Source organism: Anastrepha obliqua, chromosome 4, assembly GCF_027943255.1.
Source record: "Anastrepha obliqua isolate idAnaObli1 chromosome 4, idAnaObli1_1.0, whole genome shotgun sequence".
NCBI classification, from domain to species: Eukaryota; Metazoa; Arthropoda; class Insecta; order Diptera; family Tephritidae; genus Anastrepha; species Anastrepha obliqua.
In genome coordinates, this window is record NC_072895.1 from 107,979,580 (window position 1) to 108,051,668 (window position 72,089).

General features: G+C 35.0%; 1 protein-coding gene across 1 annotated transcript in view; it reads left to right on the forward strand.

Moving 5' to 3' along the window:
• The first annotated feature begins 70,607 nt into the window (after positions 1 to 70,607).
• The window catches only part of LOC129245866 (protein kinase C, eye isozyme-like), a 6,139-nt gene continuing 4,657 nt past the window's right edge, over positions 70,608 to 72,089 (forward strand). The window contains exons 1-5 of the mRNA XM_054884293.1: positions 70,608 to 70,988; positions 71,151 to 71,182; positions 71,297 to 71,491; positions 71,588 to 71,716; positions 71,852 to 72,008. Of these exons, the coding sequence (XP_054740268.1) occupies positions 70,768 to 70,988; positions 71,151 to 71,182; positions 71,297 to 71,491; positions 71,588 to 71,716; positions 71,852 to 72,008 (734 nt within the window). The 5' untranslated portion in view covers positions 70,608 to 70,767. The remainder of the gene's footprint in view (positions 70,989 to 71,150; positions 71,183 to 71,296; positions 71,492 to 71,587; positions 71,717 to 71,851; positions 72,009 to 72,089) is intronic.

The following is a 72,089-nucleotide window of genomic DNA, read 5'->3' on the forward strand; positions in this document are numbered from 1 at the left end:
TGAATTTTAATATAACAAAGGACAAGTGTCAAGTAGCTGGAAATCGTGTTCATTTTTCAAATTTTTTTTTGCGAGCGCTCTCATACATTTTCTCCATGCAACGAATGCTCGAAATTTTTGTTATAGGTATAGAAAAAGATACCCAACGTCAGCTGCAAAACAATTGTCAAAATTCAACGGGTTTTTTGAGAGATTTGAAACTTATACTCTGTTACACTAAAATTAAATGGGCTATATAATTGCATACTCGAAAATTTTCTCAAAATTGGCATTAAGAAGTGTGAAATTAAAATTTTTTGACTTCTTTTTTAATGTGAATAAAGTTTGAAAATTGGACTTAAACAGTTTTTGTAGGAGATCCAACTTTATATTCAATAAAAAAGTATGCAAATTAAAAAAATAAATAAACAAGTTATCATAACCTGCCAATAAGTTCCTGTACTTTAGTTATTTAACGGAGTGATTTTTTTTATTGAAGTCATTACCGCTGAGGGTCACACCAAATAGATAGGCGGCAAATTAACAAATTTATTTTTCGGCATCTCAACGTTAAGTTCGAAAATCTGAGAGACACTTACATATATTTGAAATATTAAATTTACTATGATTGCAGCAAAGAAGCTCTTAAGGCATAGAAAGAATACGAGGTATCTTTGGAATTAAGAAATTTCCCTCGGCACTGGAGCTATCAGACAATGTAATTGTAATTGATTTTTAAATACTAATTGAAACTTAGACAATTCTAAATATTTAAAAAAATTCTTCTTTTAATGAAATTCAATATAAGATGGGCTGCATGTCACCTATGGCGCCTGCTGCTAAAATCCTAAGTCGTCTATGTCATTCTCTTCAGTATGAGTAATCAAAACATTTGTTAATGTGGCTTATCATTGATTATAAGGCTTTTTGCTAAGTTTCGAAAATGAAAAATGTTCCTGCAATGCAGCCCGATCAAAATTCTCGCTAAGTAATCACTTGATACTGAACACATCGGCTTCCTTATGACGAATATGGTTTATCGGACTCACAAATGCTATAAAGCTCTTTCTGAACATGCCGCCAAGGCGAAAGTGAGAAAATACGATTTTTTGTAAGATATGTTCTTCATTGATTAGGCATTCTTTAGCCCATAAAGCGATGTTTGTTCTAGAGAAGAGCCGGTAATTTTTTAAATATCTTACAATAAATAAAATATCTGATAAATCACTATTACTATATTGTTATTTTAGCGGGTAGGTAGGTAGATCAAATGGTTGAAGTGCCAGTCTGGTACTCTCCAAGTAGCACTAAAGCATCGTTCGATACCATTATGAGACCTCGAACAGGAAGGTATCTACAGCCAGCCAGAGCTTTTGATGTAATGGGATTTAGGGATTTAGATTGGCGTACTGCCCCAGGCTGTCCAAGAAAGGAGCCCATAGTGTCCTTAATCGTCTAGCTGCCAATCCCAGACATTTACAGAGAAAGTGCTCAACAGTGTCCTTCTATGAATGGTGTCCACAGCTTCTTTAATGGAGGTTAAATGGTAACTCTAGCTTTTCGGTGTGTGTGACGATCGTCTAGTGACCGTCTAGAGAGCTACGAGTTTGGAAGTGGAATGGTTAGGAGTTCAAGGGACTTTCTGAGTCCACCGTATACTGTACTGGGGCCAAAGGGTTTTCGAAATAGCACATGAAGAAATGGCGCTCCATCTTTTCTGCGCTTTCCTGAGAAATAAATTGTTCCCCTTTAACAACTGTTAGGGGGATGCTGATGACCGTCTAGGAGGTCTCTGAGTCCAATTAAGTCACCTTCCTGGCATGTTCATCAGCAGTTTCACTTTTTGGAACCCAGATAAGAGAAATGTTACCTGCACACGTAAGAGATTTGATCTCCTCCTTACAGGAATGTACTAGTTTTGTTCTCTATCATGGCGTTGTCAGAGCCTTAATCGCGGCTTGACTATCGAAGAAAATGTTAATATCTCTCTCGCTTTCGCAATCCCTAAACATTTTGCATGCCTGCAGGATTGCAAAGATTTCTGCCTGAGAAACACTAGCAGTATTCGGCAGTTTAAAGGAGATATATAAATTATTTTAGTTATTAAAATAAAAAATCGATGGTTGAAATTCCAAACGCTAGATGGATAACCTTGTATATATTCACTAACTTTTCAATGGGGACGGGTAAATAAGATGAATGTCTTTATGGTTTAGGCCCCAGAGCTATTATGAGCAATCAAAATTATTGAGAAGTCACTCACGCAGCTGAGTGCAGTAGATAAGGTGAAAAACTTTATGTATTCCCTTAGTTAGTCTTTGGAAAAATCGTGTCCTTAAATGTTTCCTTTTCTTTGGCAGCTGTTGCGGAGCCGATGCTAGTTTTACCTTACTCTGAAAATCTGTACAAAGAAAATGTGTAGGCATACGAGTACGTTACCGTTACAGATTCAGAGCAATAGCTTAGTGCGCAGTGATTTCTATTTTCCATTTTCTATTTTGTTTTTTTTTATTTTTATTTTTTTTTTTCAGTGCCCCTTTTAATTATCGTTTTTCATTGCTTACAGATATTATCCACCTGGTATTGCATCCTGTTGTTTTGGTCTATAGTTTTTTTATTTTATTTTTTTTCTAACAATTCATTTCTCCGTTTGTATATTTCTTGGCTTTCACTCGTTCGTTGCCTTCAAGATATCACCTTTCGTAACATAACTCCTTCAAATCAGAGTTTCGACAAAGCTTTCATAAGTTGAAGCTTAACAAAAAGATTTCTTATGCCATAGCAAGCGGATTCCTCATCCCCTACAGCCCTACTATACCTCCCCTACTTCCGCTTGATGCTCTCTATAAGTTCGTTTTCATATCTTCATCTCTTTTCTATTCCAACACACCATATTTCCTGGGCATGCTTTGCGCTTCACACTTCATCCTTTTTGATGTATCCTGCCACTCTACCTTGCATGGGTTGCTCCCCTGTTATAGATACCCTTTTTTAGTTTTTCTTTCTTTCCGCACTGTGCGCTCTACCAGCTTCCCTTGAGTATTCTTATTCTATTTTTCCGCATTCATTGCAATTCACTTTTGTTTCTACTATTCACTAACTGCTTAGTTATTGTAGTTGCTTTCAGCTTTCAGTTTTCAGTTTTGAGTTTTCAGTACTCAGTTTCCAGTTTATCCACTGCCATCCTTCCGTTTCCATTTTCCTCAAACAATGCATTCTGGCTGCCGTATTCCCCATTGTATTTTACTCAACTGGCGGTTTTCTATGTTATCGTTTTTGTTTGTTGTTGTGTATTATTTGGTTGGCTGGTTGGTTTGTTGGTTGCCTGGTTTTTGTCTTTCGGGAGACAAGTACTTATCTTTATTGGACAGTTGAATTGTTTATCTGCAATGATTAAGCAGTTCACTTATTTCTTATGCCCGAGGAGGCAGAAGGATGTGCAAATGGTTATCGGTACTAAGTAGAGTGGATTTCTAAGTTGAATTTCACTGCCGCCGTTAGCCGCAAAATTGTAATTAAGCAGATGTTTTGAAAGCGTGTAAAACTGAGTGGGATTACGTACATATGTAGGTACATAAAATAAGTTTTTTAGTTTCAATCTTACCTTATAATAAGACATACATATATCATTGGGTGTTTAGAGGATCGCCATATTTCTATTATGGCTCATTTGTTATTTTTTGACTTACCTGCAAGAAAAAGAAAAATTAATAGAAAATTATTTAGTAGTTTTTTGAGATTTTAATCAGTAATAATACGATACGGCAAGGGTTTATGTTAATACAAAAAAATGGCAATATATATAAAAAGAGAGATTTAATGAGATTATAAATGGGTTTAACCAATGAAAAAATTAACCAAAATATATTTTTTTCTTTTTTATTGGCACTTTTTTCACAAGGGTTACAAAAGTTAAAAAATTATTCAGAACTGCTTTTTGGTGTTCAGCTTCCAAATTTCTCAATAAATAAAGAATTTAAAAAATGCTTATCTTTGATGGAAGTTTTGAAATTTTATATAGATTAAGGAAATTAAAAAATCAAACAGAATTTTTATTTGTGTCCCTTTGGACTTTTGAAGTGTCGCAACGGTTACAGATTTGTAGAAAAACTAATGGAAATTCGTATCTTTGATGAAGGCTTTGAAGTTTCATAAAGGTTAAAGAAGTTAGAAAGTCATACAGAATTTTTATTTTTGACCCTTTTAACCCTTCAAGCTTCATAAGGGTTGAAGAAGTTCTAAAATAATTCAGAAGTTTTATTTTTGCTGGTGGAAGTTTCACAAGTTCAGATTTATTTTTTTGTATTCAACTTCCAGGTTACTCAAGTGTTAAAGAATTTTAAAAATTATTAAAAATTCTTATCCTTAATGCGACTTTTGAAGTTTCATAAGAATGAAGCAAGTTAAATAATAAAACGGCATTTGTATGTTTGGCCTTTAGACCTTTGAAGTATTTATTCGTTCACTTTTATATGACCAGGGTTAAATAATCTTAGAAATATTAATAAAAATGCATATTTTTGATGGGGACTTTGAAGTTTCATGAATATTAAAGAAGCTAAGAAATCATACAGAATTTTTATTTTTGGCTCTTTTGACCTTTGAAGTGGCTGAAGGGTTTCAGAATTTAAAAAAATATTACAAACTTTTCTTTGGTCCTTTGAACCCTCCTATTGTCACAAGGTTTAAGGAAGTTTTAAAATCATTCCGAAATTTTAATTTTGGTGGATAGCTGTAACGTTTTACAAGAGTTAAAGACGTTACAAAATCATTAAGAGTTAATATTTTTGATAACGGATTTAAAAGATTCACAAGGGTTAAAGAAGTTGTAAGACCATTCAAGAATTTTGTTCGGTGGCGAGCTTTGAAATTTCACTAGGGTATGAAAGTTTGAAAAATAGTACAAAATGCCAATTTTTGATGGGGGTTTTTGGAAAGCTTTGCAGCTTGACAGCTGTTAGAGATTTTTTTATATTTATTTCCTTGATAGTTTATAAAGTTTAATTTGTAGTTGTAAACTTAACATTCGCTCCAATTGGGGCAAAATAATTTATTATTTTAACGAGATTATTTTAATTTTAATTTTTATTTTTACCCTCAAGGGTTAAAAAAGTCAAAGAATTGTTCAGTACTTTTTTCTTTTAGGAGTCTTAGAGGCTTTATGAGGTTTATGGAATTTTAAAAATAATTAAAAATCGTATTTTTGACGCGGTATTTTGAAGATTCATAAGGGTTAAATAAGTGATATTTTTATTTTTGGCTTAAAAGTCATTAAAAGTGGATCCTTTTATGAGGAAAAGTGCTCAAAAGTTGAAGTTAGAAGAGTTCAATTTAATCGCAGAGTTTTTCTTGAGTATTTTTGTTTTTATTTTCCTTCCTTAAAATCGCATCTCTTATTTGCATTAAGAACATTATAATAAAATTTTTTAAAATTTGAGATAACTAATTGCCTTGCAGAAATTGAAATTTCTTCCCAATAAAAATATCACTTTCGTTTAAATATTGAATAAAATGGTTTTAAGAAATCTTAGGTTTTGCCATAAAAGCACTTTGTTGCTGTATTGGAAGAACGCTCTAAGAATTTCTAAAATTTGAGAAAATTGACTTGATAAAACTAATATTGTTTCCCAATAAAAATATATTTCTCCCTTGCATGTCGTAACTCAAAAAGTATAAAGTTTGAAAAAAATGGGTTTACTAAATTTAAATTTTTTGTCCATAAAAATATATTTCTCGTTAGCTCTAAGAATGTCATAACTCAAAAAATCAAAAATTAAAAAAAATTGGCTTTTTTAAATTGAAATTTTTTTTCCAAAAAAAATATATTTCCCGTTTGTTGGAAGAATGTCATAACTCAAAAATCAAATTTTTTTCCAATAATAATAGGTATATTTCTCGTTTGCTGGAAGAATGTCATAACTTAAAAATCAAAGATTTGAAAAAACTGTTTTGAAGATTTTTTCCAATGCAAATATATTTTTGCCTTGCTATAAGAATGTCACAACTCAAAAAATATAATATTTGAAAAACTGGCTTTGCTAAATTTAAATTGGTTTTCAAAAAAAATATATTGTATCTCTCGTTTACTGGCTTTAAGAAATCTTAAGTTTTTTTCTACAAATATACATTACTGTCTCAATGGAGGAACGTCATAACTCAAAATTCTTAAAATTTAAGAACACTGAAACTGACTTGCAGAAATTTACATTTTTTTTCAATAAAAATGTGCTTTGCCTTTGCTGGGAGAACGAAATAAAAATACGTTTCTGTTGAAATATGATACTTTGAATATCAACCCTACAAATGTAACAATGCGTATGTCAGTTAATCACATCTCTGGTAAATATGTCATCACTATTTTGATTATTCGAAATTAAACGTTGAGTATCACACATCGTGTTTTTATTCGTCTTCGGAAAACTCAATTTAATTTATCAGTTTCGCGCTTGCTAGAAGAATGAAATAACTGAAAATCTCTAAAAATTGAAAGAAACAAGCTTTAAGATATTTAATTTTCGATAATTTTCCGATCCCACTCGTTTATAAATTGAAATTTCGGATAAACTTGCTTGAACAAATCTTAGGTTTTTCCGTAAAAGTACATTGCTCCTCTACTTGAAGAAAGTCAGAGCTCAAAATCTATAAAATTTTCGGAAACTTACTGAGAAATTAAATTTGTTGTTTTGAATTCAAAAATTCACGTTTTGTTTGATGGAAGAACGTCATAATTCAAAAGATCTAAAATTTGAGAAAATTGACTTTAAAAAATTTAAATTTTTTTTAAATACATCGCTCGTTTGTTGGAAAAGCTTAAAAAAACTTAAAAAAATTGATCACACTGGCTTTAAGAAATTTTAAACGTTTTTCATAAAAATATGACTCTCGTTTGCTGGAAAAATGTCGTAACTCATAAAATCAGAGAATCAATAATATAAAGATAATTTTTTTGGCTGATTGGGTTAACACGTGTTATACCGTTATGAATTTGTACATAATTTAAACTAAAAAAATACAGTTTTTATTGTATATTTAATTAAAGAACCAATTTGTCTTTTTTAATGACGTTCTTCCAATATACGCGCAACACACTAACCCCTTGTGTTCTTTTCTCTCAACCACCCAACTTGGAACTTATTGAATTTTTTGATGTATTAAAAATTAAAAAACACAGGAATGAAACATAAAAATTAGTTTCTTATAAAAAATTTATATAACTTAATCCCTTTTTTTATTTTAATTTCGTGAAATATGCTCATATAAATATTCTTGAAGTATAGTTTGGAGGTATTTTTCTTCTTAAAACAATCTATAGTAAGAATTTTACGCCTTTGATAAAAACTTCGACTTAAAAAATTCATTGTAAGTTCATACTAATTGAGCTCTTCAAACAAAAAAAAAAAAACAAACCGAGTAATCATGTTAAGTAGAAATTGGCGAGAAGCTTCATAATTTCGTTACGAAATTCTTTAACATGAACACCAAAAAAGGTGGCAGTATTTCTAAGCAAAAATTAAGAAATACGCTGACCTTTCATGCAATAACTGATTTTCTGTTTTCGTTTTTGTTTGTTTAGAATTTTAACACCACTCTAGTTTAGAATAAATAATAGGCTTTACATTTTTTTGGCTGCCATTAGACGGTTTTTTATTACCAAATCATACAGTCTTATATATTATACGAGCATAACCCAACCGCAGTCATTAGAGCCACCTACCAACACCCACAGCGCCAAGCTCCTTTGCTGAGCCGAACGAAGTATAATATTTACATGTGCATTTGTACAGCACGTCTGTATGTGTAGGTTATCTTATATAAAGCTAATATATTTACATTAATACCACTACCAATAAATTGACCATTTAGTAATTTGACCTTAAACTTATCGCTGCCGCAGCCACTCACTGCAAGCGAATAACTTTCGAGTGTACGTTGCGGTTTTTAACATTCAAGTCAGCAAAAAAAAGATAAAACTGTAATAAAGTAGAAAACAAAAAAAAAAAAAACCAAAACAAAAAAACGCTGATTGCAGTGTTGCAAGAATTTGAGCAAAAATATTTTCGTCAAGCAACAAAAACAAGAAATAAAAAAAATTGCTTGGAATTTAAAAACGTCAAAAATATCGTTGAAATTTCCCTTAGCAGTAAAAAGCTGAGCGAAATGGGCTACTTTGGTTAGTAGGCCACTAAAATGTGGTCAGTATAAAATATAGATGTGTATAAATATGTATATATGGATGTATTATATAACTTTAATATAATCGCTTATGAGTGAAATATTTGAGTGCCGCCGAAAATGTAGGTACAGTCGCGGACAAACAAATTCGCAGAGGTGGCAAGCCAATGCGAGTAGTATAGATATATTAGGATTTAATTCCCAACTTTTTACAGTTCACTTCAACAAGAGAGCTATTATGAGAGGTGGGATGCAATACTTGATTGGAAAAAAAGTATTGGTATAACAAAATCTAGGTCAAGTAGTCTGTAGATACTACAAATTTAACTTAGTTTAACCCCTTGTAACAGGGGTAAAGTTTAGTAGTTTGATTTCACTGTCTTGATGTTAAATGTACAGTAAAGTTGTAAAGTTTTTTGAGGAACATTTAAGCCAATCTGTTCAAGAAGTTCGTGATAATCAACAGAATCACAAATAACATCCAAAACAAATATCATGGGCTGAAGGATACATCTATTGGCAAGGGACGCCAGATTTATTAGTACGCACTGAATACTGTAGGGGGGAGAGAAATGAAAAGGTTGCAGAGTAAATCGCGTAAAATTTCGTTCTACCCTACCAAAATTTTCAGTTTTTCATTCCATCATCAATGAGTTTTTCATTTCATCATCAATTAAGTATTTTAAAGGACTTTAGAGTTTCAAAGTACTTAGTTTAAAAAAAAAAATTATTTTGAATGCTTCTTCCAACTGCATGATATAAATGTGGATGTTGGATGAGAGAGGATATAGCCAGCTATTGAAAACAAAATTTCGTTTACTTTTGGTCAGTAAAAATATTTTACAAAAATGTGCGTTGAAAAAAGTATACTTAAATGTCTTTGATATTTCCTGTTGAATTATTTTGGTAAAAATATATGCTGAAGTAGTGCATATGTATGTATGTATTATACCTCTGCTTCGTTCTTGCCGTTTTATAAAAACGTAGAAAAAATAGTTGAACTTGCCGCCTATGAAATAAAGTATACGCAGTGGATACCTCTGGTAATAGCAAATAGTTTCCCCATTGAAATTTTAAAGTTCTTTAAAAAGTTAAATTAATGAGCAAATTGAAAATTGAATATGCAGTATTACTACATAAAATCTATAATTTCGCGTGAATATGCAATTTCTTGGATAACAAAAAAAAAACTTGTTTTTGTAGCACGGTGTTATTTAACAATACGAGTATTTATGGCATAGGCGGCCGCCGTAGCCGAATGGGTTGGTGCGTGATCACCATTCGGGATTCACTGAGAGGTCGTTGGTTCGAATCTCGGTGAAAGCAAAATTAATAAAAACATTTATCTAATAGCGGTCGCCCCTCGGCAGGCAATGGCAAACCTCCGAGTGTATTTCTGCCATGAAAAAACCTCTCATAAAAATATCCTACATTCGGAGTCGGCTTGAAACTGTAGGTCCCTCCATTTGTGGAACAACACCAAGACGCACACCACAAATAGGAGGAGGAGCTCGGCCAAACACCTAACAGAAGTGTATGCGCCAATTATTTTTTTTTTTTTTTTATTTTATTTATGGCATAAATTTGTTTGCATACAAAATTCGTGTTTTTGTGTCATGATTTTCGGGGGTGGAGTTGTGTTGCCAACTAAGCGCGCGGTGGACATATAATAAATCACATTTAACGAGACTTGTATAATTCAATTTTGACAGCACCAGCGACTAACACACACACACACGTTTGCATAGTGAAAACCTTGACAGCTTTAATGGCGGGGGTGAAAACCATTGAAGTGCAAAGAGAATATGCAAGTGAATTGTGGCAAAAAGTGAGCAAATGAGCTGGGGTGCTGCTGCGTGGGTGAGACCTGAAGGTGAGTAAAGTGAAATATAGTGAGAAAGCTAACGATTAAACTTCGGTAGGCATCGGAGAATGTAGAACGTAAGAAAATGTGAAGATATACATTTTTAATTTACATTTAATAATTATTTTATTTTTAACAACATTTATGAAATTATTAGTATTACTAATATTACCTAGTGTAATAGCCACACTCAACTATGAGAAACTTCGAGATATGTATTTTTGGTTCTAGTCAGAGTTCAGTTGTAGTAAGTATATATTTTCAGTTTTTTATTATCCAATATAAATATTTTTGAAGTGAAACTTCTTATGCGTCGATGGACAAGCAAGAATGGAGAGTAAAATTTCAAGGCCATGCAACGTTTTGGGTATTTTCGTTTCGCGAGAGAGAAAAAAGTTATAACGTAGAGTAAAAGGAGAGAGAGAGCTATACCTTATATATAGCTTAGATGCGCCTTAGACTATTTTTCCTGAGTTTTTCCTTGTGGTTGCTAATTTCTAGTGAGAAATAACACTGCCTACATTTTGGCGCTTATTTGTTAGTGCAAACTTGTAGGAAGAAATATATTTTTGGTGCCTACTTTTTGGCGTTATATTTCCTATGTTGGTGCCTGCTGTTTGAGGCGTTTTTTGGTCCGAATTGTTTTGGCGTTTTTTTTGGTGCCTACTTTTTGGCGCTTATTTCCGTTTCCTGGCTAGAGCTTGTGCGTACTATAAAGTGCTATCCATTCCGGCGTCGGATTTATTGATATTGCCTTGCGGTAATTTGTGCCGTTGCTGCGGTCCTGGAATCGCTGCGATTGTGCGGGTGATAAACGCTCGGAGTAGTGCGCTTTATTGCCACGGTTTGTGTCCGGCGTTTACGTACACCGGTCGACCCTTCTCTGTTTTTTGTAAATTTTGCCCATTTGTATTCTCTACAAATGTTTAGATATATATTCTTTTTCTCTCTTTCTCTCTCTCATTCTCTTTCGGGTCTCTCCCTCTTTCTTTGTCTGCCTTAAAAGTTTCACTTCTGTTATGTGTACTACGCTACATGCACTTTTTTTTCAAAGTTACTTAGGAATTTTCGCTTAGGAGAACTAAAGTGTATAATATGAATATAAGGATATCAGATGAACGAGCTAGGTGAAAGTAAGTGAAATGGTTGACGTGGCAGTCTGGCACTCCTCGAGTAACACTAAAGCGCAGTTTTAATACCATTATCAGACCTCCAACAGGCAGATATCTACAGCCAGCCAGAGCTGTTGATATAATGGAGGATATTTAGGCTGGCGCACTGTCCCAGGCTGTCGAAGAAAGGAGCACCTAGTGACCTTAATCGTCTAGATGCCAAGCACGCACATTTACAGAGAAAGTGCTCAATAGTCCCGTTCTCTGAAAGGTCCCCACAGCTTCTGCACTGGGGGATAAATGGCAATCCTAGCTTTTCGTGTGTGTGACGATTGTGTAGTGATCGATAAACTCAGCTACGGGTTTGGATATTGAAGGAGTACAAAGGACTTTCTGAGTTCTCCATATATTATACTGGGGCTAAAGGGTTTTCGAAATAGCACACGAAGAAATGGAGCTCCATCTTTTCTGCGCTTTCCTGAGAAATCATATGTTCCCCTTTAACAACTGTCAGGGGGATGCTAATAGCCGGGTGGGAGGTCTCTGAGTCCAATTCAGTCCCCTTCCGGGAAAGGTTACCAGCAATTTCATTTCCCTCTATGTTCCTATGTCCTGGAATCAGAGAAAAGTTACCTGCACACCGAAGAGATTTGATCTTCTCCTTACAGGAGTTTACTAATTTCGTTCTGCACTATGGAGTCGTTAGAACTTCGATCGCGCCTTGACTATCGGAGTAAATGTTAATATCTCCCTCGTTGCCGCATTCTCTAAACACTTTGGATGTCTCCAGGATCGCGGCTACTTCTGCTTGAAAGTATTCTGCAGTATTCTGCAGTTTAAAGGAGATAGATAAATTGGTTGATTTAGAGGAAACCCCTTCTCCGCCTCCCGATTCCATCTTGGAACCGCCAGTGAAGACAGAGGTGCAAGCTTCGGTGCAGATTTCAGATGAACGAAATATTTCAAGAAAATTTATATAGGTCTTACATTTGCAATTCCCATTTGGGAAACTTTCTAAAAATAACCTCTACAATTTTTATCATTCAACACCATTTAAGAATTTTTAAGACTTATGCCAAGCTACTCTTTGATATCTACTAATTCTATCTATCAAGTACAACTGGTTAACATTTGTATTTCAAGTTTTATTATTTCGCGGTTAAAATAACTTTATTCTCTCGCATACCTGTATTTGCAACAACAAGATCCACATTCTCGCAATCAACAAGTAACACAGGTGATTCCTTCACGACTATGTATATCCAGTCTGTGCGATTAAGAAACTTTATAAAGTTGCATATGCTTATACCAGCCAGCTCTTCAGGTTTTTTAAAAAGGCAGTATGCCAAGGATTAACAGTCTCGTCTTCTATAGGGTAGGGCCTTCACAGAGAAGTGGAAGACAATTTTCTTTTTCCCCGATTGATTACAACTATGGGAGTATTTCTATGGACCTAAAGTCAGTTATCACTGCCGTGAGTCTGCAGGCATCCCTTTGCTTTATATTTATCAATGTTGTCGTTTGTTTGTGGTTGTAGGTGGGTCATAACGTTCTTCTAACTTTGCATGCCGTCTGACCTTTCCACCTACAATCGGCGTTTAAAGTATTTTGAGCAGATTAAATTTTTCATTGCACCCAGTGGTGTGAATACAGTTTCTGCAGGAATATTAGTCATGGCAGATCGCCCTCTTATCGGTTCGTCTACTTTTTCATTTCCTTCAATATTTCGATGTCCAAAGACCCAGTTTAAGGTAACGTTATAGTTTCCGCTGAAGGTTTCCTTCCACCACTTTAGAGGCTGTTGTGTTCGAATTCAGTGCTTCGATTGCAGCTTGGCTATACGAAAGAATATTGCTCTTTAAAGAGAAATCAGCGATTAGTAGCCTGCCAGCCTCCTCTGTACACCCCAATCCATTTTTGAACCATCTGCATGGACTGTATTGTCAAAATTGTTTAGTGAAAGCCCTTTAATTCAATCCTCCCGGGATGGAAAGAGAGTGGCAAAATTCCTATTGAATATCATCTTTGGGGCGATATAATCAGTCCTTTCCGAGGTGTACTGAGCTGGATATCTTCGGTTTACGAAATGGGTCGATATATGCTTGAATAGTGTCGGGAAGTCTTAAAAGTCTACTTAAAAAATGGTGAATCATCTTCAGAAACTGAGTGAGTACCGGATGGAACTGAGATCCGATGCCTGAATTATTGCATGACTAACAGATGCTGTCACTAAATCTGATAATCGCATAGGCCTCTCGACATGAGCGCTTATAGCATAGATTCTCGTACCTAATTCATGATTTATTATTATTGTTATTATTTATTTAAAGAAGCGAATTAACTACAAATTTTAAAACTTTGCCTAAAGATCAACTCCCATTCTTATTAAATCTACTTTAAGCTAGTTCTACACAATGCTGCGCAGCTGCAGAGAAGAAGCTGCACCACGAGATGCTGTGCTTTGGCTCCAGTCTGGCAGATGTGTTGCAGATTCATTAACTGCAATTAATTAATCTTCGCCGGTGTTGAAAGATTTGACATCTGAAGAAACTCAGCGGTAAAAGCACCTCATCTGACTATGATATATCCAATGTTCGAGCCATTAAGGGACGGTTCATCAGCATTTCGATGACCATGAATCTTCCGTAGGATCCACATTCAAGTCAAGCGTATGCTGTGCCGACGAGCTAAGTCTGCGACATACTCCTAGCATTGCTTTACAAGGCTAAATGTCACTATGATGAATCTACGTGCCACAAAAGTAAATAAAAAAATGCGAGTACCGGGTGGAACTGAGATACGACGCTAGAACTACTTTGCATGACTAACAGTTGACAAAGATTTCCAATTGAAAAACGCATGATGAGTCTGGCTCTTTGAGGCCTAGACTTGCACTACAAATTCTCGTACCTAATTCATGATTTATTATTATTGTTACTATTTATTTAAAAAAGCGAATGAACTACAAATTTTAAAATTTATTTTGCGCTAGCAGCTGAAGACCTTCAGTTGTGAAGACTTTCGAAGCTTTGCGTAACCTTTATCTCCATTCACTCTTCTCTGGTACCAAAAAAGGGCTCAACGCTTATGTTTTAGAAGCCCTAGAGAACGTTTGAAATGGATAAAATGTAACCCAGAAATGACATCTATATAAAACCTATTGCATCAAATTATACCTCAACTGGGTTTTGTTCGAATTTCTATACTGTTGAAGGTGACCAGCCGGTTCACTTTCCAACGGCCACACTTTCATAGCCCCAGTCACCCTTGCGTAAGTGCACCTTGAGAAGAATTGCAGCATTTTTGAAAATTTAACTTTAAACTTTTTAAAAGCTATTCACTGACGTCAAGTCACCTTTAACTGTTTTTTGAAGGCACATCATTTCAGTTTATTAACTTCCTCTTTCATATCGACATTCCAATCAGTACACTTTTGAGTACTAAAATGAACACTTACCACGTAATTTGTCATTAAAGTGGAAATCTGAACAGTCTTTTTTCGAAGAGAGTAATTAAAAGGAATGAAATTAAATAAAAAATCGGGTAACTGCCGTAAAATTAAACGAAAGAATATTGTCAGGCAAGCTCTGCAGCACCTTTTTCGATATAAAACTGCTACGAATTTAATTTAATTTTATTGCTTGTACAATACTATGTTGACGCCTGCAACCCATCATTTGATTGCCAAACACTTTGGACTGCCATTTTTAGTGAAAAGGCTTCTGATGGTTTGGTTTACGATTTAAACTTCAACCCTTTCGCTTTAGCATATTTTGTTTATTTTTCACTTAGCCCAGCACAGCTAACCTTTTTGAGCGCTAATGCAGTTGGATTCCTAACTTGAAACTTGTGTAAAAAAAAAAATTAATACAACAAATATTCGTATGCATGTAGGGTGTACCTCAAAATGTTAAATTAACGAAATAATTTGAATTTTTAGACGATTATGAAACATTTTTAATTTTTTCATATTTTTCACATTATTTAAAAAAAATATAACATAATTCATTTTTGTTTAATTTTCAACGACACGTATTTATTAATAAAAGTGATTGCATTTTAACTCCTGAGGTCCGAAGCCAAAGTGAGGTGAAAAAAATATTTTTTTGATTTAAATTTCCTTGATTACAAAAAGCAAATATGGTGTACTCTCTTGTAAGCGGGCACCTAAGGGACTGAAAACTTTGTTCACTTACGGGAGATGTACGCTTATGAGAAAAGTATAAGAAGAAGTATAAACATTTAATAACACCGCGTTACACACATTCTGTCCTATGAACCAAATATACTTTTTCGGAAAGGGGATAAAAATAAAAATACACGTGTATCGGCGATTTTCATGTACACACATAGCCACACGATCTCAGGATTAGCTTAACGGATTTGAATGAAATTGGGCACACAGATAGTGTATCACATTTCTAGACTTTTCACTTAGGTGTTGCCACTGAAATATTGTCACTGAAACATTGTTGGGTTGCCATCTGTTCGAAATTAAAAAAAAAATTCCATGAGATATGCCGATGTGGGTTTCAAAACAAAGGTATTTCACTCCGCATTACAATAGAGATATAAAACCCCGAATTTTTTTATTAATTTTATTATATTAAAATTAAAAAATTGTTGCATTAAAAATTTTAATGCTTTTAAAGAAACTTAGGCCTTTCATTTTAGCATTTGTATGCATTTGTGTCAGTATCGCGACAAATAGACCAACAGTATTCGCCAAGCACATGCGAAATGTCTTGTCCTTTAAAACGCTTTTCAATAACCGCAATGTCCTGATGGAACCTTTCGCCATGTTCATAGCCAAAAGCTCCTAAATCACCAGGGAAACAATCTAAATGATTGTGAAGGAAATGGATCTTTAGCGACATTAATATGCCCATTTCGCCATATGCCGAAATCATTTCTGCAACAATATTTCTATAATTGTCAGCTCGTTTGTTGCCAAGAAACTGCTCAAGAACGGCAACTGTGCCTTTCCATGCACGTTGTTCGAAAGCACTGGTGGGTCGGAAATCCACGCTTAACACCCATGAGTAATCCGACCACTTTTAGATCGCAGCATATTTTCCAATTATGCTCTTGGTAGTTTATCAGCTGTAATATTAATTCCATGCCTTCGTATGTTTCTTTGAGGTTGGTGACATATGCGATCGGGAAGCTGGATGTTTGTTACCGATATGAAGCAGCACTATTTCAAGGCTGTTGTCCGATGCATAGATGAAAAGTCGCCACTCCTCTGAAATATGAGGGTAAGCAATTTTTTCAAACATCGAATCAATATCACAACAATAAGCCAGGTTTTTTCCCGATCTTCGTCCAATTTAAAAAATTCGTCATATGGAATACTGCTACGTCGATCACGAGCGGCTATTATTTTAAAATCAGCCGCCACTATATTCCACTGCTTAAAGCGTGATGTAAAGAGTTCGGCTGTTCTCTTTGACAAATTTCCTTCTCGTACAAGGTCATTGAAGTCGGCTTGCGTTACTAAATGCGGCACTGCAGTCCCAAATTCACTGGGTGTTGGTACAAATTCCGATACTTCTGGTTCCCCTCATCTCGCATTCGATGCAAGAAATGTTGATATCATTGTTGGTGCTACTGTTGGTTCTCCAACCCTTAGTTCGGGAACATCATCAAAAATCTCCATTGAAGCCGCTATACGTTCTTCTGGTGAGTACAGAATCGCTGGAATAACCGATTCTACATTAGCGTAGCGAATTTTGTTGCTGCGAAAGTATTGGTACCCTTTAGTTTGAGTAAAAGTTACGCAAAAGTAGCACAGTTCACTGCAGTGATGATGTCAGATGATCGGAACTTTCGGAACTGTAACAAACACATAAACGGCACAGAGTGTGTTGTATGAAACAATAAATTAAAGGTTAATAAGTTGTTTAAAAATTTGGAGTCCCTTCAAGTTATGCCGAAAATTTAGAAATTTTTTTTTTAGAAAAAATAAACATTCAAGGAAATCTGAGAATTGATACAATTTTTTTTTTTTTAATTTTACATAATAAAAACATTTCCACGAGTCTGCATGCAGAAATTCAGCGCGATTCTTCTTCTTCTTAATTGGCGCTATAACCCCTTACGCGATTTTGGCCGAGTTTACCAAAGCGCGCCAGTCGTTTCTTTCTCGTGCGAACCGGCGCCAGTTGGACACACCAAGTGAAGCCAAGTCCTTCTCCACCTGATATTTCCAACGCAGAGGAGGCCTTCCTTTACTACCACTAGCTGGTACCGCATCGAATACTTTCAGTCTGCGATATTCGCTGTTGCCAACGTGCAAAGGTCCAAAAATCTTACGCAGAATCTTTCTCTCGAACACTCCAAGCGTCGCTTCATCGGATTCAGCGCGATTGGATAACGGAAAAAGGGTTAAAAATTGATCCAAAGTTTTTCACACAGGCGGACTAAGAGCTCTATATTTTATACATGAAAATCGCCGATACACGTGTATTTTTATTTTTTCTCCCCTTTCCGAAAAAGTATATTTGGTTCATAGGACAGAAAAAAAGTTCGTTTTTGTAACACAGCGTAATATGTTGTGAGAGGGTTAAGTGCTACGGGAGGGTTGTCCGCCGGAGAGAAAAATATTTCAAAAAACGCTTAAGGATTTGTGGAATGTTCAGAAAAAAGTTTTCACTTATGGGATGTGCCCGCTTAAGAAAGTTAAGAGTGTAAAATGACTTATTGCACCACGCGCTTTTTCGTATATAAATACCAAATATTCTTTTCCGGTTGTACTGAAGTTCTCCTACTTTGGTCTCATGCTGATCAGAATTTATTAAAAAAAAAATCGTATGAAACTATGTACATTTGCCATTAGTATTGTCCTTGAGAGTATATAATAAAACTTAGTGGCATTTCAACGCATATTTTTGTGGAAAATTTTAATACAGTATTTCATATACGTGGGGATCATTTTGAGCCTTATTTTAAAAACTCTGAAAAATATTTAGTTTTGGTGGCCGATGGAGGGTTAAAATGTTCCACAAAAAGGTAACACGGAAAATTTCAGTAGCGGTCTGCTAAGACGAAATCAGTGTGCGATAGCGCATAAAAGATTCATAGCGGACAATTTGTTTTTTCATCTCATAGTAATTTTCTTTAATGAGTTTTAATATTTAAGCTAGACCGTACAACCTCATCAGGAAAAAAGGTCGCCATTCACAATGTCGATGGACGAGTGAGAATGGAGAGTAAAATTTCAAGGCCATGCAACGTTTTGGGCATTTTCGTTCCGCGAGACAGAAAAAAGTTATAACGTAGAGGAAAAGGAGAGAGAGAGCAATACCTTATATATATCGCACCCTAAATACAAAAGGGTCACAACTCAAAGTTTTCCACACTCGAGCTTGACTTGTTTACAGTAGCACAGAAAACAAACTATGTGACATAGCACGCTGAAATTTGCCATGTAAGCTTATAACAGTCCTACCAAAAAACAAAAAATTTATTTTTGCCATATGTCGTCCGCGGACCGTTTTATTGATAACGTCTCATTCATATTTGAGCAGAAGTACATTTTGAGTTGTGACCCTTTTGTATTTAGGGTGCGATACCTTAGATACATTTTAAGCTATTTTTTCTGAGTTTTTCCTTGTAGTTGCTAATTTCTAGTCAGAGATAACACTGCCTACTTTTTGGCGCTTGTTTGTAGGTGCAAACTTGTAAGAAATATATATTTGGTGCCCTTTTTTTGGCGTTATATTTCCTTGGTGCCTACTGTTTGGGGAGTTTTTTAGTCCCAAATTTTTTGGTGTCTCCCTTTAGGCGCTAGTGCTTGATTTAAAAAAATTGGTTACCGTCGAATGCAGGAGTTGCCTTTTTACATATTTTCTCATACAATCAGATTTCAGAGTAGAATATATGGAAGTTTTTGCCTTGAGAACACCATTTTTGAATTGAATTTGAAATATTTTGGATAAAAGAAATAGTTTTAGTTAAACTCGCGTTATTTGTGGGCGGCTCCGGAAACTGAAGGTTTAAGAAAAAAGATTTTGACTTGAGCTTTTAACTGTTGTAAAAAATATCACACACATAATTTAAAAGTTGAAAGCGGAAAAATTAAGTCCATACCAAAGAAAGAAATGTATATATATATATATATGCTGTTTAAGGAGCACCTTAAACTATGTAAAAATACAAGTGTAAGCTCCACTTGCCCCCCTTGCTTAATCCTCTTTTAAGTGCTGCAAAAACCCAAAATTTTAATTTCGTTGAACGCAATTTTAACGACACTTCATGGCCAAGTCATTACCTGCTTTCTGGCCATCAAGTGTAGGCGAATTCATTTTCATTTATTTTTCGCTTTTTGCAAGTTGAGTAGAATGGACTGTTGCCAAGGGCTGCGACCAGCACAAAGGTTGCCAAACACAAATTGAAGTTTATAGAAATGAAAATACGAATAATAATAGCAACAACAATAAAATTGTTTTGGTTAGCGCACAATTGCTTTTCTCTCTATTTGCTTTTTCGCTACTAAGTAAATTTTGTTGGGTTTTTTCATGTCGCCTATTTACAACTTACCACTGCTTCATTGCCAATATATTTAAGGAAAAAATTTAAATAAATTGAATGCAGTAAAGTAACGAATTTAAGCAATGAAAACCTACGAATTAGAAGCACTTTAGGTAAATAAAAAGCTCAAAATGTAAAGCAAACCTGTGACAACAGAAGTGCAAAAAAAAAAGAATGGCTTCCTTTATTTTCGGTCAGCGGTTTTGGCTGCCACCAGCCCCAGCACCGTTGTCGCCATGTCGCCAGCGCCTTGACTTCGTTGACTTCGTTGACTTCTTCTTATTTCACTTTGCGGTTCTTGGCTCAGGTTTTGGTTCCATTATTTACACTAGCCACTGACACTGCGGAAGGTGGGGGTGATGGTGTTGCGATTTACGTCGACACATTCTTTGACGCCAGCACCTTCAGCCGCTTTGCTCGCGTCTGCACTTGTATAAAAATTTCGAACTTCTTGCATTTTTTGCGCCTATATTAAGTTTTATTTATTTTTTATTTATTTATGCGAGTATCCTTCTTATTGTTTTAAAAATTTTCATATTAAATTTGCCCACCTCCGCCAAACTAGCGCTGCTGGCAATCGCCGCATGCAGCCCATGCGGTCCCGAAAGCCACGCCAATTTGCTTAATTTCACTTTTACTTATTCGTAATCAACCAAGCAGTGACCAGTTTACGTTTTGTAGTTGCTCTTTTGTCTTGTTTTGGTGAAATTAATAGAAAATTACTCCAAATGTGCTGTTGACATGCAAATTTCAGATGTCTGAGTAATGCGTGCACGTGGGCGTATACTTTATGTGATTTTCGTTGACAGTTTTTTAGGTGTGTTTGGCTAGTGACTCAGTCAGTCATTGTACTTACGCATATGCCGCTGATATGGTGGGGTACGAGAGATTGCATGGGGAATAGTAAAGTCCATTAATGAATATAATTCAATTGTGTGAATACATAAAAGTACAGAATTCGATTAAGCATTTAATGTGGGCGCTTGAATTTAAGAAAATACCATCGATCAATCTGAAGTGGAGCCGCCCATTTCGTTGTGTATGTAATCAAATTCACAGCTCTGGAATTATAAGACGGTGTACAATGATACAATTTTCAGTTTTTTGGAAATGGAAAAAAGTGGGCTTCTTTCTTGAACGCAAATCCATTTTTTTCTTGAACACAACATGAGAAACGGGGAAAATTAGTGTGATGCTAAGCAAGTATATGAAATGTCTGGCATCTTATTGGAAATACCCCTCTACACGGCTGGTTGATGCTTCCCACAAAGCTGTTTATAAAATTACCGTCCTTGACGAGAAGGTTTGATTTGATTTATTCCGGACCTACATATTGAAGTGTGAGCTAATGATTTTTTTTGACTTTGACAGCTAAAATATCATTCTTGCTGCAAATTCAATTCACCGTTAAGCATTTACAAAATGGGTTTCTTTTTTTATTATTTTAAAAAAGCTGGAAAAAACTAAGCAAGCAATCGAAACTCCTCTTGAGCGGAATGATCAGCTGAAGCGATGATGTAATTGGCCACTCAAAAGCTGCGATTTGACGCCCTCAGACAGCGCTTCTTGATGTTCTCCATTTCAGGCACAAGGTAATTTTTTTGAGTTGCTTAGCATTAATCTCTTTTTCATAATTTGTAAAAAAGGCTGCATTTTTAGATTATTAAATGAATAAATAAATAAAAAATAACAGTTTAGTCAATTATAGCTTATGTATGCACCCAAAAACATAAGCGAAAGTAGCAAAAGTCATATTGAGAAACTTTCGCAATTTCTCAACCGCGATGAAGAATAAAAAAAAATGCGTGCCGGTACGTAAAAAAAAAATAAAGTTTAACATCAAAGTACTGATATACCGTAAATCCTACGAAGGAATGCAAACCGTAGCCAAGTAATAATCTATCGCAAATTTATTCACCAGAAACACATAGTTGGTGCAAACGTCAAACGTCCGTACCCAAAGGGATGGTGCACCGCAGCGTATGAGTAACCTCTAATTGGGTTTAACCACTAACACACAAATTCATATCCACATCCACATATACATATTTCCACATACATGCATGAATGTGCGACTTACAACTTGTACAGCCATGGGCGAAGGCAACGCCAACGACTTTTGCCAAAAATATGCACAGTAACGGTAAACGAAAATTTTACAATTGCTGCCATAAAATACAGCTTCCTGCCACACATTCGAGGCGAATTTACGCACATACACACTCAAGCGCATAAAGCTTGTGTTTAAATAAAACTACAACAACATTCGTCTTAGCGAAGCAAAATGAATGAAAAAACTAGTAGTAATGGTTGTGGCATAAAATCCGAAAATGTTGCAAACGACTGCCAAAAGCAAAGAAACAATAATAGACGGAGAGCTCATGACCAAAAAACCCAACATATTTTATACTTCTTGAAATTTTGTGTGAGATTAGTTTTTTAATACTAGAATCTATATCCGGCGGGCTGGCTGCTCAATAGCGGTCTTAATTATGCGTTTTTATTTTTTAAAATTGTTAATAAAAAACATTTACTCAACATATTTTATACCACTTGAAATTTTAACAGAATTTCATTTACGGTCTGTATAAAATGAAACGATGGTTGCCAGCCCATTCTCATGGTCCCAAAGTACTGCCAGCCCATGTTGAAAGTGCGTTGATGGAAGCACAAGTCAACATATTTTATACCGGCTGTCTTTTTTACACGACATTGGCAATACAATAAATTGATGAAATGTGTAGAGCCAGCCCATTCTGATGGTCCCATCGCATGGAAAATTTGGAAAATTTCATTCCTGTGAGTGCGAGCGAGACCGACTTACGTGAATGTGGGCGCGCGAGAGAGAGCGTATATTGTTCATATTCTGTCTCTCCGTACAGTCTTGCAAAAATGGGAAGGATGAAAGGTTTGTTCATTAAAAAATTAGAGAATGGGATTTTTTTTTTGTTTTTCTTAAAAAAGTTTTTATTTTTAATTTTTTACTCCTTTATTTATTTATTTAATTTATTAAATGAATAGAAAAAAAAACAAAATTAAATTTTTAATTTTCTATGTCAGAAATAGATTCCGAGTCTGAACTGAAATACTCATTTTCTATTTCTTCAGAGTCTCGCTTTTTTTGTGTACGGTGTAAGTTCTGTGGAGATTGCATCAAATGTGCGTCGTCTTTTTGATGGACCTGCTGCAGTTGTGTCACGTTGACATTCATCATCAGCAGCATTGCTATCCTTATTAATTACATTTTGATAGATGATACCAACCGTATCATATAGGGTATCTTTCCCGCTGGTTGTTTCGACAAATCTGTCGAAATTATCGGAAGCCACCCCAGTATTTAAATTTGATGCCAACGTAATACCTTCAGGACATTCCTGAGTCCTTTCTATAGGAGAAAAGGCAGCTTCGGTTTCCAGTTCTTCGAGAACATGATAGCTGCAGCAGTGACCGTATTTGTTGAGAATATCGATAACTTTACGGCTGCTGGTTAAACTTTTCATAGCCATTCCCAAGGTAATATGCTTTCCAGGCTTCATATTTCCATTCGTAACCGCGTAGATTGTGTCGGCCGCAATTGAATTGACTTTTCTATATAAGTCTTGGGTATTCTTACGTCGATTTCGGGCACTGCTCAACAACATCACGTAAAAATTTATCAAATCACGGTCGATCATACATTCTCCAGCCAGCAATTCAACTTTACATTCGATGATAAAGGCTTCTTTTCAATATTTAAAATTCTTCTTCGTAAAATGAATGCTACTTTTTGGAGTATTTCATCTTCTTGTAACAGCGAAAAAAGCCCATCATATATTAATTTATTTTTCGGTAAAATTACGTTTTTATTTCTGAAAGCTGAGACTTTAATTTCATCACTGAATTTATATTATCAAGAATTTTATTCAGCAAATGTTGAAGGTTGCATGAACCATCATAACTATAGCCACGGTCTTCGTACAATTTTTTCAATATATCATCGTATATTTCACCCGAGATATTAAAAAGAAGCAACTGCCACGAGCAATGATGTTTTTTTGGATGAACTGATCAATTTCATCATCAGCTTCCTTGTGTAGTTCCCGATTCAGATTAAATTTTGTGTCTGCAGTTGGATTGCTTTTAAATTTATTAAAATATTCAACCCGACAGATTTTGTGATAAAATAAGTGCGGAGGCTCGTTAGAAAGTGACTTAAATAATTCACTATCTCTCACAACATCCAAGGCTTCAATGAGAATTTTTTTTTCTCCTCTGACAAGTGGTGCCTTACGTCCTTTGGATTTTTTATATTTTTTATTACAAAATGCACAAATATCCTGCTCCACACTTAATTCTGCCTCGGTTAATTTTTCACCTGAAGGTTCTTGTATGGCAGATTGACCTTCCTGATGTGTTTGTTCTATTTCGTGAGCAGAGGAAGTGCTTGATGTCGGTTCATCTGTGAAAATATATTTGAATACAAAAAAAAAATTATAATAGGAACTAGTATTATATTCCTTCCCTTATTACAGTAAAATAAATATTTTCATACCTGTTTGAACTGAAATATCCGATGAGCTAAGTGCCTTTTTTCATAATACTTTTTCATGACTGATAAGAACATTTTATGGAATTTTATATGATAGCCGTCATCACATTCTGATGCTAGTAAAATAACATCTTTATATTTTAAATTAAATTTTTTCCGAATGTCCAACACTTCCCGGCACTTTTTTAAAGTATGCACGGTAAAAGCAACGAGTTTATCATTTGTACTTTTACTGTTACAAAAAACGCACTTGATGGAAGATTCCATTTTAAATAACAAGTAAGAAAATCGAACGAAAAGTTAAAATTTACGTCTTTACTAGCCAACACTGTGGAAAGAACTAACTATACATGACGTCGTACTTTGGGTCCGGAAACTGTTGTCCTTGAATACCGCCCCTATTGTATTGCAGGCAGATGGCGACTTATCACCATTCAAAATTCCTAGTGAAAAAGTAGAGCCAGCGCGTGCGAGAGAGACAGTATATAAACGATATACGCTCTCTCTCGCGCGCCCACATTCACGTAAGTCGATCTCGCTCGCACTCACAGGAATGGAATTTTCCAAATTTTCCATGCGATGGGACCATCAGAATGGGCTGGCTCTACACATTTCATCAATTTATTGTATTGCCAATGTCGTGTAAAAAAGACAGCCGGTATAAAATATGTTGACTTGTGCTTCCATTAACGCACTTTCAACATGGGCTGGCAGTACTTTGGGACCATGAGAATGGGCTGGCAACCATCGTTTCATTTTATACAGACCGTAAATGAAATTCTGTTAAAATTTCAAGTGGTATAAAATATGTTGAGTAAATGTTTTTTATTAACAATTTTAAAAAATAAAAACGCATAATTAAGACCGCTATTGAGCAGCCAGCCCGCCGGATATCGATTCTAGTATTAAAAAACTAGTCTCACACAAAATTTCAAGAAGTATAAAATATGTTGGGTTTTTTGGTCATGAGCTCTTAGACTATAACAACAATATGCAAGCAAAATCACTAGAAAATCCGTAACAACAAAACATACATACCACACCATATATGTGTATGTATATGACTATATTCAACTAAACAACTCGCAATGGGCGTGTATGTATTGGTGTGTAAGTAGCGCGGTGTGTGCGTGGGCTACCTCGTAAAATTCTACTTCGTATATGGCCCATGTGCGCATTTGAAAGCGACGCGCCTAAAAGGTGTTTACGAGCGGTTAGCAAACACGCGAGAGATTTTCTTCCTATCTACCTTTACGTATGTATGTACATACATCTGTGCTCAAAATAATAGCAGCGCGAGATAGAGTAGAGTTTTAGTAGTTATTCATTTTGCATTTATTTTGCTCTTACTTTTTTACAAAAATATAGAACACTTAAGAATAAAACCATAGAACTCATAGTTTCCAAATTTGTTCAAAGTTTTTAAAATTTTTCAAAATTCTATAAAAATTAAAAAAAAAATAAAAATGGTTAAAATTTGATTTCTTGTTTAAGCTTCACAAAAATGTAAAAATTAAAAAAAAAATATGCAAAAATTTTCTATGAGATTTTTTTAATATTTTATAAAAACATAGTTCATACTAAAACAAAAATCATGTAACTCAAAACTTCAAGCTTTGTACACATTATTTTAAATTGTACAAAAATTGTATAAAAATGTAAAAATTAAAAAAAAAATTTATATAAATTTAAAGTTTTTAAAAAATTGAATGAAACATTTAAGAAAATGTAATAAAATTTAATCTTTTTAAAAATTTTCGCAAAAATTTAAAGAATTAAGAAAAATATATAAAATTTACAAAAATTTGACAAAAGTTTGATGATAAAATTACAAGCATCAAAAACTCTTAAAGTTTGACTTAAAATTGAAATTTTGTCAAACTTTTAAAATGTTATAAAAAGTTAGAAACTTAAAATATGTGAAATAAATTAGAAAGTTAAAAAAAATGTCTATGAGATTTCTTTTAATATATTATAAAAACTTAGTTCATACTACAATAAAAATCATATAACTTATATAAAGCTTTAAGCTTCGTATAAATTTTTTTTAAATTGTACAAAAATGTTATAGGAATGTAAAAAGTTAAGTTAATTTACAGTTCACAAATTTTAATGAAACATTTAAAAAAAAGTTAATAAAATTTAATGTTTTTGAAAAACTTCACAAAAATTTGAAGAATTAAAAAAAGATTATGCAAAATTTACAAAAATTTCAAAAGTTTGAAAAAAGTTTTTAATATGAAATAAATTAAAAAATGTAAAAGAATTTTCTTTGAGATTTTTTATTAATATTTTATAAAAATATAGTTCATAATAGAATAAAAATTATAACACTCAAAGTTGCAAACAGTGTTCTGTACGCTTTAAAATATTTCATAAAAATTTTTCATAGAAATTTTTGTATAAGAATTTCGTTTAATTAAAAAAAAAAAATAATGTTATCACTACAATAAAAATCTTAAGACAAAATACCATTTATATATTATTAAATTAAAAAAAAATTCATAGAACATTTTCCATAGGAATTTTGTTTAAACTTTTGTATAAAAATATATTTCTATCACAGTAAAAATCAAATAACTCACAATTTCAATCAAAATACTAATACAATTTTCAATTAATATTTTGAAAAAAAAAAGTTTGGAGAATGAAATTTTATAGCCCATGGAATTTCATTATAATAAACTGTTTATTAGTTTAAAAATTACGTTAATTTTCACATTGTTTTCTGGCGGTCTTGCGCTTTTTCTCTATATATTGTAAAAAAAATTCAAGCAATCGCCATAGGGAAGAAAATGCATAATAACGCCAAAAACAAAAAAAAAAATATTCGAAAATCAACACAAATTTGAGCCATTTCATATTTGCACAGCATTGAACCGAAATTGAATTGTAGCCATACCCGCAACTGACTAAAAATGTGAGGTAAACTTATAAAATTTTTTAAAATTTTGTACAAATTTTGCAATTTTGAGTTTAATGATTTTTACTTTTTATATTTTTTACGAAACAAAGATAAGCAAATAAAAGAAATGAAATAAAAAATAAATCATTATTCCAAACTAAGCCATACGTTGCGCTGCTATTATTGCTAGCGGAGGTGTATGTGTAGGAATATTTGTATGCAAGTGCAGGTACATACACAAAAACAATACTTATGCTGTTTGGATTTCTGAAGCAAAAGCACTCACATATACATGCATACTAATTACGTACTTATTCACCTACATATAGGCTATACTCATGAGGTTTCACGGCATGTGCGCCTTAAAATAGACTACCGCATGCCAGCGCCCGCTTTAAAATATTTCAAGTTGCTTGAGGACTGAAGTTTCTGAAAACATGTGTAGTGCGTGAAATACTTGCATACGTACATGTAGCCACAGTTCGTAAATTCAGAAAAGTCAAGTGACTCGCTGACGGCTAAGTTGCTTGGGCTACATGCTTTCCTGACACCATAAAATGCCGGCTGATAAGGATATGCCACTTGAAGTTTTGGAAGGCACATAAATAAAATGCAAAGATTGTCTAAAGCTGTCGCTGATGGAAGTTTCAGAAAATCGAAATATGAAAAAGAAATAAAAATGGACAAATAAGCTAAAGCAGCAAAAGCATTAAAGAAGGCTTAACCAAATGGAAGAGTTGAAAGGAAAAAGAAATAAATTAGACATTTTATTTATATTGCGCACTTACAGAATTGTGATACGTAAGCAAGCTTTAAGCAAAAAAGGCATAGAAATCAGGAATTTGTTAATTAAGTACGAAGCATATTTTAAGGCGCTTAACTGCTAGCATGGGTTTTGTAAACTTTTCAGTAAAAAAAGTTAATCCACTGGCTACGTGAGCTTGAAGTCATAATTCACAGAAGACGCGGTCATTTTCTGTGCTGCTTCTTCTGAAGACAGAAAAGAAAAATTTGCGTTCATTCAAGGCAGAGCGAAAGATTCACTTACCAGCAGATGGTCAATGCCCCAAGGAAAGCGGAAAGGAGAGCAGTGCTATAACTAGCAGCGCGAAAATTTATATTTTTGTGGTGAATACGTGTTTTTCGTATTATAACTGAATTGCAACAAATTGTAAAATAATGGAATTCACATCAGATGATAAACGTATGATGAGGGGTCCACCCAATCCGTTTGGTTAGATGTTTTAGTTACAAATGCTCAAATGTAGCTTGCTACTTCATGCACCGAAAGTAGAAACAGTTTTTTAAAGCTACCATCAAATCTTATTTCAGATCAGCAGAATATAGTCTTATCCAAGAGATAAGTGAAAAAGATCTAATAATATTTCTAATATCTAATATTTTCGACGCATATCCAAAATTGTGATAATGAGACATTTTTGCGAAGCCAATAGAGATGCTCCGAACTGTAAGCTCGTGCTCCGCATCGTAAGTAAGCCAATACTGAGCAACAGTGAACTTAACATTGCATTTTATCTTCTTCTAGCATTTATACACACAGAGTGAGGCCTCTCTAGGAATTTTACTTCCATAATCTGAAATATTAGTTAGTTCGGTGAAAAATAAATAAATAATTTGTAAATTATTCGTTATGTATCGATTAAACAATTTAAAGTTTATGCTTGTTGTCGAGTTGGCAATTCACACTAAAAAAATTATTTTTTGTTTATTCCATTCAGTTGTGAGTTATAGGGTATTAACAATGGCCAAACGAGGACTGAGGGCTAGGAAGGTTCTACTCTGTATTTGGTGGCACTTGAAAGCAATCATTTATTATGAGCTGCTTCTGTATGCCCATATAATAATTTCAGATCTCTACTGTCAACAACTGGACCGTTTGAAGCTAGCGATTGACTAGAAACGGCCAGAATTGGCCAATCGAAGAGATGTTGTGTTTCAGCAGCACAACGCAAGGCCTCAAATAAGTCTATAGTGATTCGCCAAAAACTCCGAGAGGTTGGTTGGGAAGGTTCAATGCGATTTAGTTCAAGTGATTACCACCTTTTTCTCTCAATACAAAATTTCCTGAGTGATAAGAAATTGGTATCAAACGAAGATTGTGAAAATGGATTACTAGAGTTTTTCGGAAAATAAGGACCAACATTTCTATGAGAGAGGCATTTTGAAGCAACCTTTCATACATTCATTTTAAAAAAAATGTCTCTTCAATGAAAATTGGACAATCTGAGACATTTTAAATAAAATATCAAATTTTACGCAAAAATAATGGGCATCGAAAGAATTCCTTTAAATGTAGGTAGGATAAAGCCAACGAAAGTCTTCTATGTAGATTCTTCCGTTGTCAAAATCAAAGTATATGGAAGCGGAAGCTAGTAACCCCTAGACGAATAATAAGTACCGGAATATGAATGTGAGAGAGTACAAAATGTGGAGGATATAATTTATACTGGTGAGCATAACTAGATGTGTAGTGACTTTATTATATTAGTTTCGGGAAAAGGAAATCCATTATTTTCTGAGCAGTGATCGATTTCTCTCAAAGTATAGCTCAAAAAATTTAAAGCATATGCCAGTGGTCAAGATGACATTTCACACTAAAAAAAATCTTGGCTTGTTTTGTTAGTTCCATTCAGTTATGAGTTACAGGGGGTTAAAAATGGAAGCCCTAAAAGTGAAAATTCTTTACATGTTACAGTTTTTCTATCATAAAGGCGTAAATTCAAGCCAGGGCGCTGATATTTCGAATGGTGTTTATGGTGCCGATATTGCTCTTTATGTGCTACTTGGTTTCGTCGATTCTATTCAGACATTTTTGATGTTAAAGAAAATATGGATAATGTCGAAAATGTCACTTAAACCACAAAAATAATCGAAGCTGCCATTTTAGTAGTCGTAGCATCGCCTAGGACCTAAATATCGACCATAATATAGTCTTAAGCCATTTGCGTGAAACATTTACGTAAAACTAATGGATTTATTTTTCCCCAAACCAAAAGCAGTACTCTTCGGGTTAAAGTTTGTTTCCTATTTCTTCTGTAAATATTGTTCATGCGTTGAAAAAAAATTATAAAGTAATTTTTAAAATTTTTTATAACATTTAGAAAAATTAAACAAAATTTTTTGAACATTTTTGGATATACAGTAAAATATATTAGTAAATTTAAATGTATATATATATATATATATATCATTGGCGCGTACACCCTTTTTGGGTGTTTGGCCGAGCTCCTCCTCTTATTTGTGGTGTGCGTCTTGATTTTGTTCCACAAATGGAGGGACCTACAGTTTCAAGCCGACTCCGAAAGGCAGATATTTTTTATGAGGAGCTTTTTTATGCCAAAAATACACTCGGAGGTTTGCCATTGTCTGCCGAGGGGCGACCGCTATTAGAAAAAACTTTTTCTTAATTTTGATCTTTCACCGAAATTCGAACCGACGTTCTCTCTGTGAATTCCGAATGGTAATCACGCACCAACCCATTCGGCCACGGCGACCACCTAATTTAATTTAAATTTCGTAAAATTAAGTTTGTAAAGTAAAAAAGAAGAGTAAAACAAGTGCAAGTTTTAAGTGGCCACAAATTGGTTTGATTTTTAGCTGTTATTATTTTTTTGCCCTTAATTTCGTTTAAAAATTAATTTGCGTCAAACAAAAAATGTAAAAATCAACGTCAGTTTTTATATGTACGTTGATGAAAATAAAAAGCGCTATCAAAAAAAGAAGAGATATTCAACATCAACGCTGTTATTTAGCTACTTAGGCCTTGCGCTTATTTCACATATTTTTATTTTCGAAATTTTGCTGGTAATAAGAAATAACTGAGATATTTAATCAATGCAAAGTCATGAAAAACATTTCAGATTTCATTTTAATAAAAATCAGTACTCCAATCGGTCAAATAATTTTTGATTTGTTACAGTTTGAAAATAAATTTTATGATTTTTCAACAAATTTTTGCTTATCGGCACGCCTCATTTGCTGCTTTATGCTCTTAAATAAAACCATGTGAAAATAAAACCATCCAGAAGAGATTAGCTTCAAAATACAAAAAACGCTGTGTGAATTCAAGTCTTCTGCTCGTAGTTATTCGCGTACATTCATACTTCCCCACACTATTTTAGAAGATGCAGAGATAAATATAAGCAATATTACTCATACGCCCCAGCCGGTTATATATGATTCGATATTGCTGCCTTCAAAGCGAAAGCATATAATGTGTTATAATAAATACTACAATAAATGCCGCTGAAAAGTCCAACACCCTTTTCTTTATCATTTTCTCTACCTGTTTGCATAACCCGAAGGGGGAATTAGGAATTTGTTTGTTAAACAATCACAGTGAGGCAACAAAATATTTCCCACCTAAACTTAGGTTTTGCCAAACATACAACCAAGAATAAAGCATCATCATCATGGCTGCTGCTTTTAAGTAATTTGCATCGCTCGAGTGTTAAATTTGCCACTCAACAAAAAAAAAAAAAAACAATACAAGCATGAAAATTAATTTTCCACACGCGCACACCGACTTAGCTGACGCGTATGTATGCTCGTATTATATAAAAATGTATGTAAACAATCTCTATAATATCAAAAGAAAATCAGCAAAAAATGTTTCAAACTGCTTAGCACTAAATAATATACGTACAAGAGCTTCTACATTTTTATAATAAATCATACATGCAGTGGAAAGTGAACGTGTGCAGTTGTATGTATGCACGCCCTGCAGTGAATTGAGCTGTCTTTGGACTAAAGAGCTGTGTGTGAATTTAGACCAATTGAGGAGCAATCTTATGCAGTTTCTTTCATGTAAGCTGCTATATACCTATATTTTTTTATATGAGCTATTCTATGGTAAGTTATTCAAGTATTTTAGTATCATGATCTTAAATTTTTTATGAAAACTTATTTAAATGTGAGCTTGAGTATAAAGTATGGGATGTAAAGTGGGGGGGAGGGGGGGGGGGGGGTAGAGATAGGACCTTATCCCGAAGCAGTCAGACCTCATACTACACGTGAACGCTAAAACGACCTGATTTTCGCCCAAAGCCTAACTCTCGCATGTGGCTCTAAGCGCCACATCCTGGAAAACTGTGTCGACTCATGGGCTAAACCTGGGGGAAAGGTATCTATTTTTTTTGCCACCACAACTTATTTGTGTTCTTGGGTCAGATAGAGGAATTGCACGATTTATAGAGCTGGCTTGTGTAAAATGGATAACGGTGTAACCTTCAAAAATTGCGACAACTGTAAATCCTGGAACCTTCTTGGTAGTCGGAGAGCCCCTAGGTAACCGTCTACCTCCAGGTTAGAAGCGGCCTTTAAAACAGTACGGCTGGTGCGTAAGCCTAAGCTGGCAGCCTAAGTAGCAAACTCGGATGTGTAGCCTAATCAGCTGCCTATCTAAAATTGACTGGTTACTGAAACCACAACAATAAACAGAAATCGGACGGAATCCTCGATGAGGAACTTTAGAATGAGTGGCCTTATGCTTCATTAAGAAGTCGTATATTGAGTATAAGAAGTAAAATAAAAAAACTCAATATTGTTAAGAATTTTTTCAGTGTTGCAAATTTTGGATATAGAGATGAAGTCTTATATCTCTGGTTAATTTTCGAATTTTTTTTTTAAGAAATAAAATTAAATTTTATTTTTTGTAATTTGTGAAAAATTATGTACTTTTAAAAACCAAATTTTTTTGTTTTTGTAATTTGTGAAAAATTATGTACTCTAAAACATACATTTTTTTATAATTTTTTTTTTGATAATTTTTTTTTTTGGTTTTGTTATTTGTGAGATATGTGCTTTTAACGCACACATTTATTTTTTTATTTTTTTTGTAATTTGTGAAAATATGCTTTTAAAGCAAAGAATTTTTTTTGCTCCAAATTTTTGTCAGGACGTTTTTTTGTCATTTGTGAAAACTACTGTAGACTTTTTTCTTCTTTTCGATTAATTACCCAGTATTCTTTCTTCCGGAATATCTTATGACGTCTACACAAATTTTTTTTGATAAATGTTTTTTGTTTTTGTTATTTGTGAAAAATTATGTACTTTTAAAACACAATTTTTTTGTTTAACATTTTTTTTGTAATTTGTGAAAATATGCTTTTAAAGCAAAAATTATTTTTCTTCAACATTTTTGTGATATCTTTTTTTGGTGATTTGTGTAAAATATTCCTACTCCTTAAGATTTTTTTCGTTTTTTCATTAATAGCCCTGTATTTTTTCTTTCCGAATATCTAATGACGTCGATCGCTATGATACGTTATTTTATTCAAAACTCCCGGAATTGGCGATGAATTTACTTAAGTTAGTCTAGGAATACTTCAAAATCGACTTTAAATCTTCTTTCAGTAGTACTTTAGTATCTAGTGTCACTGTACGCCAAGGCTGGTCAAACGCAGAGATACAGAAGGACCATTTCCTTATCGTCCCCGAGTTTGCAATTTGGGAGGTTCCTCTTAGTTGGAATTTCCTTAAGAAGTCCATATCCTGATCATATTGAAAGGTTTTCTGTCTTTAAATAGTCGCAGTTGTGCTAAAGCTACTTCGCAGATCCTATTCCATTTATCTTAACTCAGTCCATTGCTTGATTTCCAGTGCCGTGTAACTGCATGCGGCCCACTAAGAATGGATCCGTCTAATTTGGTAGGGCTCTCCTTCCTCTAAAGGGGAAGCAATTGAGTAAGATATCCATTTATTCGGAGTTTATGCTGAAGATTGCAGTCGCTCACTAATCTGAATTGTTTCGTTAGTGAAGCCAGTGGCAAGAGCGCCAATCGGCTATATAAAGATTTTAATCTCCGCACTTTAACTTGGAAGATGCTGGAAAAATCAGGTAGACGGTTGGTTAGAAAGGCGTCAAAGGTATTTTAGAGAATACAACTGTCTAACTGCTATTTCGGAGGTCTCGGTATAGGTAGCTTTTACCCTGCCACTTATCCAGTTCCGTCTAGAAAAAGAATAGTGTTCCAGAAATCTGATAGGGAAACGCTGAGTCTTCTTTATTTTTTAATCATAGATATTACCATGGCTAGCAAATTGTCATATTTCAGATATTCGGATGCGTGGTTCTGTGGGCTGTTAATTCAAAATCGTATTTAATGCGTTCGTAATAGACGTTACTGTGATTAAAATTTTTTCAAAATTTTTTAAAGTGTATTTTAAGATATTCGAAATATAGGAAGTTTACCATTCTATCCCGAACTAGTCTTTTAAGAGCCTTTTGGCAATTTTTCCCCACTTGGCTATTTAGAATATTAGCCCTTCTCGTCAGCGTGCCCACACATATGTGTATTAACACATACAGAAATCCTAAAGATGTGTACCCAGCGGTGCCTAACTTTCATGCATAGCTGCCTGCTTGAATTGTTTTATTTTTTTTTCTCAGGCTGGTGTGCGCGCGTGTGATATTCTAAAGCCAGTTAGGTGACCTTAAATCTTAACACGACCTTAATACAGTGTTAACCCCAACAAAGACACACAAAAACATACGCTTAAAGCATACACAAATATATGCGAGAAAAGGTATGAATAGAAATAATGGCGAGAATGTATGAAAAAGCTTATAAGGGTGGCTCAAATGCAAGTTACTTTTTAAAAATCAAATAAAACGATGGAACATTTTTTTCTTGTAGTATTACAATTTGTGGTCGGTAGGTATTTATACGGATCTTATAGAAACTATCTGCTGTTCTAGACTACATAATTTTTTATTTAACGTTTCATTCAAATAATTTAGGGTTTTTTCGTTGAAAATGGAATTCATAAAGACGTGAAAGACCGATTTTTGACAGAGTAATGAATGATAATTGTAATATGTCCTTCGAAACGAGTTCCAAAAAGCATTAATACAGACATATTTTTTAAAAGAGCTGCCATGTATCTAAAAAATTTAGTTGAAATAAATATGCAAGTAATTTAAAAACATGGAAAGATATTTGAAAACAATCTAACCCCGAAATATTTTTAAATAGAGTTGCCATCTCCCTAAAAATTAAATAAATTTAATAAGGTAATTGAAAATATAACATATTAAAATTTTGGTATCAAGTGAAAGCTCTTTGATAAATATTTAAATTGGTTGCATTTTGGAGTAGGATTGCCCTCTATCGAAAAATGAAAAACATTAAAAAAGTTAGTTGAAAATATAATGTATTGCCTATATTATGCATGCAACGAAAACTGCTGTAGAAATAGTTACGATGACTTCTTTTAGAATAGAGTTGCCGCCTGTTTGAAAATTCAAAGTACGTAAATAGGGTATTTAAAAATATAATGCATTACAACAATGGCGATAAACTAGAATAGTTTCAACAAGCTCTGAGTTCGAATAGTTTGTGAACAGGGTTACCAACTATAAAAAAATAAACAAAAATTAAATTAAAAGTTAAAAAAGATGATAATTAAAAAGCTATTTAAATGAAAATTGTTCAGAATTGCCTTAACCCAGAAAAGTTTTTGTGTAGGGCTGCCAAATTTTATAAATTGCTTATTAATTTAAACACTTTTTTTAGTTTAAACTCTACCGACTCTTGTCATCATATTTTAATTTTCAACTGGAGAGGAGAAGTTTGTACTCTCTAGGCCAAGAGGGTTTCCAGCCAAACTTTACCACGATACAATGCTGAAAGCAATGAATATGTTCTTCTTCTTCTTCGTGTGTGTTCTTCTTATAGATACCCTCATATCCTCTATTTTTTGTATTCTTAGGATTTCAAAGGAAATATCATTTTGATGTAAGAAATAGTTATTTCTGATTAGACTGGCGTTTGCATTTACCATCAAAAAACGCTTAGGGAAAGCTGTATATGATTTGAAGTTATTATAAAATAATTCAATTACGGTAATGACGGGGCACCTTGGCAACTCTATTTCTCAGACCTTATTGATGGCTTCCTGTCCAATCACACGTAGTGCTGAGGTGATATGGATGTCAAGCACAGAAAGGAGGGAGACGTTATTGAGCGTTTCGGAACAATAGGATTTGTCCAAGTCTGCAAGGTAGCCATTCGTTTCCGTAATCACCTCCTCGTTTGAATAAAATCCTTTTCCCGCCAGCCATTTCTTCAAATTGGGGAACAAATACATATTTTCCGAGAGATCCGAGGAAGCAAAGTTTGGAGAGTAGGGGGACATAAAACGACTCGGGATCTTATTTCTATTAATTTTGCTATCAAAACTGCTTGGGCGTATGCCGATGCAATGTCGTGATGGCAAAATACTTCCATTTTCCCAGTTTTTGAAAATCACTCGACTTCCCTGATTCAAAAGAATGTCTAACACAAAGAAATAGAACGACCACCGTTCTGTCTGAAACTTGGTGTGTGTTCTTCTAAGAGATACTTCTAATTTAATATAACCACAATACGTGGCAGTAATGCCATCTTTCAAATGATATATGGCCTCCAAAAAAATATTCATTGCCCATTTGTGTCGCACTTCCGATGTGGATCTTTAGTAACGATAAGTAAATTTGCCTTTGCCGTAGCCGTATGAATTGGTGTGTGTCTACCATTTGGAAACAGCGGGCAACGACAAACCTCCGAGCGTACTTTTGCAATGAAGAAGCTGCTCCCAATTTCAGTTGATTTTTTCAGGGCATAAAATGTAACCTTTCATCTCTTCTCTACCTTCTGGAAAAAATTTTCCGACAAAAAATTTAATACCCAATATTTGGTTTCACATTTAAATTAAATTACTTAAGTCTAAATTATTAATAATTTGCCTTAAATTTTTTTATATTTCTTTTATGTTTCTTTTTTCAAAAAAAACCACCTTTTATATTGTATCATTTCGGGCACCTATTTTGTTCGGTATGGACTACTTTTATTTATTTATTTACTTTTTTTTTGGTTTTTGGATTTTGAAACATTTTTTGGTGAGAAAATGCCATATAAATTAAAGTTTCGCAAACTTTATATTTATGAAAATTCGACAAACCTGAATCCGAGAAATTCAGAGTTGAAAAAAAGGTAAAATGAATTGAAGAGAAAAATTGGTTCTTAGCAATTTTTTTACCTGATGGTATCACGCATTTTGTTCATATAAAAAAAAAATCATACGCCAAAAAAATTGTGTAAATGTTTGTTAAATTTTTAATTTTCTTATGTTAAGTCCAAATATAATATTTTACTGTTTTTTCTAATGTTCAATTATTTTTTTCATTTATTATTTTTTAATTCCATACGAATACCCTTGTTTCCTCTTTTTTAATTGTAAATTAAAATTAAGAAACATATTTTTTTGTTTGTTTCTTTTCTGTACGACGATGGTTTTATAAATTTTTTTATTTGAGGAATTGTTTTTTTTAATATACTCGTGAGATGAAAGTTAAGCTGCATAACTCATTTCTAGAATGTCCATAAAATTTATCAAACACCGTTGCAATAAAAGTTTTTAATGCAAATTGTGTTCCTATTCCTCTTATTCTTCTCCACCTACGCCAATTTTTCAAATGAACTTTGCATATTTTTACGCTTTATTTGACGAAAGCTTGTCCAACACAAAATTGCATATTTTTATTTATTCTGCTTTTCTTAACCCACAACTAATGCCTATACGGCCGTCCGCACACCCTCTGCCCTCTCTGCACACAACACTTTTCTTGCTGCTCAAACACAAAACAAGCCTTTGACTTGTGTTTACTTTTATTTTGCAACAACAAATTTCAAAATTCGAAAACATTGCTAAGTAACAAAAACAATAACAACTTGTTTGCTCACACTAAAAAAATTTCATACAAGTGCTTTACACAGCAACACATGCACATGGGTGGTATTGTGTTCATACACATGTTTTGGTTTAATGTATGCTGTATATGTGCGCCTATTTGTAGACTACATGTGTATAAATAAAATAATAAAAAAATCACTAAAGTGTTGACGAGCCTACTACTGCCGTTTATGCATTTTGATGTTTTGTGTTATTCGATGCTGATGCTGCTGAGGTTGCTGCTCGTCGTAGCTATTGTCGTTTGCGCTACCCAGTGTCGTGGTTGGTTTTGTTGTTATTTTAGTACCCTATGCATTGTTATTGTTTCAATTTCACTATTGTTTTCCATCTGTTATTGTATTTGTTGTAGTCTGAGTGCCTTCGAATTGTGCTTTGCAGAGTTTCTTTACCCTGCTCATCACCTCCTGTTTCAATGTTTTTGCCGCTGTTGTGTTGCTGTTGCTTTTGTTAGTCGATCGTCGTTGTGGCCTCTTAAATATTCTCTTTTAGTGCTTTTTAAGGTTTAATGATGCTTCTTGCTACTACGTATTTATAGCAATGCCACTCGTCTTCCATTCACAATCGCCTGTAAAGGGTTGGGTGTAAGTGAACTCTGGCCGACCGTGGCGTTGAAGAGAAGTAAGCGACAGTGGTTATTCTTAAATGAAATTTCGAAAAATGAATCTGGTCTGCCTAAAAATAGTAACTGAACAAATAACAGCATAGTGGTGCTTATATAATGCCGCAGTTGGGGCATATGATTGAAATAGGTTGAAAAGGAATTTCGTATAATGAACCTGACGAGCTCACAGTTGAGTAGCTTGGGCACTGCTGAGTATGCGGAATGGATTATTTAATCGCTCAGTAAAAGGTATGAGTTTTAAAAGCCATGGGTTGCCACTCTTCCTAATGGCTTCTGGAACTTATAAAGTTGTGATTTTAGTTTTATTGCGACATAATTGCTGCATTTCGTGTCCTTAAATTAAACCCGGAAACACAAAAATACTACTTACTCGACGAGTTTTTAATCAAGATATTTGTAACAGTCTTCAGTTGGTACCAGTTTCCAATAGAATGCTACAAATATATAGTATACTAGCAAAGATGGCGACTACCTAAAAGCCCTTTTTGAATCTCTCTCTCTCTCTGCATCAAGTTTGAAAAGGCTACCGTATCCCAAATGCTTCAAGCTTTGGCGATCGCTGGTCTCAAGTCTAAATACAATCAGGTTATGGATAGTTAGTAGTTCAACAGAGATGATATCTTGAATTTTAAAAGAAATCCTAATAATAGAGAGGTTCGTGCCTGCTTCTGTCTTTCACAAATTCAGCATCTAAGTGCAAGTGTGGGGTACTCCACAAATGTTTTCCAAAATTTAAAAATTTTAGTAAAATTTCTAAAAATTCTGCTATAAAGTAAATAAATTCCCTTACAGTTCTTCATTGGCATACGCTGGTGCTCTCGATAGCGCCGTTCTATCATTGGTGTTGTTCTTTATGTTTTTTTTAAATTTGTCAGAAAGGCCTAGCTTAAGAGACAGACAGTATACAAGGTTAAGCTAAAGTATCTCCCGAGTCCAACGGTCAATATAATATTCATTCCCCTCGTGGCTGCTAGACTCCTCTAGTTTGATATTCAATGGGGTGTCGATGTTGCTTTCATGTGCCTCCTTGAGGAAGACTGGCCCACATTTATTGTTCCTACTACACTTTAGTTTCGCTGATAATCTGATGAATATGTTTACAAAGATATTTTTATCTGAGAAAAATTTGGTCTTTCTTAAAAAAAAATTCAAAATATGCAAAAAATCTTTACTTTGAACTGTTTTGAGTACTTTGATTATTATGCTTTTCATTAATTTTTTATACATTTGTCAAAAAAATTCCGTTTAAATCCAAGTCTCTCAAACAATGTGCGAGATTTGTAAAAATTCAACAAACTTTGAAACGCTCTTAATCGGAATTCCAGAAAAAAAACTCGTCCAAATGTGAAGAGGACCAAAATTTTCGCTAAGTTTTTCATAATTTTTTTCAGTGATGGATTTTCTTCCTTTAAAAACAATTTTAAAAAATCTGACACATGCACACAAAGATTTTGTGTGTAAAGTTTTTTAGAAATGTTTTCTATTTTTTATTAAATGAGTAAAGCGCCGTTATGTTTCAAAAATTCTTAAAAAAAATATTCAAAATATTCCAAAAAGTCTACAAAAAATTCAGAAGCCAGCAAGGCTTTCCAAGGCTGCTTCTTCTCAAAGAGAATTTCGTTTTCAGCTATATTTGTCTACAATTTAATTAATTTAAAAATATGTTGCAAGAAATTATCTGCATTGCTTAGCTTTTACGTACCTAATCACGAACTGAGATAAACTCTTTTTCTCAGCCACTCTGCAAAAAACAAACTATGCTCACAACGAATCTATTGCAGGATGCATCCGATTGTGTAATAATTATTACTAATTATAATTACTAAGAATTTATATAATTTAGCGTTATTTTTCAACCATAGAGTAAATTTATTCAAACTCTTTGAATAATCTAAGTAGTCTGGGGAATTCACTCTGGAAAAAATATATTTAAAAATAAATTAATAAATAAATAAATGATTCTAGGCTTGATCAAGATGGCCTGATCAAGATAGTACAAGTGAATATGTGTAGGTATGTGTGGGCTTGGCACAAAGCTCAGAACAGCGATATGGGTTTATGACCTACCTTTTCTCTAGCTGAGACTCTGGTGACCTTAAGCCTCCTCAGGGAGAAAGTTTTGAAAGACTCGTTTTTGGCGTTACTCAATACCGGTGCTGAAGGATTTATCCAATCAGATTTTTATACCTAAGTTTGTGAAGGAATGCGACTGCATTCTTTCATTTTTGGTGAAAAAAAATGTTGCACTGTAATGTTGCGCTGGTTGTTTAGCTGTGGAGGGCTTGCAAAACACAAGATTCCCGATCAGCTGGCAAGTAAAACGTATGGGATATCCATTCATTAAAAATTAAATTAATGAGTTGAGTTGAGCCGACTGTGTCTGGGGGTTCTTGTCATATGTGAATTATCTTGCTTGGCTGCAACTCAATTGATTATTTTCAAGAAAACTAAAGGTAAACTTGTGACTGTTATGCACGTGGCTACCAAGGTTCTCTTTAACTTTATTAATGAATTTAAACGGCTTTGGATAATGGAGGTTAAGGATATGATCTAATGAGAATAAATTCAATTCCTGTTGATTCACTAAAGTCAGATAGCATTCTTACTTTTTCTGTTCTTTAAAGCATTACGTAATGCTATCTTTGACCAATTGTATTAGAATTATGAAAAAAGAGTTTTAGTTATAAGCGATTTGGTAAATAAAAGTTTGTAATTTAAAAGTTCGGATTTGTGGCGAAGATATTTTTGTTTTTGTGCACAGTGAGAAGTCATGGAAATTCTGTAGTCGGATAGAACTGTAGTGTGCCTAGAAACTGAAGATTAATTAAAAAACCATTTGTAACCATTTGGAAACATTTGTATAGGGCAGGTCTCAAAGGGCTTCACAGTCAACCCAACTACTTTCAGGACACCGGAATTTGAACATACCAAGCTGGACATCACCCTAGTAACTGATAGCCTGGCTGGCGCAATCAAAGGGAAGTTCCGAAAAAATATACTGGAATTGACCACCAGTACACAATTTCTTTCTAAAAAAAAGCGCAAGACAGAAGGAGGTCTGTCACACCGTGTGCTATTTCAAAAACACTATGGCCTCAATACGATATAAACAGAACGCTTATGGTGATGGGAATCCTCCGCCATTCAATTTTCAAACTCATTGCGGTATTCACTGGTCACTGGGTGATCGGTACTCATGCGGAGAAACTTGGAATTCCGTACAGCCCCTATTGCAGAAGCTGTGGGGATACTACAGAGAAAGAGATTGATGTGCACTTTATCTGCAAATGTCCGGCTCTGCCGGCTAAGCGCTTGAGATTCCTTAGCGTGCCCTTTGGGGATGGCTTAAAGGAATTCTCTAGCCTATATCCCTTTTCTCTCCCTCACTACTTCAACAGCACTGAATGGCTGCAGACGGTTTTCTCTTCCCTAAATTTTTTCGCAGGTAGTGGTCTATATTATGGTATCAAAACGGCACGTAAGTGTTACTTGTAGTGTACCTGTGGTACTCTTGCTATCTAACCTACCTACCTACCTACCACCAGTATATCATTTTCCGGATAACTGCGAGAATCGACTATGCCCCAACACCAAAAACAAAGGGCACTCGCAAATTCTTAGCTCACTTTGATGCTGATTTCACGCCGCATATTAGTGGTTACGCAGCTCCCTTGCAAGTACCATGATACAGCACGTTGCCAAAAGCTGCGACGCATCGGCGACCCATGTGGGGCTACGCCCAAGAAACCGACTGTACTGATGGACAACAGAAATTGCAGAGCTGAGACAGAAAGAGGTCTCCGCAGAAAGAAAGGAGAGATTGTTTTTGTGGCCCCATCATTCAACATAGTAGTCCGGTCGCTGTAACTGCGAAGGCTTAGTGAACCCTAACTCAGTCACCAAAATAAAAAGAAGGCCTTTGTATAGCAGTTAATGAAAATACTAAAAAGGCAGTTAGAGTCAGTTCAGTTCAGCCAAATTCCTTAGTGAAATACTGTTTACTCTAATTACACGCAGTGGCAAAAACAGGTCTAGTAAAAATAACTCGGATTTTTACAAAACTACCCACTGTACTCTCGTCGATTATTCGATTCGGTTAGTATGCGATTTTATGGTTTCTGTCGTTAAGTTTTGACTATTCGCTGACTCTAGAGTTTCGCTCATTACATCACATACACATTCACACATACACACACACAAATAAGGGCAATGAAAATTTAATGCTGCTATAATGCATGGCATGGTGTGGTTTTGAATGCTTAATATTTTTTAGCAACTTTACGAAGTATAAAGTGATTCAATATGAGTTTTTTTTTTTATTTATTGGGGTCAAATGGCGAAAATCATTATCATCGTTACCGAAACTGCTGTGGAAGACTGCCACCAATACGGAAGCTATTTAGTTGTGTCAGCAAAGAACTGGCCAGGAAGTGCACACGTAAAATGAGATGCCATAAATTGTGTGCTATAATTAAGGGGGAAGCATCCTCACTTATATAAGTACATACACCTCTGTGCACGATACTAGTAGCGCGAAATATTGCAAAGTGTTGAGAATTTATGTATTTTTTATTAAGTTTTTTGTATGTTTTTTTTAATATAGTTTATTTTACAACAGAAAACATGTAACAAAAAATTTCAAACTTTGTATAAAATTAAAAAAAATTGAGGAAATTTTAATCCAAATATTAAACTTTTTATTCGAAATTTATAGAAAAACTTTGGGTATGTAATTGTGCGGGGACTCAAAAAATGGATTGATTTTTGACCATTTGTTGTTTGTTGGCGGTCCTCTGCATTTTCTCCCTATGCAAAAAATCTTGTTTCTGTTCCATATAACAAGAACAAGAAAATCAACAAAAACTATGAGTCGATTTAAACTGCCCTAATATTATTTTAAAATTTAATGGGTTATACAATAATTCTTATCATTATTATTATTAGTTGCTATCGCTCCAGTTTTGGGGCCTTAGCACCGAAAAATGTTTGAAAATGTTGTCTACTTCTCGCTTTGTTTTTAATTTGAGTCCATGAGAGAGATTATTCAATTGCTAAAAATTTCTCATAATTTCTCACGCCGCCAAGATTCTTTAGGGCTTCTCCTGTGGCGCTATCCTTGTGGATTCCAGTCCAGCGCCATTCTGATTTTTTAGCTATTATATTTTTAAATAGTTGGACTAAACACCTGACGCACGTTTCGTGTTTTGTTTCACTGCCAAACTGAGGATGGTATATAATTTAAACATGAATCGTCTTACAAACGAACAACGCTTGCAAATCATTATTATGTTATTATAAAAATGCGAGTTCTGTTAAGAAAGTTTATCGCGCGCTTCTTCCATTTTATGGTCCGTTTGATTGAACCACTCAAGCGGCTATTCGAGCTATTGCGACTAAGTGATTGGACTCTTGGAAAGTTGGCCGAAGATCCACTTTTTTATCGAAAAATTGTGTTCAGCGATGAAGCTCATTTTTGGATCAATGGGTACGTAAATAAGCAGAATTGTCGATTTTGAAGTGAAGATCAGCCAGAAGAATTGCAAGAGCTACCAATGTATCCAGGAAAGGTCACAGTTTGGTGCGGTTTATGGGCTGGAGGTATCAATGGACCGTATTTCTTCAAAGATGCTGCGAATCGTAACGTAACTGTGAATGGTGAGCGCTACCGTGAAATGATATCCAACTTTTGTTTACCCAAAATGCAAGAGCTTGACTTGCATGACATGTGGTCTCAGCAAGACGGTGCCACATGCCACACAGCACGCTTACAATGGACTTGTTGAGAGGCGAGTTCGGTGAACATTTTATTTCACGTTCGGGACCTGTCAATTGACCACCCAGATCGTGCGGTATAACGCCTTTAGATTATTTTTTGTGAGGCTTTGTTAAAGCTCATATCTATTCAGACAAGCCTGCTTCAATTAAAGCATTGGAAGACAACATTAAAGCATTTATATGTGAGATACCGGCCGAAACATTTGAAAGAGTATGCGAAAATTGGACTAAGCGGATGGACCGCTAGAAGCGCAGTCGCGGTCAACATTTGCATGAAATAATCTTCACACATTAAATTATATGGACTGTACTATTGATTTAAATAAACATTTCATGCATTTTTCTGAATTTTATGTATGTTTTTTTGAAAAACTTTCCTATAGCCATTAAAAAATCACCCTTTATTTATGTCGGGGGTGTCTTAGGACACCGTCTTAGACCTCTACCACGAAGCAATGAGGAAGTAGTGCCGGGGTTGAGGGAAAAATCCAAAGTGTGATGTTTTTGGTGGAATCACCACACACGCAGTAAAGGCGGTTACTATACGGTGCGAAGGCATTTTTACACCAACCGGACCGTCAAAAAAAAAAACGGGATTTGGCTTCATAGATTGGTGAAACTGTTGCCGTTTTCAATGGGTTCTCCATAAATTATGAACCTGTTTTGGTGCAAGGTGATGATTTGCATGGACTTAGTACGTTCGCCATTGATTGGCAGTCCTACTTTTTTGGCTTCGAATCTGAAGTAGTTAAGTTTGCTTTGTATGCGTTCGCATGCCGTGATAAGAGAGCGACATCATTGGCGTAGTTAGGGTCGTGATGTTTCATAGCTTTAGTACCCTAAAGAGCTCTCCTGCCTGGACAGGGCTATATAATTGCATGCCCAGAATTCTTCTAAAAATTCTGAGTAAATTGAATTGTTGATACCAATTTGTTGATTTTTTATTTGGATTTTACATAATGTTTCAAAATTGGAGTTAAATGGATTTTTTTGTAAAATGAACTATGTCTTTATAAAAAAACAAAAAAGTTGAATAAAAATGGATAAATACTATAAATCTTGCAATATGTTGCGCTGCTATTATTGTGAGCAAAGGTGTGCTCGGGTAATATTACTTGGTGCGATTTCGGCCGACTTAAGTAAACCCCTGAAATTAACACACTTTTCAATTGCCATTTTATGCACCGTTTACGCAACGTGTCTGGCATACGCACATAAAATTAGCCAAGCATGCGTGTGTGCCCAAAAGTAGGCTACTAAAGTTTACTTAAATAAAATACTAGTGATAAGAATACAAATATTTAATGTAAGTATGTGAGCAAACTTACGATTTTATGATGCAGTGCGGCCAACTCACGTTCGGTTACACGTCGACTGGCTGCCTCGCGGCGTCTTTGCCGAAATTGACTATATTTGTAGGCCAAAATGACGCCGGGTAAGGCGAGCGCCTCCAGTGGTGATTTGCGGCCAAATGGCATTGTTTTGTTTTTTGTTTTTATTTGTTATATTTCGTTTCTTATTGGACTTCTTGCTAGCGTCTCTCCTTTTTCGGTTTTTGCTTCTTATGCTTTGGTTGAGCTTATGTGTTATTGCTTGTGGTTACTGTGGCTGTTGTTGTTGTTATGAATTATTTATTATTTAATTTTGTGGGTTTTGGCAGGTAGTTGCGTGCCTTGTCTTGTCAATTAGCTCAGCTCGAGCGGGCGTATGTGCGAATTACGCAATTCTAAATGAAGCACAGCTATTGAGGCGCGCACATGCACATACGCACACACATACACATAAACACAAATGCCTATACATGTATGTGCATGAACGTTTCAGCTGAATTCTTCGTGGGTGCTTAAAATGTGTGTGTGTTTTTGTGCTGTGGCCTTAGGCGTTTATGCGTTTTGTTGATGGTTCAGCGCGAATTAATCCTCTTCTTTATTTCTGTTCAAACTCTTTTCTTTTTAATTGTCTTGTTCGTTCTATTTTTCTTATTATTTCTCTTATTCGTTTTCCTATTCTTTTACTTATTCTTCATTTTGTTATTCTTTTTCTTTTATTTTTCTTTGCTTCCTTTTCTTTACTTTATTTTTATTTTTATTGTTCTTCTTATTCTTTTTTATCCTTTTTCTTTTTTTCTCGTACCTCTTTTTTTCTTCTTGTAATTTTTACTCCCTTATTGCTGCCTTAAATTCCTTTTTGTCCCAAAAATTCTCTTCTTAACAAATCTAGTCACTTATTGTTCCTCTTTTTCAAATTTGTTTCGCTGAATTCGCATTTTGCGTTTCTTCACTTTTTTCTTCATGCTGTCTGTTTAATTTTTTCCGCTCTTCGGCTTGGTCGTATTTGATTCTCACGGCTTTGTGTACATTATCTCACTGGCAGGTAACTGATTTTGATTTAATTGATTATAAATATTTTGAATATTTAACACTCAAAACAAAAATTATATGAAATTTTAAGTCCTAATTTTTTAAGAGTCCACGTATTAACTTTGCCACGTGCCTGCTATCCTATTTTTAAGAATGTCTTTTTCATGCTTTTTCACACATTTCGTCCATTTTCTTTCCGTACTTTTACCACATCAAAATATTTATACTTGTGATATTAAATGCAATGAATTAAATAAATATTTTTACTTTATGCTGATTCACTAACTCTCACACATACACAAGCAAGGCTTCCATTATTGTCTGCTCGCCTAACTGACCTTACATAAGTAGAATAGGCGTTTATTTTAAAAGCCAGAGGAGGTAAGTAAGGCAGAATGTCCTATGTTAGAAATTTATATCCGTTCAAGGACTGGCAATCTAGAAGCATTTCCCGTACATTTGTGAGGAATGTTTGTGTTGCTACAACAACAGATTATGTTAGTTTGTCCCAATAATTACTATCAATTTCTCATTAATATTTACATATTCGCGCAGGTGACATTTTTTTCCTTAAATTTTTACCTTTGCAACGTCTCGACTAAATTGAAAGCTTGAAAAAATTCATAGACGTAGGCAATTTTTTTATATATATTTGAATTTTTGCACTAATTTTTTTTACTAACATGCGACGTGTAGCAAAATAATATTGGGTTTTTCCGGCTATGTTATATTAAAAAAAGCAAAAATAATCTGAAACTTTTTTTCCCAAAGACAATTTTCTCACATGCCTTAGTATCAGATCGAAATTGCTCAGATTGTTTTTATAATACCACAATGTGTAATATTTTGTAAGAAGAAAATAAAATTCCTTAAAATACATATTTTTTATGTTATTTTCGACACCTGCATTTATTTTCAAATTGTCCGTATTTGCTGAGAATTGTACAGGGTGGTTAAATTTCAAGGGCTGATATTGAATGTGAACCACACCTAAACGCCAAGTGTTTTTTGCATTTTATTTGACATTTTGCAATTTCAGACTAATTAAATTTGAACCATGGAAAGATACATAATCGAGCAACGCGTTAAAGTTATTCAGGCTTATTATGAAAACGGGCAACAGTGACTGACCAATTTTCGAAGAAAATCATCTTCAGTCATGAGGCACATTTTCCCCTCAGTGAATTCGTCAATAAGCAGAATTGCCACATTTGGGCGAATGATAATCCAAGAGGGATTGCCGAAAAACCAATGCACCCACAAGTGTCTGTTTGGTGCGGTTTATGGGCCGGCGGCATCATTGAACCGAATTTTTTCCAAAATGAGGCCGGTCAGGCAGTTACTGTGAATAGTGTTCCCTATCATGAGATGATAACGAACTTTTTATGGCCCGTATCGGAAGATATGGATGTGAACGATATGTGGTTTCAACAGGACGGTGCCACTTGCCACACAGCTAACGAAACAATGGCTCTTTTGAGCGAAAATTTTGATGGCCGAATAGTCTCCCGTCGCGGCGACGTCAATTGAGCGCGAAGATCATGTGATTTGACACCGTTGGACTTCTTTCTTTGAGGTTATTTGAAAAAAAAGGTGTACGTCGATAAGCCAGCAACAATTCAAGAGCTAAAGGATCAGATAATTCGGCACATTAACGGCATATAACCTCAATTATGCCTCAGCGTCATCGAAAATTTGGATCATCGGATGGAGGTGTGCCGCCGAGTCCGCGGCAGCCATTTGGTCGATATTTTGTTTTATGCGAATACGAGCTATATCAATATTATCATCGTAAAGATAAATGGCAATAATTTCCTAAAAGAATTGTATTTTATTCAAAATCAACACAGGCCCTTGAAACTTAACCACCCTTTATTTGGTATTAGTTTTTCTTTAAATTTATTTTGTACTTGTTTACTTGTACTTTAAATTATTTGATACAATTTTCTGTTATTTTATATTTTGTTTATTATTATTGTACATTATTTCTTGTTATATTGGGTTTTACAATGTTATTTAATGAAATGCTTTGTTATGTTAATTTATGTTGTATTATGTTATTTTATGTTGGGTTATGTCATGTTATGTTGTGTTATGTTTTGTTATGCTGTGCTATGTTTTGTTATGTTGGCTCATGTTTTCTTACGTTTGGTTATCGTTTTTTTCTTTCACTGCGTTTTGAAGAGTTTTGTATTTCAGTTAGTTTACATTTGTGTTATGTCATGACAAACTATGGCTGCCATGTCGTTTTGACATCATCATTCAAATTTATTGTACATTATAAAGTCATTGCTTACTTGACACTGATTATACTTCGTCAAGAACCCTTTGAGCGTATGGTTATTCCACACAGATGGGTCGGAAATTGGCTACCAAGATTGTACCATATTACGTTAGATTCTTGTTTGGTTCAGCAGTCGCAAGTCTATTCAAATAAGCCAAAATCTACTGATATCTTCAAACTCAACTTAATGCAGAAAGTTGCTCAAATTCAGTCGGACGTATGCAGCAGATTCTATAAAAATTCGTACATACAATACATAATGGCTTTCGTGGGTCTCTAAAATAAAAAATAAAAAATGAGGAAACAAAATTAAAACACTTCAAATAATTTAATTTAAAAATAAAAGCGCTGAGTGTACCAATGTACGAGTTGGCGCAAAATTTATCATTCAATTTGGTTTTTCAATATCTTTTTTAGTAAAAAAATGATTTGGGGCGATGAAATCTCTATTTTGATCTTTCCGCACTCTTCATATACTCATTTATGCTTGCTACTGTAGTTGCTTTTCATTTCATTCCCCTAGCTCATGCCTGCACCTCTCAACAGCCTAATGAAGTATTGAATTGAAGGTGCTTGATACTCAGGGCTCAACGTTTTTCGTATAAATGTTAGCTAAGCGCACTCTAGGAGCTCATGCTAACAGCTCAGACTGCCAGAGGTGCCCACATAATTTACATCCGTGCGGTAGTGGCAATCGAGGAATTGCAGTTGGCTTGTGTCAGCCTAACAGGCAGTCGTAAAATTCTACCGATAGTAGCGAGCTCAAGTAATAGAGGCGTAAGTGAAATATCATCACTCCATCAACCAGAGTAGAGATGGTCCCAAGCTGTTCTCTTAACCCTCATATTCTTATTTTCCCTTTTTATTTTTTTTTTTAAGAAATGTGTTACTGGATTAGCGAGATGTCAAGGAAATCGACACAACCAAGGAATTTTGAGATAGAAATAGGCTAAATTATGTCGCGAGAACTGCTACATAATACAATATTTCAGGCGAATCAAAGTTCTAAAATACGTGGGCCGGTTGTGGTAATCAACCACTTGTTTTTTTATGATTTGGTTTTTGCCAGTGCGCAATTTCTTTTCTAGTATGAATATTTCAATATAATATACATAAATAAATTATAAATACTTGTAGATGCCAATTAATCGAGCTTAAGATATTGAAACATCTGGCATTGAAATTGCACAAGGAGAAGGGCAGGTATGAAAACCCGCGGAGGATAATAAATATTGAGTACACAACTCTCGCCGTCATTGTGCATCAACATCAAATGAAGTTCGTAGTAGTAAAAGCTATTCAAAAACAGTACAGATCTTGGTTTGAGTTGGATTTGAGTAGGCCGAGAAAGCAGGAGCTATGGGTGTGGAAAATTAAGTATTTAGAGCCGGTGTGGAACATAGAGCATTTATGCCTTTCTAAAATTTAATACACATGAAGTTAAGAAATTAAGCGTTTCAAAACAAAATTCAAGACTTATATTTTTAATTAAAAAATTGTGATTATAATAAAATATACCTCTTCATTTTTAAAAATGTTTCACCTTTCGTGCATAGTAGTCCAAGATTCATTAAAAAAGTGGCAGGTGGAGACAAAAACTCATCTACGCAAATATTGAAAGTCGTAAAAATTTATTTAATGAAATTTTCGTTTATTTTCCATTAAGCGAATATCACGGCGAAGGAATTTCTATCCCTTTTCTTTTGGTTTTTGTCCCTTTTTCTTAGCGAAATACATATTGAAAATTGCAAAAGTGAAGTAAAATATGGAAAACGTGATGCATATAAAGTGAGAAAATTGAGTGTTACGAAAAAAATTAATATTTGAATTTTTTAAAAAGAAAATAAAATTTTTAATAATAATAAAAAAATGACATTCTTAAAAAATGTAAGTCGATTTTCGTGATCAGAAGACTAAGATTCATTATGAAAGTACCATCCAGAAGAAAAAAAATTGAAAATCCATATACCGACAGTCGCAAAATGCTTAATGAAATTGCCATTTATTGTTCACGTAGAAGGAATTCCTATCCCTCCTATTTTAGGGTTTGCCACTTTTGCTTAGCGGAAAATATGTTGGACTAAATTTAAATATACTTCTGATTTACTGGACAACTAAAAAGCTAAATATTCTTAAAAAATTTTAGTCCAAAAAAATAAATGTATATTGCATACTCTAGCAAACAATTATGCAAAAAAAAACATGCAAAACAAAGAAAAAAATATCTAATTTAACGAGAGTTGGTATTTGAAAAAAAATATTAATAAAGGATCTATCCTTCCACAAAAGCGTGGCAAATATAGTTTTCTCAGTCGAAATATAATACATTTTTTCTACTAATTGTAGCAATCAAGAGCAAACTTCAAATCACACTTTTCTCCAGACACATTTCTCAAACCCACTATATATGAAATATTCACAAATTTCCTTTCATCTTCAATTTTAAGTAGTGTATGTCACGACCGAATCAAGGCGAAAAGGACACACAAACACGTTACAGCTGCAGCTGCCAAGTAACTAATAATTCCACTTGCACTTTCTAACTTTATAGTAGAAATGTTGGAATCACACACTCACTCACATGCACGCACGCACGCACACATGCACATAAATGAAGAGCAAATCGCAATAAATCACTTCAGTTCACGGTGACAAGTTCGCGCGAAGCGCACTCTGTCTACCCTACTCGCACACACGCACACACTTATAGTAGAGACAAACACTAGCAAGCGTGCTGCTGAATACTACCGCCTACAAGTATGCTACTATATATTTTTCTATTGCATTGCAAAGCGCGATTATAGTTTGCACATCCAATGTTGCAATTGTTTTTTTTTGCTTTATAATAATCACTGTTGCTTTTGTTGTTGTTATTATACAATTGCAATGCTAGCGCTTGTTAGCCGACGCTTTAGTTGCATTAAACCGCGTTTCTGATGCGACCACGTGCACGCAACCACAACGAATGTGCCGCACTACCTCAATGCTTCTGTTGGCATGCGGCTAAATTCATTTTTTGCGACTTTCCTACGCAACACCGAGTGGCGCCGAACAGCATCCCTGGAGCATGCGGAGCGACACAAATGAGCACAGGAAATGACTTCGAGGTGGCTTATGAGAATAAACGCGGAACATTGTGGCAATGGGACTGTAATAAAAAAAAGGCGCAAAAATGTGCGTGAAATTCGAAGATGCTTTCATAAGGTGAAAAACAAAGCAAAAAAATTATAAGTAAAAATTTGCATGACCATTGAGTTTATGATAATTTTGTCTTTAAACTGATTTTGCACTTGTCATTCCTTATATGGCACTGATTTCTATGATCTTATGTTATTTTCAATATTTTGTTATGTTGTATTTATTATGCCACCTAATGTTATGTTGGTGTATATTTTACTTTGATTTGTGATGTTACGTTATGTTTTCGCGTTTTATTGTGTTATGTTGTGTTATGTTATGTTATGTTCTTGTAGGCAATTTATATATACATGTATATATAGTATGTGCTTTTTTCCGTTACTTCATGCTATGTTTTGCTATGCTATGTTGTGTTATAATACGTTAAGTTCGGTTAAACAATATATACTAAGTTATAACTTAATATGTTATTTCATTTTTAATTTAATTTAGTCCAATTGAATTTTTTCATTTAACTTTATTTTTATTTTTTATTTTTCCGGTTGTATTTTTGCTACTATTTTCCCTACATGGATAACATTCTTCCATTTTGACTACTCTAAAGTGCTCCTTTTTCATTTTACTATGCGAGCGAACTTTCCATTACCTGTCCTCTTATTTTTCGCGATACCTCAGCACGAGATTTTTGGCTGGAATCGAAACGACAACGAATCTTGAGAAGTCAGATTGATGTATGTGGACGGATAGGCAAGCGGATAGCGCGAAGGACAAAGGATGCTATCCATAAAATTTATTTGGCTCATTCTTAGCTACCACGAAATCTCAATAAATTGTTTCTGAGCATCAGTAAAAAATTCAAGGTTGCTGCGCCTCTAGGTAGGCAACAATTTTTAAATGAATTATATGAATTTATTTGCTCGCTTTGTGAGCTGGTAGCATTTTGTAATAAATTTTTGCATTCAACTCATTTCACAGAGGTTTTGCAATAGACCCCAAAGTTTCATGTGCCTGTGAGTCAGCTCACTCATTTTTAGCTCACGTAGGCAGTTACGCTTCAACTGTCGCTTGCACCTAAATTACAACTTTTTATACCTCTTTGAAAAAAAAAGAACTTGCCTACAGCACGCGATTGTCGAATTTTTCTCACTGGCAGCTAATTGGCAGTTAATTTTCCTCATTGTTTTTATTCCTTTCACATTTTTACCTAAGCTTAGAAAATATTGCTTTTTGGTTTTTGTCTTTTTGTTCAGCATCTGATGGTTTAATTGACTTCATATTGTCCTTTGCGTACGTTAGCTGAGTGTTTTTTTGTTTTTTGACAGGCGGCGGCACGTGACCCGCGGTAGGCGATGAGCATTTCGATTAGTGTTGTTACTGCATTTGCTATAGTCACTCTCTTTTCTGGCAAAAGCAAACACAAACAAAGAAAAAACGCTTGGTAGCACACGTCTATTTTTTATCCATTAATTTGTCCTGTTCGACCGACTCCGCGCGCGCCAAGCTCCGCACTGTTTCGTCTCTCAACATCAACTGACTTGTAAAGCATTGACTTTTATTGCATATTTTTACTATTAAAGCATTGTTGTGCTTGTTTTTGGTATTATTGTAGTTCTCATTTTACCTTGTTTCAGCGTTTTTTGCACATTCTCGTGCTGGTAGCTTGCCGGCCAATTCAAATGGGCCGAGAGCACCATTAACTGCAAGCCAGTTGGCGTTCACCACTTCCAGTGAGTAGAGAGACTCTCGAAATCTAGCACTCGTCACAATCTCTTTCTTACTCTCTCTCTCTCTATACATTTTAGATCCACTTCTCTTGACTTTCGTTTTAACTTATTTATTTCTTTGTTTTTCTTTTCCTTGACTCACTTCTTCTCCCAACTGACCACCACTGAATACAATGTAAACAAATCGCTGTCATTCCTTTCTGTTGCTTTCATTTTAGCCAACTTTTTCGTCATCGTCAGCATGTCACTGATATGTCACCCTCAACATTTTCATCCCCTACTTCTGACTTTCGCATTTTGTCCTCCACCAACACAGGCCATGAGCTTTGCCTGTGACGATAAAATTATTACTTATGAGCAGCATTGCTTTGTGAAATAAATATGTCATTTCCGCTTATGCGACGTATAGTCATAGACATTGATATATGTATGCATCCATATTTATCCCTGTAGGGATACTAAGTAATTGGAAGTGTTCAGTAGGTATTTATTCCAGGCTTCTCCAGTTGGTTTCACAAAAGTGAAAATGGAAAAATTGGAAAATATCTTTGTCGTTTTTCAAGAGATTTTTTTTATGTATGAAGAGTTATAAAAGGTAGTTTCAAATATTTTTTTATAAACTAGTTCACGACTAGTAACTTTGAAGCTGGTTGGTTTGTTTTAACTTACTACAAGAGATCGTTTGTATGTACGAAAAGTTATAAAACGTAATTTAAAATACTTTTTTCTGAACTAGTTCTCGACTAGTTACTTTGAAACTATTTCATTTGTTTTAAGTTAAACCGTTTTGGAACTGTCTAATTTGTATTAAGTTTATAAAAACCCATTTGACAACTAGTAAATTTAAATCTAGTTGCCAACTAGTTTCGCAAGTCTCATTTCTAGTAATTAAATAGTTTTGAGGTCTTCAAAGTTATGAAAAGTAATAAAAGGCGTATAAAAAGTAATTTTATACTTTTTATTATAAATTAGTTCAAGCCCAGTAGATAGTTAAAAATTTGTGAAAAGGGTATGTCATTTAGTAGTACGCAACTAGGAATTTTGAGTATAATTAAATACTACCTAGTTTACTACATATCCGTTTACAAGTTGTTAGAAAACTAATAACTTTGCAATTAGTTGGTTAGCCAATTCACTGTGTACAATTTGTAAATAGTTGAAGATTTTCAAAGTTAACTAATTTGAATGCCGTGGTAAAACAAACCAGTTTGTAACTAGTAACTTTGATATTAATTAGTGACTAGTTCGCATACTTTACTTCATAAGTAATTGAAAAGAACGAATAAGGATTTTTTATAAACTACTTTCAGACTAGCAACTTTGATACTAGTTAGTTAACTAGTTGGCTTTAATATATTTTTAACCACACTAGTTGGTTAACTAGTTGGCTTTAATATATATTTACCAACTAAAGAACTAATGAAGCGATATGAAACTAGTATTTTTAGGAATAGTTGGTAACTAGTTCACCTTAGTTTCGCTCATAAGCAGTAACACAATTTTACTAGCTTTAAAGTACTACAAAGTAGTACATAAATAGGGCAATAAGATACTAGTAATTTTGAATATATTTGGTAACTAGTTCACTTTAGTTTCGTTCATAGACAGCAATTTTTACTAGCTTCAAAATACTACAAAGTACTACATACATGACGTATAAAAATTATTTTTGGGCTAGTTTTTATGAGCCAGTTCCCAACTAGTAGTTTTAAGAGTAGTTGCTGAACTAGTCCACTTAACTATATTCTACATATACGAGTATAAGTTCGAACTTAGCATATTTGCACTCAAATCATGATTTTTTTTATTGATGCTAGTATATATACTCAAAAGGATACTAATGATCCATTTTATTTGATGATTTAACTTGTTTTAAGAAAGCATTTTACAATATAATCGCTACTCGCGCCCAATATGGTCTGCTACCGTTGTACGTTCAAATCGTCTTCGAAGAATTGAGCCGAAGTAAGCTCATCGGTTCATAATAAACCAGTCCACAACTAGTTACTTTGAACCCAGTTGTTATAGCTACGAACAGGTTATACTTACTAGTACAATAATTATGGAGTTGGCGCCTAATCATTTGACAATTAGTTTCAAAATAAAGTAAGAGTTGCTCGTAAAATGTGAAGAATAAAAAAGAGTGTTAACAGAGAAATATCACTAAGTTTTTGCGTTATATATAGAATGTTTTATTTGCAGTAAGCGCAAAGTAGCTGCATTATCACATGAGCACTAAATACTAAATGTTGCTTCTCCTGCTCCTGCTGGGGAAAGCATATATGTACATACATTTACAAACATACATATTTTTATCACAGTAAGTAAATTCTTTGAATTCTGCAATGATATTCTCCTTTGCATACTTTTCCAACAATATCCCGCATGCCCTATTTTTTAAGCGCCTTCAATCACTGCCTGTTCCTTCTGTTCGCATGTATGTATGTATATTATGGCATTAACGTCAAATGATTTGAGCTCCCTTCTGATTACACTGATTTATTTGTCCAATTTGTGTAATCAGTATTTTGCGAAATATATCGTCAATATCCATGTGCATGTATTTGTGTGCATGCAAATTCAGTCATACATAGATTTGTAAGCACATAAGCATAGAAATAAGTCTATGCCTGCTTTTTGGGGTCACTGCGTGGCGTTTGTGTTTGTGGCGCTGATTGGAGACCAAACTTGGAGTTGCTGCTGCAGGCAGTTAAGGGTGAACAAAAGTACGAGTAAGTTTGTTTGTACGTGACAGTGGAATAAATTAAATTAATGCTGCTTTTACGAAATTCTTGGTTTTCGAATGATATTAAAGCTTGGGTAATGAAGAAACAGGACTGCGTATGAGTAGCTTGTGGCGGTGAATTGCAAACATGACTGGTGTTAAGTCTTTGGAAAGGCATAAATTTACTCGATATGGCTACAAGAATAGAGGGTTGGTAACTTTAATTTGAAACATTACTTTTTAATCAATATATTCGCCTTTTGCCTCGAACTTATTATACTGTCTAAGAAGGTGGGCATAGCTACTTGAATGGGCTAAATCGAAAAAATGAACCTTTCCTGCCATCGCCAAATGCAGTTTTGGAAGTAGATGATGGTGGAAGGGAGACAATGAAGCTTACAAAAATCTAAAGACTCGAACCAAACGGCCGATTTCATTTAATTTTTCCCGTTTCCACGCACTTCTTCACTGTTTTTTTGGGTTAATTCACTCTGTTGGCGGTCTGGTATTTTATCAACTATTTCTCTGTCTGATGGGACCAGTTGTGCCACTCATAAATTTGCTACGAAATAAACAATCGTAACCCTAAGCAGTTTGTACGTTTCGATAAAAAATTAACTAACTAACGAATGTGCTTTGGTATTTCATCGCTCAGCCCTGAACATGGCAGACCCTTGATTCTACCAATCCTAGTTTTCTGAAATGATAACGAAAACTAGAATGTCTCGTATAGTGTCTCATAAGTAACGATAACCTGTTTTGCTTGCCTCTGCACAAGGCGCTCCTTCTAGTATCGAATGAGTTCCGTATGCCGCCAGTCGTTGACAATTTCCTTTATATATTATAGGCATTCGCAGAGGATTTGACATGGTATTTTATCACCCTGCTCGGAAAAATAGCAGAAAACCATACGAGGACTACGATGCCTCTTATAGTATCCGGTGAGAGTGGCCTTAAGGCACCTTTATCTAGTTTTAAGAACCTAATAAACGCTCCTCTGGAAGGAAGATAAATTATTTTGCCTACCTCTGTTCTGGATCTTCCATCCATTATCGTATGAATTCCGTTTTCACCAGTCGTTTACAATTTCCCTTATATGTGATTTAGTAAGCAGAATTAAAAAAAAAACTCTGGTTTATGGACCGCCTGTTCATTGCTATCAAGACCTTCATATTCTGCTAGCAGGTTCAGGTTCCTTGCAACCAGGTTATTGAGGACACTGAGGAGTTCCTCAACAAATTCAGATATTATTTTGTGCGACTACAACGCAAATAGGACTGACTAATTGTTTGACAAAATACAGATGAGTTTAGAAGCAGGGGTATTACATAGGTATTCTCTGCAGATAATCGCGAATTGGTCTCCATCTTTGAAGACCGTCCTAAGAACACTCGCAGCTTCGATCCATCTGAGTACCTGCCTCCCAGAGCGTGCAATCTAGAAAAGACATCTAGAAATTTCTAGAAATCTTAAGCCTTATTTTGTATTTTTTTGCAGAGTATGAACGAGACTGTCACCTGTCCCACCATCCATACGCTATGATCCATCTAAGTACCTATCTCACAGAGCATGCGATATAGAAAAGATATTTAGGAATTTCTACATTTTCTTATTTACTACTTATTTCACAGTATAACAATGCTGGACTACAAGGACATACGTGGTCACAATAATAACAAAACGGTATGTTTCCACGTCTTGACATTTTTTATTTATTATTTCAGTTTTTTCTCATAAAAAATGTATGCATAGCTAAACGACAGTTTAGGGGTGTCATTGCGCCACAAAAAAGGTATGGAACAGTTTTGTGCTTCTTAAAGCCAGTTAAAATTTAAAAGTAAGGGTAAAAATGAGAAAATTTGATATGATTTTCTGAACTACTACCACTAAAGGGAGAAGTCATAGCAGACGGACCAAAAAAATGTGTGCTATTTGCGAACTCCTTAGAGTATTGAACGCTGTAGCAAAATAGGCCGTTTTAATAAATGCTTTTGGGAAGGTATGCTGGACTCATGGTCGGGTCAGACCGGCATGGGGAGATTAGTCAGAAAAGTTTATGTAATAACTTTGAAGAGAATAATTTGGTTACATTAGTTTTGTCATCGAAATAAAGCGAAAGTTTAAAGCTTTGCACTTCACCTATTACTTTCTAATGCACAAGATGTCTCTAAATTTCTTATATCATACACCTTTTGCGAACTTCAGTTGTTATGCTGGGTGCTCAAAATGGCGAAATAAATAGCGCAGTTCGCTTATACTTTCCGTTTAACTAAAATTAAATGCCGCTATTTGTAGTAGCTACCACTTCTGGCTGCAAAGCCAGCACATCAAGACACAAACCAGAGACGAGAAAATAAAGGCAGTTGGCAAACATTCACACTAAGTACCGATAAGTTGATGGCAGTAAACAAAAAAAAAGTCCCGGAAATGACCAAAATGCAATCACAACAAAAACTTTTGTCAACGAAACGAGAATTGTTGCCAAACAAAACTCAAAGGAAATAATAAAGGAACAACTTAGTGAGAGAGTGGAAATGAAGGGGAATAGCAAAAACTACGACTGCAAAGAATTTTGTAAATGCTGCAAATATTTCGTTCTGTTTGCACTTTTATGTATGTACATTAGGCCGGGTCGATTTGTGGGGAGGCAAAAAAATTGCCCATTGCTCTGTGAAAATCATATTCTAGGGATCAAAATAAGAAGCTTTGTCGAAGGAACCATACCTCTAAAACGAATTTTGATGTTCCTCGATTTGGGTCGAACTTTTTAGTTTCTTTTCTCACGTAAAGGCCAAAAATAGTGATATTTTGAAATGATTGTATGGGGAACCCCCCAGGGGAGTTCCAGGGGGTGTGCCACTGGCATGGGTGGATCGGTCGTCCAAAGTTAGTGGGGGTCGGTCATACATTTGGACTCGATTGGAGCACTCTAAATGGGTCAAAGTGGGATTTTTCGTTCGACCCAAATTGGGTGACATCAGAATTCGTTTTAGAGGTATGGTTCCTTCGGCAAAGTTTCTTATTTTGATCCCTAGAATACGATTTTCACAGAGGAATGAGCGATTTTTAAATCGACCCGCCCTAATGTACATTTATGCATATGGCTGTGTGTATACATGTAAAGATGTAAATAGATATGAGTACTTGCCGTTGACCAGCGCATTTGCTGCCAGTTTTCTGCTTGGTATCGTTGCAGCTGATGCTTGTCAAGCTATTCTAAAATAGTAGTAAAGCATTTTGTTGTTGTTGCTTTGTTTGTTGATATTATTGTGTGCTGTTGTTATTGCTATCGGTAGATTATTACGCAGATCAATAGACGTCATACGCGCAGGTCAGACAAGAAATCCGAGGTGAAAGCGCCAATATTGACGACAGGCTTCTGGGAGAAAAGTCAAAGCAAATTGTCGAAAAGGTTGGAGAAAGGTTTGAGGGAGAGAGAGATAGAGAGAGAGAGAGCATGAGAAAATAATTGCATGGGAGCCTGAGAGGGAAAGAAAGGGAAAGGCGAATTGGAGAGCACTGCGATTAAGATAAGAGAGAAAAGTTGTGGAACAGAGGAAGCCGCAAAAGAACAAAATTGTTGAGTGCTGGTGGAGGGGCAAAAAATGGAGACAAAGATAAGCAAAAGAGAGACGGAGGGGAGTTGAAAATGATAAAGTGGCTACAAACTGTAAGTAATAATGCCCAATTAGGAAAGGCTGAGGAAAAATTAGAAACTAGCAACAACAAACAAAGAAGCGAAAGCGGAAAGGAAAGTGGAGATAGAGGACGCTACGTTAGCAGTAGCAGAGTTTCCGTGCTAGTGCAAATTTCATGGTTTATACGCTGTTTGCCTATTTTTTGCAGCACTATTTGATTCTCTTTTTCAACTTTCTCTCTTTGTCTTTCCTATTTGATTCACTCTCTTCTTTGCTGGAATAACACCATTGGAAATGCAAAATTTATGTTGTATTTACTCTAAAAGTATGCATGTGTATGTGCATTGGCAGCCCTCATAACGGTATATTTGAGCTACTGATTCACTACATAAACTGGAAGGTGAAATGCTGAAGGGCAGAGAGTAAGCAAAAGAGAATTACAAGGAAAGTGGCAAAGGCAGTGCGGCAAAAGTGTGAAAACGCAGGGGTAGAGGTGATTGGAGTGCAACAGTGAAAAAAGGGGCTTAAGCGTTGATTTGTTTTTAATGTGCAAAACAAGAAAATCGAAAATAGTCAAATAGTCAATGCTCAATACTGGAAAAGCTGAGGCAAAAACAGCTGAGCATAGCCAGAAAAATTGAATGCGTTTCTTCAGCTAGGGGGGAGAAACCTCTACACAGCGAAAATGGAACTAAAGTCAGCTGTTCGTTGCTGCTAGATTCTTATTGTTGTGCTATAAAAATAGTTGTAACTGAATTTCTTGAAGTTACAATAAATTTATATGATGTACATATGCCTAGAAAACTTTTTTCTCAAAATTTCTTAGAAACCACTGCAAAATTCCGTGGAGGTACTAAAATTATCCAACGACAAAAAAATTACTACAGGAAGCAAGCGATATGGAATAAGTCATAGTTAATCGCTTATAGGTCGTCATAGCCAAATGAGTTGGTGCGTGACTACCATTTGGAATTCTGAGAGAAACGTTGGTTTGAATCTCGTTGAAAGATCAAAATGAAGAAAACTGTTTTCTAATACCGGTCGCCCCTCGGTAGACAATGGTAAAGATTCTCATAAAAAATATCTGCCGTTCGGAGTCAGCTTGAAGCTGTAGGTTACTCCATTTGTGCAACAACATTAAGACGCCCACCCCCAATAGGAGAAGGAGCTCGGCCCAACCCCCAAAAAGGGTGTACGCGCCAATTGTATATAATCGCTTATTTAAAAATTCTTTGTAATCACTGAGACAAAATCTAAGCAGACCTGAAGGAAAATATATAATTTTATAAGCAAACACTTTAAAAATTGTATAAAAGTTTAAAATAGTAATAATAAAAAGTAAAAATAATAAAAAATAATCTTCAAAATGTTATAAAACATTTCCTGTCTTTTGTAAATTTAACTCAAACTAAATTTTTTCATAAATTTTTGTTTTTGATAAAATTAATTTGCCATATATTTTAAAAATTTAAAAATTAATTTCTCTCCGTGAAATTATGCAAAATTTTTGAAAGCAACAAATAGTAATTGCTAATGAAATATATGATCGGGCAAATATTTAAATCATTACTAATTTCAAAAAAAAAAATCTTATTTAAAATATTAAAAAAAATGTATACTTTTAAAATTAGTTATTGGCTGAAAATTATCTCCAATAATATTAAAAATTAATAAATGAAAAACAAAAATTATTTAAATCAAAATTTAAAAATTCTTCTTTGTAGTAGAAATTGTGCAATACATAATTTAGAGACTCATTAATCATACAATTTTAAAGAGCTTTTCAAATTTCCTTCAATCATTTACGAAATTTATAGCTGATTAAAAATTTTTGTTTGTTTCTTGTTTACTCCACTCGGGAGCATAGGGTCTCGAAAAGACTCAGTATTGCGTTGGTTTCGTTAATCAACTTGCTTTCTGACAGAGTTAGCCTGCCGCTACCAGTCTTAAGTAGTTGGAATGCCCACCTGTCGTTGCTTAGGAGTAACGCTTTCTTACTGCTTGGAGCGCCATCTGTGTCTCACATTTTTCTGGCAGAAGGATCACACAGATGGTTGAGAACTTCGCTAAACTTAGTGTGTTTGCGCTATTACCGCGAGTGCCCGCTTTCTCTTGCTGGCGCCACTGATTCAATGTGTAACTGTGTGTTTTTCTTTGTTTTTGTTTTGCTTATTTTAGCAGCCACAATGAAAGTAATGCATTTTTGTGCCCGGAGTAAATATTGGAAGAATAAGGTTGTTGGGGTTGAGAAATGAATTTTTTTTAATAGAAACTAGTAAAGTAGGAAAGTTTGAAAAACTGCGAGGACCGTGCTTTACGTGGGATTCGAACCCTCAACCTCTGGGATGGCAGGCTAGTGCACTTACGCTAGACTACCGAGCCGATTCAAAAATTAGCCTCTTTTAATTTTAAAAATATTTAACACAAATTTTTGGTTCATTTGCAAAATTCCATAGAAAATTTTTTATTCAACTATAAATTTCGAAATTCATTATAATTAAGATAAATTGAGAAAATTTGTGTAAGCCACCAAATTATTCTGGCTTAGTAACTCTGAAGCAAAACAAATTTTAAATCTTAAAGTTAAGAAAAAGCTCATCCTAAGACTTCATCCGATCACTCAATACAATACCCCTCTCACAAATAATAACATTCCACCCCAGCTCTGCTAAGTGGCTGCTGCCCTGTTTCCATTGCATTTTTTCTACTACGAAAGCTTTACCTTTACATACACTTTTATATGTATTCGTGTGTGTGCACGAAAGTGTGTCGCCCGGTATTGCTATCGTTGTTGGCACCACCATCGTCAACAACGGCTACATATACGTGTATACGTGTATGTCTGCATGAGTGTGTATGTGTGCATGTGAGCATGCGAATTTTTGTTATTTTTGGAGAAATGCCATTAAACTGTGCTTCCATTGAAATGATGACGTAAATGCGCAACAACAAAATCAGTCTTAGGAAAAATTACAAAAACAAGCAATAGACTAAAAAATATCCATAAACAGCAACAGTATGCCGAAAAGAAACAACAGCAAATTGAAAGGTGTTGGCAAAAGCATACACAAAAAAAAATATATATATATGTGTATGCAAGAATGCATATATATTTATACTCACTTTTACTACATCTGCCAACATTGCTGTGCACGCCAGTACCGAAACATTTGGCGAGTGAGCAAGGGGGAGAGCATTGATATATGCTTATAGCGCGATGGGAGCTTGACGAGGTGAGCCTAAAAGCACGTACAATCAAAATTCTTCGTTGTTGTTATGACAGCATAAAATATTCCCCATAAATTTTTGGGAAATGCCGTTGAAGTGACAGTCTTTGGCCGGATATAAATCCGGGTCATTTCGGTAATGTAAAATGGACTATTGATAGGTTTCGACTTTTTGTTTATTTATTCTTTTACAGAGTTTCATAGAGCTCCGACATGAGCAGTTATTGTATTTTGATTCCCATGCATTCTAGTGTCTTTTTGTATAATTTCGTTTATAAATGAAATTTGTATTTTATGACCTTTAAGATTTTTAAATAAAATTTGTAAATCAATAAAAAATATTAAGCTGTAAAATATAAAGTAAAAAAAAAATTTTAAAATAAAAATAATTAAAATTGTAAAATGAAAAAGTAAAAATAAATGAAAATATAAAATAAAAAAAATTAAAAATATAAAATAAAATATTAAAAACAAAATATGAATAAATAAGAACATAAAAATATATGAAAATGTTAAATGTCATAAAATTTAAATTTCATTTATAAACGAACTTATATAAATGAATAATAAATTAAACAACAAAATATTAATTCTTCCTCCAACACCTCCAACATATCAGTTAAGGAAAAAGCAGACAAACTCACACTGAAGTTTTTTTTTTTTGTTTTTTTCTTTTGGCGGAACAGACTAGCAAGTACAGCATTCAGACACAATTAAATCCATTGTACTGCACTTGGATTCCCTCTTCAATTTTCTTTAAATCTACTCGACCTCCGAAGAAATCTCAGTAGATCTTGTGATGCCAAGGAGCTAAGGTGGTCGCTTCTTAACACATCAGCGCCAAAGACCTCAAGCCTGATTCGAGTGAAGGCGGGGCACATGCACAGAAAGCGGTCCGCCGTCTCATCCTCCTCTCCACATGCTGGGCTGAGTGCACTGTCTGAGATGCCCACCTTTTCCATGTGCTTCGCCCGTAAAAAGTGGCCTGTCATCAGTCTAACCAGCCTCCTACAGTTCCCTCTGCTTAGTGACAGGAGGAACTGCAGCAGTCAGTTGGACATGACAGGTAGCATCAGTTTTGTCCATCTGCAGTCTCTCTCAGCCTGCCAAACTCACTTGTGGGTTAGAGTGCCCCGTTTGAAGGTACTGCGGGGTAGTCTACATACTTTCTTTCACTGATCTGGAAGAGAGAAAGTATGCTAATCGCTTTTTAAAAGTCGCGAGTTGGAGATTATTCCATAAAAAAGCTCTCATACGCGCGCGAAACGTGTTAATATCTTCCGTATGATCAAAGTTATTTTGCGTACGAGGAATATGTGGAAATTGAAAATACTTTCTGACTGAAGGTGAAAGAAATATCTATAAATATGAAGCTACTATTTACATATCGGGTAGACCGCAGAACAACCAGGGACATCTATAATGAGTTGCAGAAGCTGGTATGATGAAGATTGATGAAATTTTAGCAACTTTGTAGGAGAATATGAAATTTTAGCGTACTGGGATTTCAGGTGAATTAATTTTAGTGGCAGAGTTGAAAACACGACTGCTGCTCAGACTCTTTACCTTCATCGATTGATTAGGGGGACTGGATTGTATAGGAGTAAAGTAGCAGAAGATACTGCAGCTGTTCAGGATCTTTGCCTTCATGGGCTGATTATGGGGATTGGCTTGAAGAGAATTAAAGGAGCAGAAGATGCTATAGCTGCTCAGGTTCGATGACTCCAGGGAATGGTTATGGGCAACTGGTGCAGGTCTTGGTTGAAGAGGAATAAAGGTATAGAAGATACGGCAGCTGTTCATGTTCAATGACTCCATGGAGTGGTTATAGACTGGTTGATCCAATGGCAGAACTATGTGCGCTGTCAGAATTATTAGCAGCCTCCTTTAACCCAAACCAACGCTGGTTAAAGGAACGGTTATGTGGCATAATGTAAATTATTATTGCTACTCTAAAACATTGCATACTTCTAGGATCCATATGCACCGTTAATTACCCAGTGCAACAAAATGAATAAGTCCGAAATAATAATTTTTCCACTTGACACACGACGCTGATTTGCGTATATTTTTGTGATCAACATATTTTTTATTTTTAAGAAAATGATAAATATGGACTAAATTTATGAAAATTAGTACTATTTTATGTGTAGCATAAAAATATTTTAACAGTTTCGCTTATAAAACAAAAATAAAAGCTATTAAGCATATGTTCAAATTCTATCTATAGCTCAAATTTAAGGTAACGACATAAGCAATATTTTAATTTTTTTCCTTTGTTAATTACACGCGGAAGCTTAGGGCCTCGGCAAGATTGTTCCATCGTACAAAGTTCTGGGCTGTTATTTTTGCGCCCTCCCATATGATGCCGGTACTTGCTAGCTCGCATAACATAGGCTTTCTCCAAGTATTCTTTGGGCGGCCGTGACCTTTGCTCCCTTACGGGTTTCCTATCTAGTGCCATTTCCGTGATTCTACATCTGGTGGTTTTCTAAGCGTGTGACCTATCCATCGCCGCTTGCTGTGTTTAATTTGCCATGGGACGGGTTCCGCATTCGCTGATCTCCACAGAGCATCATTGCTGATCGTGTTGGCCAGTGTATTCGACAGATGGTGCGGAGGCATTTGCTGATGATGATGGGGTTAGAGGCCAGCCATGTTTCATTTTCATACAATAATATTCACAAATGAGCTGAATATTTGCAGTGTAGAGCTCTTGGAGACTTGTGAACTCGCAGTTGGTATCTTCATCTGCTCCACCGTCTGATACAAATATTTGGAGAAATACGTCTTCTTATTTTCTGTAACCTCGAAGAAAACTGTTATGAGACCACAGGGACTTGAACATTTTTTTTTAATTTTTTTGCGCTGAGTTATTTTATCGATGTATATTTTAAAAAAGTGGAGCACGGGCACCCTATACAGGAATACTATACAAAGTAGGATGACTAAAAAAAATTTTTTTTTGGCTTCGTAAAGTCCAGAAAATTATAATAAAAATTAAAATAAATACCAAATAAATACTTTTTATTTTCTATTAAAAGCTTTCTTTTTAATTATTATCCTTCTGTATATATTTTTTTAATAAAGCAGGGAATGTAAAGAGCAGATTAAAAAATATCCATCTGTAAACATTTTACTCAAAATTCACGAAAAAGCGCATTTTTCCTATGGGACTTCAATGATAATTTTCAAAGCGCTTGCAACAGGGATAAATACGAGGTCCATTTGAAAAGTCCGCGTAAAGTCAGAGAGATGGCGCAACTGGCGCATATTGCGGTTAGCTTGAGTTAGTAGCATTTCTTGGAAGAACGCACACCAAGTTTTAGCCAGATCGGTGGTCGATCTATTTCATTGTGATTGGTATTCGTTTGAATGGCAAGGAAGTCGAGTGAAATTGAAAAAATGATGAAATGGAAGTCCTTTTACATCACCACAACGCACCAGATCTCGCCTCAGCAGTAGCTTTCCTTTTCTCCAGACTTGGCTCCTCTCGGATCCCTCGGACTACTATTTGTTCTCCAATTCGAGAAATGGCTGGCGGGAAAAAGATTTAACTCAAAGGAGGTAGTTGTAGAAACGAATGGCTATTTTTCAGACATAAATAAATGCTATTATTCGGAAAGACTCAACAAACTAGAAGTGCGTTGAACGAAGTTTATAAGTATTAGCCTATATCGAAAAATAAAAGATTTACTCCAACAAATTTCGTAGTTTTTATTTTTCCACAGACTTTTCCAACGGTCCTCCTATTCAAAAAAAGATAAATTAAAGGTATCTGAGTAGTTTGGACACACAAATTTGGGGTGCATCATCAAGAAAACAAATTTTTTTTGGCCTTCCTAATACTGTGTGTGAGTGTTTAGCACTCTCAAGACACAGATTTGTATTTAATATATTTTTATTGTATTTTTTATAGACATCTTATACATATCAAACTCACATAAGGCTCTATTGTTTTTATGTATTTTCTTTTTGTTTTTTTATGTTACCGCAAAGCATGCATTGTGACTGTAACAATTATTGCCATGAGCGACAGCAAAAAAAAAAAGGAGGGAGTGCTTATTTCAACAATTCGAGTGCGTTGTCAACGAAATGCATTAAACAGTCGCAGAAAAGCGCCACCTATACGCCATTAAATCGTACTTACGAGTATAGCCCAACTCCCGCTAGCCGCGCATACCTACGCAGCATCAGTGGCCATAGAATTTATGGATGATGGGTGCTCGTTGGCAGCAGCAGGCGCGACATTAAACAATTTTAGGAGTATACGCGCATAGCCTTGACGAGCAACACACATACGCGAATACACAGGCACACACTAGCCGATATTTTCCAAAGCAAATAAATGTGTGAGCATAAAGCATTGCTGTTGTACCCATTAATGTTTTTCAGCTGGCTTTCTTTAATGCTTTTTTTGCCTTTCTTTTTAACACAGCAACTTTACATGGTTTCACGCATCAGCTCGTCGAACTTGCCCCAAGGAGGTGGCTCTTGTTCGACGGTAGGAGGATTTCGGTCTCTGTTGTTTTTTTTAGTCTCGTGTATCTATTTTCCGTTTTGTTTGCTCTGCATAGCTCGCTGCTTGTTGACAATTGCATTTGGCTTCCACTGTCGCGGTGTATTTGCCTGTGCATCGTTGCGTTGGCGCGTCATTCGCATTGTCGACGTCACACAAAGTGTCCTTTGCGTTCGTTTTGTATCCTCGAAAGGGTTGTTGTGCTTATTTTGCTCGAATACGCTTTTGTTAGTGTTATTGTATTTTTTTTTTATGCTTTGCTTTTTTGTTCTTGAAATTTAGGTTGCTTGCCTTAAATGCGTGCTGTTATAAGGCTATATGTTGTTGTTGTATGCAGGTTTTAGTAATGCGAATGCTCTGTAGCTATTTTTAGAATATTTGGTTTATTTTTCGGTTTTGTTTTTGGCTTTGTTTGCGGACAAATCGGTATCCAATTTCACTTGGCAACTAAGGAGGTGGGAAACGTTGTGATTTTTTCGCTATTTGCCGCTACAAAAGATTGCATGTTGGGGGCGTATTTTACGGTAATGTATTTATGTGTGGATTTTTACGACTATTATGCTTCCCTCCTTACTCATTTAATTGCTGCTCTACTTTCAGTTCTTTAACATGAAATTTCGAAGAAGTGTTTGTTCAGAGAAATTGTGTAAAAAGTCTTCAGAAGTTCTACAAAGTTGTGAAGTAAAACTATTTAGATATTGCAAATTAAATACCAGTGGCGCAAAATTAATCATCTATTTTCGCTTCTGAGTAGCTTTTTTACTAAATACAAAAAAAAATATTTTGAGTGATGGAAATGTTTATCTTGGCCTTTGCGCGCTCCATTGCTTGTTTGTTTGCAGGTGTCGAGTTCGCAAACGCCAAATACGAGTGACGTATGGTGTCATTTGCAAAAATTATAAATTTTCTTATGGGATGTTTGTTTTTCACTTACAAATATGGCGAAATTTTTCGCCAAAAATGCTCGTTTTACGTTTTTTTGCCACCAAAACTACAAAAATTAAAAAAAAAATTTTATTAATGTAGGGGGGAGCATTACGTCCTACTTTAACTGAAAAATTCGACTTTTTTAGTTTCAGATGATTCTACGACGAATGCCGATTGGCACCGCAGAGCACCTCTCGAAAAACATATCTCCAAAAAAACTCTGTCATGGGCTTATTTGTCAATATTTTATTATTAATATTTTTTAAAAACTTATTGAAAAGATGTACAATAACATGCAACTGATTTTATTAAAGTATCTTAAGCCATATTTCTGTAAAAAATTCAAAAAAAAAGTGTTTTTTTTTAGCGCTAAAAAAATATTTTTCTAATAGCGGTCGCTCCTCGGCAGGCAATGGCAAACCTGCGAATGTATTTCTGCCATGAAAAAATTCCTCATAAATAAGTCACCTGCTATTTGGAGTCGGCTTGAACCTGTAGGTCCCTCCATTTGTGGAACAACATCAAGACGCACACAACAAATAAGAGGAGGAGCTCGGCCAAACACCCAAAAAGGGTGTACCGGCCAATCATATATATAATGGGTGAGATGATTCGTAAGGCTGGTCCAAGCCAGATTAGTTCGTTGCTTCAAAATTACTTAAATACAGAAATCTGGCTTCGTTGAGAAACGTAAAGTTTTGGCCTCGCCTAGGTGTAAACCTTAGGAAAATAGACAGATAGGTGGAAAATTGTATACCTAAGGCCAGACATCTGCGTATTTTGATTGCCTCATAAAATAAGGTGAGATTCCTTTTCATACAATATATTCAAAATACATTGCAACAGTACTCGCATTAGATGGGACAAACTGATTCCAAATGAAAGAACTAGACCTTTATATTTATTTTTAGTAGTTAGATTTTTTGATGACCATATTAAGTTTGCACTTTTTTGCCTAAGTGTTTTTAGAAGAACTGAAAAGGGGTTAAAATTCATATCGGAAGGAAATATGTAGTCTGAACACATATAGCAAAATTTTACGAGAAATAATTTGTAGAACATTTTAATCCATTATCTCCCTCGCGAAAGAGCCATTTAGATTCCGTTTTTGAAAAGTCTAAATAAATAAGAATTTAGGAGGTCGCTAGAGGGATAATATGTTCTAGAAAAGTATTCTCTGAAAAATTTCATTAAGTGTATTTTCAAACAAAATCTTTATAAAAAGAACGTGAAGTCCACAGAAAATGAAAAACAAACATTCCCCCTTGAAATATGCAACAAATTTTTAATGCTCACTTTTAATTGCATTTACTTTGGGAATGAACATTGTAAGAAACAGTGACCCTGAAATTGTGTAATTTAAGCAAATAATAATAAAAAATGTACTATAAGGGCACTATAAGAAAATTTCGAGTTATTGATGTACTAATGGCCGTTTGCTGAATGTTGCAAAAACGATTTCAAAATACTGTACCAAAATCCATTGTAGCGAGCGCCGAGTTTGCAGTGAATTTACTTAGGATTGACAGCATAATGTTAAATAGATTTTTCGGTAGCTATTAAAATTTAAATTCTTCCTATCCTTATTTGCTTTTTCCTATTCTATATCTTTCATTTCATTACTCCTTCTACTTAGTTCAGTCAGCTGGCGCCACCACATGGCTCAACGTTTGCACTGGTCGGCCAGCTAATGAGTCAGTAACCTGACTTAAGCCCAGTGAGTCAGCCTCGATTGTACAACAAAACGCAAAAGTTACGCAGCAAAGTCATTCATAGGGCTTCCATAAGCCATAGGGCAAGCAGCTGGTGGAATGTTGTTGAGCGACATAAAATTTTAGTAGCCATTGGCGACTTGGCGTGAAAAGTATTGGCTGCAAAAATAAATTTCAGCAAAACCAATTGTGAAAACTTGGGTAAACTAAGTGAATTAGTGCACCGGTGTTGAGACAAGAAAGGACCTTAAGGACCTTAGTTAAGAAATATGGCAGCAGCCGCACCAGCTGCCGCAGCTGCGGCACCAGCTGCAGCACCAACAAATATTGCCGAAATCGCAGGCGATGCCAATGTGATGAACTACATGAAGAACCGCCTGCGCAAGGGCGCGATGAAGCGGAAGGGTCTTATGGTTATAAACGGGCATAAGTTCGCGGTGCGCTTCTTCAAGCAGCCAACCTACTGTGGGCACTGCAAGGACTTTATATGGTATGGCCGAATAGAAAACAAAAAAAAAACCAAATAACAAAGTTTAAACAAATGTCGCATATTTCAAGGCGTTTTACACCGCACTAATTGAATTAGGCGTGGAATTTTTCGTTGCACCAACATTTTGCATTTTTTGTTTCATGATTTTCTTTCCATTTTCAGGGGCTTCGGCAAGCCAGGCTATCAGTGTGAAGGTGAGCTCATCGCATGCCAAAAATCATAAATTCCAAATCTACTTGCCACCTTTTTTTTCATGTGTTCTTGTATTTTTTCACATCTTCATCTTTCTACGCTCTCCGCACCGTTAGATTGCCGCTTCAATATACATCAGAAATGTTGCAATTTCGTGGTGTTCAAATGTCCTGGCAAGGAGACCGACATTGATGCTGATTGTTCGAAAGTCAAACATAAATGGGAATCGACCACCTATACAACGCCAACATTTTGCGATGATTGTGGCATGTTGCTGCATGGTGTGGCACATCAGGGCGTCAAGTGCGATAGTAAGTGTCGGAAGCAGCTCCTATAGCGGAGTACCAGTGTGTGCATTTGTGCAAACGAACAATTCAATCGTGTTTTTCTTCTTATCTCAATCTCAGATTGCAATTTGAATGTGCATCACGCTTGCAAGGAGAAGATGCCTCCACTGTGTGGCGCCGATATCAATGAACTGCGCGGCAAGTGTTTGTTGTATGCGGAACTCAAGGGCAATACGCTGACTGTAGAAAGTGAGTAGCTGATTTCCTATTTTAGAAAACTTGTTTTGTGACTTTTATCATTACTTTGTTCCTCAAATATTTGTTATTTGATTTTCAATTTTCAATTCCCGCTTTTCAAGTTTTTTTTATTATTTTACTTTACAGTCAAAGAGGCTACCAATTTGATACCGATGGACACGAATGGTTTGAGCGATCCGTACATTGCAATAGTGTTGCATCCAGATCGCAGTGGCAAAACAAAGAAGAAGACGAAGACTATACAGAAGTGTTTGAGTCCGGTTTATAATGAGAAATTTACTTTGTGAGTAGTGCGAATGAAAATATTTAGTTATAGGAACTTCAAATGAAATTCAAAGCCATGAGTTTTAAAGTGTAAATTTTA